This window comes from Electrona antarctica, assembly GCF_951216825.1.
Source record: "Electrona antarctica genome assembly, chromosome: 15".
Lineage (NCBI taxonomy): Eukaryota > Metazoa > Chordata > Actinopteri > Myctophiformes > Myctophidae > Electrona > Electrona antarctica.
This window is the reverse complement of record NC_136796.1, coordinates 39,814,582-39,886,257: the sequence shown is the minus strand read 5'-3', so window position 1 is coordinate 39,886,257 and position 71,676 is coordinate 39,814,582. Positions and strand designations below refer to the sequence as shown.

At 43.1% G+C, this 71,676-nt stretch overlaps 3 protein-coding genes and 1 pseudogene across 7 annotated transcripts; 1 reads left to right on the top strand and 3 right to left on the bottom strand.

The window, feature by feature from the left end:
* Nucleotides 1–12,598: 12,598 nt before the first annotated feature.
* LOC306937819 (transcription factor E2F3-like) lies at nt 12,599–26,047 on the bottom strand. Of its 2 annotated transcripts, none has more exons than XM_079521791.1 (7): nt 25,528–26,047; nt 23,345–23,468; nt 22,290–22,530; nt 21,670–21,840; nt 21,045–21,159; nt 20,059–20,218; nt 12,599–16,531 (listed from the first exon to the last, which is right to left on the bottom strand). In XM_079521791.1, the coding sequence occupies exons 1-7, from the start codon at nt 25,783–25,785 to the stop codon at nt 16,278–16,280; spliced, it is 1,323 nt and encodes a 440-aa protein (XP_079377917.1). In that variant the 5' UTR covers nt 25,786–26,047; the 3' UTR covers nt 12,599–16,277. The 2 variants fall into 2 exon arrangements, with proteins under 2 accessions (XP_079377917.1, XP_079377918.1); XM_079521792.1 differs by lacking the exon at nt 25,528–26,047 and adding an exon at nt 24,976–25,104.
* Nucleotides 26,048–26,738: 691 nt separating this feature from the next.
* LOC306938789 (uncharacterized protein) lies at nt 26,739–32,961 on the bottom strand. 3 transcript variants are annotated; one of them, XM_079523105.1, is made up of 3 exons: nt 32,835–32,961; nt 29,598–30,206; nt 26,739–29,392 (listed from the first exon to the last, which is right to left on the bottom strand). In XM_079523105.1, the coding sequence occupies exons 2-3, from the start codon at nt 30,204–30,206 to the stop codon at nt 28,058–28,060; spliced, it is 1,944 nt and encodes a 647-aa protein (XP_079379231.1). In that variant the 5' UTR covers nt 32,835–32,961; the 3' UTR covers nt 26,739–28,057. The 3 variants fall into 3 exon arrangements, with proteins under 3 accessions (XP_079379231.1, XP_079379229.1, XP_079379230.1); XM_079523103.1 differs by lacking the exon at nt 32,835–32,961 and adding an exon at nt 31,582–31,706; XM_079523104.1 differs by lacking the exon at nt 32,835–32,961 and adding an exon at nt 31,506–31,593.
* LOC306938788 (macoilin-1-like) lies at nt 31,897–46,062 on the top strand. Its single transcript, XM_079523102.1, has 11 exons — nt 31,897–32,045; nt 33,642–33,783; nt 34,157–34,283; nt 34,504–34,627; nt 35,605–35,783; nt 37,041–37,635; nt 38,303–38,461; nt 39,075–39,257; nt 39,788–39,908; nt 43,235–43,409; nt 43,802–46,062. The coding sequence occupies exons 1-11, from the start codon at nt 31,966–31,968 to the stop codon at nt 44,005–44,007; spliced, it is 2,091 nt and encodes a 696-aa protein (XP_079379228.1). The 5' UTR covers nt 31,897–31,965; the 3' UTR covers nt 44,008–46,062.
* A 572-nt stretch (nt 46,063–46,634) lies between these two features.
* LOC306938086 (low density lipoprotein receptor adapter protein 1-B-like) lies at nt 46,635–64,626 on the bottom strand (annotated as a pseudogene). Its single transcript, XR_013792567.1, has 9 exons — nt 64,404–64,626; nt 55,195–55,337; nt 54,106–54,218; nt 53,405–53,519; nt 51,508–51,580; nt 51,194–51,294; nt 49,635–49,807; nt 49,352–49,386; nt 46,635–47,960 (listed from the first exon to the last, which is right to left on the bottom strand). The product of XR_013792567.1 is annotated as a low density lipoprotein receptor adapter protein 1-B-like (transcript).
* Nucleotides 64,627–71,676: the final 7,050 nt, after the last annotated feature.

Genomic DNA, 71,676 nt, shown 5'->3' with positions numbered 1-71,676 from the left:
GGTGAGTGTTTTGGTGAATAAATACACCGTCTGGTTGAACTCTATACCATGCCTCTGTACTAATTCCAACCGTTAAGATGGTCATTCTCACAATTGACACGCTAGTTAAGGATAACCGTTGATAAAATTCCCAATAAATATCCACTAATCTATTCATTGTTGATAGACAGTACATATATTCATCGAGACCCAATTATAGCACATATGCCAGCCCAGAATGGTTATTGATTTTGTTTTATTTTGATTTGTTTTCTTGTCTCGTCACGCCAACAATGATAAGTGATGTTTAATGATGATGATGATGGGAGCATCCAGACAATGAGGGAGCACCATGACTTGGTGGCAAGCCTCGTTGAGGTGGAGTGAGGTGAACAATAGCAATGAAGGGCCCCCGAGTAGACTGTTGTTTCTGAGAGGTGAACAATAGCAATGAAGGCCCCGAGTAGACTGTTGTTTCTGAGAGGTGAACTATAGCAATGAAGGGCCGTGAGTAGACTGTTGTTTCTGAGGAGGTGAACTATAGCAATGAAGGGCCGTGAGTAGACTGTTGTTTCTGAGAGGTGAACTATAGCATGGGGCCCCGAGTAGACTGTTGTTTCTGAGAGGTGAACTATAGCAATGAAGGGCCGTGAGTAGACTGTTGTTTCTGAGGAGAACTATAGCAATGAAGGGCCCGAGTAGACTCTTGTTTCTGAGAGGTGAACTATAGCAATGAAGGGCCGTGAGTAGACTCTTGTTTCTGAGAGGTGAACTATAGCAATGAAGGGCCGTGAGTAGACTGTTGTTTCTGAGAGGTGAACTATAGCAATGAAGGGCCAAGAGTAGACTGTTGTTTCTGAGAGGTGAACTATAGCAATGAAGGGCCCAGAGTAGACTGTTGTTTCTGAGAGGTGAACTATAGCAATGAAGGCCCCGAGTAGACTGTTGTTTCTGAGAGGTGAACTATAGCAATGAAGGGCCGTGAGTAGACTGTTGTTTCTGAGGTGAACTATAGCAATGAAGGGCCCGAGTAGACTGTTGTTTCTGAGAGGTGAACTATAGCAATGAAGGGCCCAGAGTAGACTGTTGTTTCTGAGAGGTGAACTATAGCAATGAAGGGCCGTGAGTAGACTGTTGTTTCTGAGGTGAACTATAGCAATGAAGGGCCGTGAGTAGACTGTTGTTTCTGAGAGGTGAACTATAGCAATGAAGGGCCGTGAGTAGACTGTTGTTTCTGAGAGGAGAACTATAGCAATGAAGGGCCGTGAGTAGACTGTTGTTTCTGAGAGGAAAACTATAGCAATGAAGGGCCGTGAGTAGACTGTTGTTTCTGAGGTGAACTATAGCAATGAAGGGCCGTGAGTAGACTGTTGTTTCTGAGAGGTGAACTATAGCAATGAAGGGCCGTGAGTAGACTGTTGTTTCTGAGAGGAGAACTATAGCAATGAAGGGCCGTGAGTAGACTGTTGTTTCTGAGGTGAACTATAGCAATGAAGGGCCGTGAGTAGACTGTTGTTTCTGAGAGGTGAACTATAGCAATGAAGGGCCGTGAGTAGACTGTTGTTTCTGAGAGGTGAACTATAGCAATGAAGGCCCCGAGTAGACTGTTGTTTCTGAGAGGTGAACTATAGCAATGAAGGGCCGTGAGTAGACTGTTGTTTCTGAGAGGTGAACTATAGCAATGAAGGGCCCTGAGTAGACTGTTGTTTCTGAGAGGTGAACTATAGCATGGGGCCCAAGTAGACTGTTGTTTCTGAGAGGTGAACTATAGCAAGGGCCCCGAGTAGACTGTTGTTTCTGAGGAGGCTCGGTCGTTTGGTGAAGTTCTTCTCAAACTTTTTCATGCCTAGAACCCCCCCCCCCCCCCCCCTCCCCCAAATAGATATATATTTATTCTATTTGGCCATGCACCCCCATCTGAAAATGTTTTCTGCCAGGTACCCCCAGATTGGTTTATTAAAGAATTTCAAAAATAGCAAATGTATACATGCTTGTAGCGCAGCACAAAGTGACGGGCTGTGAGCGTGTATATCTGATATTTTTCGTTTTAGGACTATAGAGAATAGAGATACTGTGTACCGCTTTGTGTTTAGCAAATATTGGCCTACTGCATGGTGGCGCTAAAACAAGTTTGTGCTCTGGCATCCAGTGTGTCTCTGCCACGCCTCCGGCCAGGCGGAGACAATAACAAAACAGTAGATATAGGGTAATTTATCTACGCTTATATAACGGTAGCTGAGAATACTGATTTATGACTGTCTCCATAGTGATTCAGTTGATAACACTGTTAATTAACAATCAAGGTTGGCTGCCCTCTAAAACTCGTCTACCTGAAATAAAGGTGGTAAATGGTGCATTTATATAGCGCCTTTATCCAAGGCGCTTTACATAGATTGTGCATTACATTCACCCATTCACACACACATTCATACACCGATTGCAGCGGAAGCCATGCAAGGTACCAACCAGCACATCGGGAGCAATTTGGGGTTCAGTGTCTTGCCCAAGGACACTTCGACATGTAGACAGGAGGAGCCGGGATTCGAACCGCCGACCCATGGATCATTGGACGACCTGCTCTACCTCCTGAGCCACAGCCGCCACAGGTGCTGCAGTTTGGTGAAGTCTTACTCTATTTACATGGAACTCTAATTCAGTGATACTCAAATCCTTCTCATTTCAAGGATTCCCAATTTGATATCCAGTATGTCATGGGCCCAAGTTTTCTTTTTAATCTTTGGTACCCCAATCTACACAATAAGATTCTCAGTTTGTTTTTAACTACGAGACCCAAAATGGACCAGTACAAAATTAACCAAATGGGCTAATAAGGGTCAAAGGTTTGGTTTGAGTGGCTTAACACTTAACAGAAACATAATCATCTCCATTTTCCACTTTCTCTCACGTACCTCCTCATACCTTAGGGGTACCCTCACTAGAGAAACAATTGGCTAGAAATTAGACATGTTGTGGAGATACTAAGTATGGGGACTTGAGCACCATCATGGATGGCAAAATGACTTTTGTTGCCAACACCGACTGTCTGCAAAAAAAAACTAGAGACTGTTGAGACTGTTGACTACTTGAGAAAGTTTGTTGGGTTTCAGTGTTGCCTTCTTCTTATTTTATTGAGTCACTTTGAAGTTTGAACTTTTGCATTCATGATTTGTTGTTTTGGCAACCTCAGCATGGTAAAATGGTTCTACTTAGCCAAAAGACCATTGGCACTACCTTGAACGATCATTTCAGAGCCACTCAGAGGGCGAAGGCCATCCTGGCGGACACTCAACACCCTCTTGCCATCAGGGAGGAGGTACACTTTTCCTACAAGAGCCAAACGATATTTTAGATCATTTGTGCCCTCGGCTGTTGGGTTTTTGAACAAGCTTCGAAATTGCACACCACATTTGTATGACGACATCTACCATGTATATGTTATATGTATTTTCTTTTATGATGTGCATTGGTTTTGCTCACTGCTGTTGAAATCCAAATTGCCCCACAGGGACAGTTAAGCCTTAAATATAAATATCCACTCCAGTCCAATCCCAGTTTGAACCTGGCTCCTCACAGCATCACAACAAAGTCTCCACGAGCAAAGATACTGAAGCCCTGACTGCTCCTCGGGCGCCGCTCCATAGCCACCCCCTGCTCCTAATAGTACCATGGGTTAAACGAGGACAGGGGATGTGTGCATATGGACATGGCCGATGAAACATTCCCCGACCCCAATATGCAAAGCTTAATTTAACAACTATCCCAAGAGGTCAAAATGTAAAGTCACAGCTGCTAACATTACCTAGCAATGACTCAAACATGTCCTAAGAGACCTATGATCCAACTTGTCCAAACAGAAATAGTTCTTATTTCCAGTCTCGTGCTTTTTCCACTTTGAAGACACAAATAACATTATGAAATGTCTGTAGACGATATATCTCCCGCAGTTGTTGTCTGGATTCAACATGGCATGTGGGAGGACAGCATTTAACAAAGACACAATTCATTCTCTGTATTGAAATGCTGTACATATTTATCTGAGAGAATCCATTGGCCCATAAAGACTCCCCTGCCCTCTAGGCACAGACTGGCCATCAGGACGTTTGGGAATGTTCCCGGTGGGTCAGCCCTGTCTCGTTTTTTTTATTTTAGATTTTTCGTCAGCCAACATTTCCTTAAACATGTGGTGCATCTCTCACACACACAGACACGCAATGTGGACTGTGAACCCCCTTCCTAATCGAACTTCCCTAGCACAATCACATGGTATACGACTGCATAACCTAATTAAAATTAGAAATGTAGTGTTGCTAGTTTTAGTTACGCTACAACTGGTGACCCAAGTTCTGACTCCAGTGATCACGGTTTTGCAATTTTAGTGAGCTCAAGTTAGTTTCCTTGCATTTGTGCATGTTATTTACAATTAATTTATTAATGTAAAAGTACTCATATTGCAGAACGTCCCATTTCACAGGTTCAAAATGTGTACAAAATCATTTGAAAATAGCAGATCTACAAGCTCACAATGCGTTGCATCGCGACACAGTGTGAGCTTGTAGATCGAGCTTGTAGATTGTAAGCTATCAAATGGCCGAAATATATAGGGTTGAGGTGGTTAATGTATGTTTTCTAATCTAAATTAAAATCTCCAAAGTAACTACCCGTATTGTCCCGAATACAAGACTTGATTGATTGATGCATTTTATTACAGTACATTTCAAGCACAACTCAATACAAAACTGTTAACTGTGGACGACACCATAAAGTATTACACAGAGACGACTCTGTCAATAGGGTAATACTAATAACTAAAGTTTTCAAATAATTGTAGTGGAGTAAAAGTAAAGGTTTTGGCTCTGAGATGTAGTGGACTAGAAGTAAAAGTATTGGACAATTTGACTTTACTCAAGTAAAGTACAAATACCTCAAAGTGTACTTAAGTACAGTACTTGAGTAAATGTACTTAAGTTACTTTACACCACTGTTATTGTGTCACTTTTTTGATTATAGAAGCTGTCATGTTCACAATCACCTGCTATCAGGTGCTATCACGCTAACACGCAGTAAAGGCTGTCGGGATCGGGAGTCGAACCCGTGGCACACTGCCAGACTGGATTACCAGCCAAGGTGCCCAGACGGCTACGCCAGCCGCCCGGGTCTAGAAAAGTGGGCTTGAACCTTGTGAGGTGTGCCCAAGGGAGCTCTGCCCCGTCGAGGTGCAAACCGATAACAGTGGGAATCGGTTTCGATCACCGCAATGGAAACAAGCGGTATCCTTTTGATCATGGTGGCCTTGGTAGGTTATGTTACATGTGACGAAGGAGGTGTCATTCACTGCCACCGTTTTCTCCTTTGTACATAGTGGTTTGTATTTGTTGATGACATCCGTGTCTTTGTGTTGTCCTTTTAGCCTTAATGTCTGACTGTGCTGTTTGCATTACTGACTAATAAAGCCTTATTTCATAATCAATGAAGATATCAATAAATCAATCATTCATTCCGTCATCGGCAACATGGTAAGAGACAGGCACCTGCCATCCTCTGCATCAGTAACGGACGCCAAAAGCACCAAACCAAGTGTCAAAATATGACGAGTTGGACATGAGAATGCGTTGCCAGTACACTACTGTAGTTTGCAAAACAGTCTGGTCCCATAGCCTAAGATCAGATGGTATATGCATGACTTATGACCCAAACGATGGGCAAGGTTTCTGCCCGACGAGGAGCCCCATTAACTGCCACAATAAAATTAATGTTAGATTTTTTCAAAAAAAGTATGAACCATGTGAAAAGTGTAGCACAAGAAACTGGTGCTGATCGGACCAGCGGAGACAAACGAAGACGCACACTGACGTCCGACCTCTCATAGATGGCTAGCCTCCTGCATAGCCACGCTGTTGTAAAACATGTACATGTATATTGAGGGCAGCTGTATTCTACATTTCCAGACTGAAGGGATACAAATGAAGATGGTGGTGGGACTGAGTTTTGTTCCGCAAAAAAAAAAAGACCTCGTTGATGAACCTAGATGAGTCCTAAACCCGAGTTCTGCAGCTGAAACCAGAGGGTGGGAGGCTGGGCAGACGACGGACATCCACATAAACACATTAATGGGACAAAGAAACGCTACTTAACATATAACGTAGGACCTGGGGATCAATGAAGAAGTATTGGGCTCATGTAACTGCTCAGTCAGCCACCAACTATCCTTCTGTCCCCTTCCAGCAACCCTACTGATCACCGCCATGTGTGCAGACTCTGGCCTGGGAGTCTGATGAGGACCACTTTTCCATAGATGAGATGATTAATGTACCCGCCCGAAGATCCTGAGTGAGATTGATGCTGCCCACTATCCCGTCCACGCCTAATCTTTCATCCTTACAGTAAATATGACACAATGTCCATATGCAACGCAAAGCGCCGTGATTAGGAACAGCTTGCCTATACTCATCCCTTATAATGATTACATCCAAACGCTACACTCTCAGTCAAACGGACGCCGGCCTTAACCCATTTTGGGCGGGTATCCCTTTTGGTGTTTTAATTATTATGTTATACTTTGGCTATTGAAAAATAGCAGATCTACAAGCTCATAGCGCGGCACCGAGTGCCGCGCTATGAACTTGCAGGTCTGCTATTTTTGAAAAATCGTGAAAATGTGCCTGAAATCTTTTTTATATATATTGTTACAGAGCGAGTTTTTAACTCAAACTTTGCTACTGGGGAGGTCCCTGGAACAACATATTTTCAGATGGGGGTCGGTGGCCAATTACATATACTTTGACATGAAATATTGAGCACCACTGATACAGCAACATAGGTATTTCAGAAAACCGTCAGAATTTAGAAGAATTTTTTTTAAATTTCGACGTCAGGTCTAAATGGGTTAATGAAATTAGCCCATCTCACTATCCAGACTCTCCAAGAGATCTGCGGGGGTCACTCAGCTAAGTAACCCTCGTTAGGCAAGTTCCATGCAAATGAGATGCAAATCCGGGTAGAACGGAACACTGGTTAATTTGGCCTCCTGACATTCCCAAACAGTCACATGAGGGATTCTATGCAAATCATATGCAAATGACGGCTGACTGGTCTTTGTCTCTACTGGTTAAAGGGCCCGGATCGACGGGACCGGGTTCACGCCTAGTTTTGACTATGCAAATATTTGATCATTCCAAGTGGAACCGATTCTGGAGAAAGCAAATATCCGTTGTGGAGGGTGATGGTTGGAGAGAAGAGTTCACAGCAGGTCGCGAGGCCGCCGCCGCCGCCGTCGTCGTCGTCACACGACAGCTGAAGCGTTGCACGCCCACACCGCGTAGCACGGGCCGGGGCGAGGAAAAACACAAACCTCAAAACCAAAGAACAAGCGGAAAGTAGCCATTACACTCCAACCATCCCCTCGTCGCCTGCCCTGAGCCAGGGCACAGCTGTGTGCGAGAGGCGGCCAATTCAATTCCTTGAATCTTCTGCTGAGGCAACCGCAATATAATAATGTATATAATTCACTTCTATAAACCCTAGAGCCTACAGAGGGCTGTACATGAATCCCAGAGTATATTAACCCATTTTGGGCGGGAAGTTACCCCTTTTGGTGTTTTAAAGGATTATGTTAGACTTTAGCTATTGAAAAATAACAGATCTACAAGCTAAAATAAATCTACTCGGTATGTTTCATAGCAGGGCTGTGGACATTTCACTTAAGATCAGAGAGATACTGCATCCACTGCAGAGGCTCAAGTCATTGTATACCATTAACCATAAAGATTGGTTCAAATAAGTTCCGGGTTGCAGCTTTAACCCATTTTGGGCGGGAACCCCTTTTGGTGTTTTAAACATCGTTATAATTTAGCTATTGAAAAATAGCAGATCTACAAGCTCATAGCGCGCCACTGAGTGGCGCGCTACGAGCTTGTAGGTCTGCTATTTTTTTAAATTTTGAGGTCAGGCCTAAATGGATTAACATACTGTATCCGAAGCCAGAGCCCCCTGTACTGCAAGGAGGTCAAGCCTTGGTGCAGACAGGCCTCTAAAGACAACATGACAGGGGAAAATCACTTTCTCTAATGCTCGATCCATACTGCGACCTGCCGTATGGATTCCTGCAGCCAGGGGCTGCGTATTGATCCTAAACAACCCCCCCCCCCATCCCCATCCCCATCTACAGAAAATAACTAGTTACGACGACTCTGATCATTTTACACAGCACCCTGGCAGAGTAATGCTCTTCATCTTTATTGGGGTTTTTTTTTTACAAGCATAGCTTTACTTGAGACATTCTTTTAAGGTAACTTTCTTGGATTTACATCAATGTGTCTTAATTGTAAGACACACGATCTCTGTGTGTGTGTGTGTGTGTGTGTGTGTGTGTGTGTGTGTGTGTGTGTGTGTGTGTGTGTCAGCATAAACAGTAGAAAGAGTCAAGTGAGGACATCACATCCTTGATACTACAGCTAGCTTAATACAAGATAAATAGGAAAAGCAATTCCCTACGGCCATATCTACAACAGACCCTGCCAAAACAGGTCAACTGTTCTTTTTTTTGGTGGTGTATACTTGGAGGAGTTATCTGCAGGAAATCTTAATAATCAGTTGTATGAAACCGGCTGCTTATGTTTTGTGCTCCACCTAACTACGGTATGTACTTTTATTAGTCATTTTCCAGGTAAGCAGTGGTGTGCACAGACATTTAGAGGGGCAGGTGCTCAAGTGGAAAAAAGGGCACCTTGTGCAGCACGTGGAAGCGGCCGGTTGCCTTAATAGTGTGAGATTTATAGGTTGTGGGGCCTAAATAATATATTAGAAGCTTTTTATGAAGAATTGATCAATGTCACCATGGTCCACATACTGTACAGTGTACAGTACACTGTACAAAAATAATCCCCAAAAGGGCACATTGCCAAAAGGGCAGGGGCTCTAGCACCCCCTAGTGTCTATCTGTGCACGCAACTGCAGGTAAGTGTTTGTGTATGGTCAGACCAACAGTCTTTCCAGTGACAGACGGTTTCAATCACAAGTCAGCATATCCAGGTTATCCCAGAGAAATATCAGACGAGTCTCTGACTGGCTGGGATGTACAGTAACAGTAAGAGCGTGGCTGGTCAATTCACTTATGTCAGACTTATGGTTTTGTCTTGGCAGCGGCCCTTAACCACTTTTAAATAGTTGTGCCCCAGCCAATAATTTGATGGCCGGGTGGCTGCTCGTGCTCAGTAAAGACTCAATTGAGTTTCAATTGAGACTAAATCGAGTCTCCTACCGGAGAGGCGGAGACTTCGCCAGTCATCTAATTAGTGGCTTAGGAAAAAGGATCTGTGAATTCAATACAAGGCTTCGTGGGATGCGTGATTGATAGAAAATAAGTCATTTTTTGGGGGGTGAACTACTCCTTTAACTACTTAAAACCCTGCCTAAAATTGACTGGAGTCCCCCCAAGGGGTCCATACTAAGCCCCCCACAACAAATCCGTTTGCTTAAAATAGCCACTCTACAAGCACACATTGTGAGCTCGTAGAATAGTACTTTGAGTAACACACTGACCTACATAACAAGTAGCAGTGCTTTATCACATTCTGGGCGGGGGGAACCCCTTTTGGTTTTAACTAAACATTATGTTATACTTTAGCTATTGAAAAATAGCAGATCTACAAGCTCATAGCGCGCCACCGAGTGGCGCGCTACGAGCTTGTAGGTCTGCTATTTTTGAAAAATCGTGAAAATGCGGCACAAATCTTTGAATATATATTCTTTCAGAAGACTTTTTTCGTATTTCGACGTCAGGCCTAAATGAGTTAAATGGGCTCTCAGTCTGCATTCAGGTATCAGTGTGATGTGACGATCAGCCCAGCCTGCTGGTGTTTCCTTAAGAGTAAGGACAGGCTATCATCATCATCACCTCCACAGCTGTCAGCAATGTGTGCACGCTCCATGGAGGACAGGTCCTTTTCGAAGGCCACTGAAACAATGAAGGACATTCCGCTCTGTGGTAGCCTACTACCATCACATGCAACGACTGATGAAATCAAGCAACTCCCGTCCCCACTCCCCTCGCTGCCGTTTCATTCATAAACCCAAAAATATACCACAGGCAGCCCATTGGCTGCGGGCGCGCCGCGCAAACAGACGCCGCGTCCTCGCCACAGCCAATGAGAGGCAAATAGTAAGTCTCTCCTCTGCGTTCCTACTACTCCTCTCTCTTTTTAACCCGCACTCGTTTCTCCTCTCCCTGCTACTGGTTGCCGTCTCCCTCCCCGCTGCTTCAGCGTAGAACAGATGCTAAAATAACATTCTGGTCGCCGGGAGCGCATGCAGAGGACGAAGTGGTTTGCAGAGAAAGAAGGTTCTACTGCTAGGCAAACTAATCAGCCTTTACACATTGTTTGAGTAGCAACAGCCTCATTTTGTACACGGGCAGCCAATGCACAGGGACCTACTCTCCATCAATTCTTTCCACTTGAGGCTTTTATGTGTTTCCTAGTCCTAATCCAATCCCGGTTCAAGACGGCTATGTCATTAGGTGGTGGGTGACAAGGAAAAGCACTCTAAAAATGAAACTCCATCGATTGATTGATTAGCTGATTGACAGGTAGATTGACTGATCTTTTAACCCAAGTCCTCTTGAGAAAGGCTTACGTCAGACCTCATTCGATATTGACCCGATTCAATATTCACTCGTTTTTTTTGTTCATGTGCAAATCAGTCTTCCTGGCACGGAGGTGAAAAGGGGGAGCGGAGAACAACAACTGAAACAACATACAGTACATGAATCAATAATAGCATCAATCCAGTGACTTTCCATGAACTTAAGTGTGAGCCACTGTTTATGGGGAACTGGGTTAAATGGTCTAGAGTGGGCCTTTTGAGGACCAACACTGCCATCTATGGATCGGTTTTGGACACAGCAGGCTTCTGGCAGATTACATCATCATGTGGAAGGTGGTGATGAGGTCGTTGAGACACTTGTGACAGAGACAAAGAAAGGCAGCAAAGCGAGGCGTCAAAAAGTGCAACATTCACACTGATGGAATTCACGGCTGATTTAAGTAAAAAGCCCGATTCCTAGACTTACAATTGAAATGTGTGAAGGACCGGAGACAAGATTCACCTCATCACGGTTACATTTGGTGCCATAAAAACAAATTGTAGCATGGACAAATCCATTAACCCATTTTGTGCGGGAACCCCTTTTGGTGTTAGCATCGTGTTATGCTTTAGCTATTGAAAAATAGCAGACCTACAAGCTCATAGCGCGCCACCGAGTGGCGCGCTACGAGCTTGTAGGTCTGCTATTTTTGAAAAATCGAAGAACGACCGACATAGAAACAGCTTTTTCAGAAAACTGTCAGGATGTAGAAGACATTTTTAGAATCTGAACTCAGGTCAAAATGGGTTAATGACTAGTTAGTAGTATGCATATAACGAGTAACTTTGATTAGTTACCAATCGCTGAATTTATTTTGCCCTTGGATCTGTGCCATACAGTTCTGTTTGTGTTGGAGATAACGCTTTGGTGGCTTCCAGTGGCTCGGCTCCACTACTACACTATTACAGTAACAAAGCACCTAAAAACAAAACAGACACTTTAATCACTGACAAAAGCACACAACGTTGCATGAAGGCAATTACACCCAGAAAGCTTCCCTAAGCTGCCAGCGGATTTTCTAAGTGAGATCACATACAGTAAACAGGGAGGATTTAAGTAATGTTGTCATCATGAGCCTGGATCAGTCAAGGGGCCGCTAACTAAGTCGTATTGCTGCCTATTCATAACATCTCGTTTAGAATAGATCAGTCATTGCACTGAGGCTATATGCATCTTCCAAGCACAACAGTTTCTTGTTTTCAGTACAAAATAACCCCTATCCTGATACTTTGCATGATCGATGTCCATGGACTAAAATTGAGTTTTGCACATTATAGCTTCCTGAAGACACCAGGTTACTATGAATGCTGTTCTGCCTATCACAACTGAATGATTAATAACAAAGCTTCGAAAAGAGACTCATTTATGAAACTGTAACGTCATACTGTACTTAGGGTTTCCATAAAACACTATCAATTTGAACATAAAAAAGAGACATGGAGCAGACAATTCATTTTACATCCTTTGTAAAACTCCCAATACTTCAGAGCGACCCAATGATTCAACCAGTTTGTGTACCAATATTCACCAGTGTGAGTATGTGGTGCACACTGATGAACCCGCAATGTATTATTAATAATATTGATTGTGTATTGCTGACTGTCTGTCTATTTGTTCTTGCCATGCCCTGCCTTTCCACTGTACTGCTCAAGTAAGCAGAATGCCTTTGAATTTGTGTAAACAACCCTGTCACCACCACTGATTGTCTGGTGTTCTGTAGGATAACAGTGCCATCTAGTGGTGCATTATAGAACGCCACTACAATACATTCTAGTCTTTTCATCATGTACAGATGCCACTCAATGTAATTGGAGCCAGCACACATACTGCATAAAACCTGTGGCCCTTGACCCGCAACGATTCTCGCAATTTACTTCTCAGCCAAGGAACGTTACATGACCTGGCTGACACCAATACAGCGGGGCTATAGAATAGTTAGAACTTTGTAACAAACTCTGTAAAGAAAGTCCAGACTGCTGATGTAAATACAAAGGACAACTTTATATATACACTTCAATTCTTCAGGCTGCTCAACGTTCTCACTCACAATTCAAACATAAGTCATAAAACTTCACACAACAGTGGCATCTGCGTGCATAGCCGTAGTGTTATTTCCAGGCATAGAGGGACAGAGTGATTCCAAATAACACCTTGCTCTCATTGTTGGCCAGTTTAGAAAACCATCTCAACAACAGGGAAGTCAGCATTTTATCGGCAGGGGGATAAAGGTTACATGTTCAAATTAGGTAATCGTACGCCTAAACAAGTAAACAGGCAGAGAAAGCGGTTAGAAAACGCTGTAATATGAACTAAAACTACACAGATTAAAACGCATTATTTATAGGTTTTTCATCAAACCTCTTATCTGTAGTCTAGCCCACTTAGACCTGTTGCAACCTATACGTTGTTATACCTTTCAATGGCTCCGTGTCTGATTAGTTGTTGCTATACATGTAGCAGCATAATTATTTTCAATTTTTGAATAAGAATTTGAAGGTTTACAGAAAACTTTGTTGGGTTTTAGAAGGCGTCAGTGGTTCTCAAACTTTTCCAACCCCTCAAAATAATCCTATTTTGAACTGGGGACCCCCTCCACCCTGACAAGGTCTTGAACTGGGGACCCCCCACCACCCTAACAGGCATTACATTTTGTTTGACTTTGTTTGACAACATGCAAATCAGCTATTTTCAAAATTATTAGAAGTGGCCCCTTACCTTACCCACAGTTTGAGAACCACTGGCCTAGATCATCACAGACCATTGCCAGATTAGTCAAATGGGCGAATTTTAAATGGATACAAAAAAAGAGAGGGTTACAAAGGTAAAACTAAATTAGCTTTCATTGGTTGAGCTTTGTTTGAGTGACGTTTACCGTGTCACCATGTGTCTCTTGCAAGTGAAAAGGCATGCTTTATAACTAAAATAAAACCATACAAATCAAAAAATGTGTCTTTTGCAAGTGAATTACAAATAATAAATATTGTCTCAAAGTCTCAAAATAAACGCGTTAAATCAACTGAGAGCTGGCCAATCCTGCACAACATGAGAAAAGGCACTTTAAAGGAGTACAGATTAGTCCACTCGCACAGCGTTGCAGTCTGAAGCTAAACAATCTCCCCTCCTGATGACTTGATCATGATAGACCGTCAGGTCACGACCTATGTATGCACTTCATTTAGGAGAGAATATCTCAATTCTCAACTGTTCTTGGCTATTATGACCCGCGCAAACAACTTAGGAACTGTGAGTAATTCTCCATCCGGGATGAAATACCCGGAAATGACCACGCCTATTTAAAATAACTGCTATTTAAAACAAGGCTCCATCTTCTAAACCGTTGGAGCTACAATGTTCTGAGGTGCGACAAAATGTTCAGAATACTCGTTTGATACTCGATAGACCATGTGCGATCATCTTGCCATTAAGTTAATGGCAGGGTGGAAACTAGCCGCAATACATTCAAACAGACAAAGTCCTATCTAATTGTATTAAATGACGTCAAACTCACCAACATTGGAGCTGTACAAAAAGCTTGAATTATCCTCTATCTGCAAAGTGTTTGTTTCATAGAAATCCACCGTAGACATGTTATGAGCTACTTTATGTCAAGAAATTCCTTGCAGGTGATTATTAAATCCATTGAGACCTGGAACGCATCCATGTCACGTTAGCGTTTAACCACATTAACCATTAACCCATTTTGGGGCGGGAACCCGTTTGTGTTTTAAACATTGTTATAATTTAGCTATTGAAAAATAGCAGATCTACAAGCTCGTAGCGCGCCACCGAGTGGTGCGCTACGAGCTTGTAGGTCTGCTATTTTTGAAAAATCGTTAAAATGTGCCTCAAATCTTTCCGAAAATTGTCATGATTTAGAAAACTTTTTTTTTTTTAATTTCGACGTCAGGCCTGAATGGGTTAAGTGTTGGAGTTTGGAAGCTTTCAGTAAAGCAACGTCCTGCTGCTTCCTGCATTATGTGCAAATTGAAAACAGGTGGTACGCAGGGCTGTTGGGTGATTATCCAACCAACGCTTCCAAACTCCAACACTTAGGAAACAAAATCACCTGCAGGGAATTTCTTGACATAAAGTAGCTCATAACATGTCTATGTTGGATTTTTATGAAACACTTTCATAATTCAAGCTTTTCGTACAGCTGCAATGTTGGCGAGTTTGACGTAATTTAATATAATTAGATAGGACATTTTTTGATCGTCATGGAAAATTACAAGAGCCCAAATGTCTTGCAAAACAAGTACGGTATGATCCTGGAAAATAAAAAACAAATGATTATGACAGATTAGGTTTTTGGAAGATAATTATTTTCAGGAACTGTTCAGGGTTTTCAGTTGCACAATATGAAAGCTACATTGTGAAATGATATCATTTTATATTTAGTCAGGGCTGCGCAAATGGTTTGTGCACCTGTTGGAACGACATCCAAACGACTTTGTCTGTTTGGATGTATGGGCTGTCAATGGAAAATTGCGGCTAATTTCCACCCTGCCAACAGTTTGACTGCTAATCACGACATTCCCGGCATTTTTGATAAAGACCTACAGGTACTTCCCTGCCGATCACGACATTACCGACTTTTGTTTTCATCGTTTCATTTGCCAATTTTGATCACTTTTAAAACTGACGCTGGTTTCCTAGATGGGAAATTGAGGTTCCATGCATTCCTATTGCAACGGTGTTGCGCTACGGGTCGCTCCGTGTCCCCTTCTTTGTTGTTGATCAGCATTTCTCGACACAACGACAAACGATTGGAATATATTCAGGCGGATTTTCGTGAAACGGACCTACATTAGCACCCGGGTGATTCTTCAAAGCTTAGTGAAATACTCAGCAGTGAAGGTTATTTGACGATTGAAATTCTCTGTGTTAACTTATGGCAAGATGACCACCGTGCGTTTGGTCTATTGAGTATTCAAACAGGAGTATTTGGAACATTTTGAGCAGAAGATAGAGCCATGTTTTAAGTAACGGTTCTTTTTAAAAGGGCGTGGTCATTTTCAGGTATGTTGTCCCGGATAAAGAATTTCTCACAGTTCCTAAATTGTTCGCGGGGGTCATATTAGCCAGGAGATATTCTCTCCAAAAATTAAGTGCATACAAAACTTAGCCAGGTCCTCTACTATGATGCCAAAAAGTCTCTTTCCAACCACTAGAGGGCACCAGCTGCCAGCTGGGATCAATACCATCAGGTCATGCATGAGCATGGTGTCAAAGCAGCTGACTCAGGAAGAGAACAGTTACTTACCCCTTTCAGAAGCCCTTTCAGACATGCTACAGCTTGCGGCAGGCAGTCTAGTAGGGAAAGGGTTTGGGGGTTTGACGGACAAGGCCTGTCAGTGCAAGTCCAAGAGACACGAGAAGAACACAGTCTCTCAATGTTTGTTTTTTTTAGAAAAGAAAAACAATGATGTTCGTTGGGTACCAATCCCAGCTCGCCACAGAGATCCTGCTTTGCAAAAGCAGGAACCGTTTGGTTCCATTTGTACACTCAAAGAGTCATGGGGGTCCGTGGTCTAATACGTACCACACCGGGGGGGTTCCTTGAAATTCAAACGTTTGAGAACCAGCGAACCACCGCGCTACAGAGGGATCTGTAGCGGGGTCTGACCGTCTGACTGAACTGTAGCTCCTGGGCAGACAGTCAAAGCAAAACAGAGGAGAAAAGGTCAGTGATGCCCTCGTCCTTGCCCATGCTAAGGAGGTAATCGGAGCCTGCGTGAGGCGGCGTGAGGGTGACAAATGTCTGTTGGTCACTGGAGTGCGGCCGGATGTGCGTGAGGCAGGTAGGGGCCAGGGGGGAGGAAGAGGCGACGCTAAACGACAGAGGCGAAGATTCCGTCCGTCCAGACAACGGGCTGGAGAAACCGTTATTGCGAGCAGAGTGGTTAGCGCCGTCTGGAAAGACAAAGGGAGGAGGAGAGGTTGATAAAGGACACCAGAAAAAGTGGAAAGATGGGATTGAGAATTGTGTACGAGACAAATATTTCTAACCATTTAATCAAAATGAGCATGTGGGATTGTAAAATGTAATTGATTACGACTACCTAAAGCTGAAATTATACTAGTCCAGTGAGTGTGTACACTCAAAGTATTTGTAGACTTTGAGTTATGTAAGGTGCTTGTTCCTTCCTATGACTTGATCTCTGCCTAGCTCCGACAGTTCCCCCCCCCCCCCACCACCACCACAGACACAGACAGTGTGTAGCCAGCGGCTAGAGATAGATGATTCATCATCCCATAGCTTGCAGGGCTGTAACCATGGCAACAAGAGAGATCTCATAGGCCAATCTCTGGTTATTAGACAAAAACGCTAATAAACACTGAATGGAAAAAAACCCTCAGCTCAATGTTTACTTGTTGATGGGCCCTCTAACAGCACAAGGGTGTTCAAGGGCCTAGGTGCAAAAGTGAAACTATGCAAGTTATGCGAGCGAGTTATAGAAAGGCTAGTTGATCATCTATACATGAAAAGCAGCATTTTGAATTCATATTTTTTATTTCGTTTTTTTGCACTTATAGGTTGACAACTTGACATATGTAGAAAATGTTCCATTTCGCCAAAGGACACAGATTGTTACCAAGGAAGGTTTGTCAAAGCAGGAACGATTTGACCAGTATAGAGGGATGCAGATTTATTTACGAATTACACAGCTACACCATAGCGTAATAGATAGCTAAATACTGGACAGGGAGTTCATGCCAGAAATAATTTATTGCGTGCCAATTAAACTGAAATTATAGGTGTGCGGAAAAACTGGTATGCAGTGATGTAAATAGGTTTTCAATGTAATGGGTCCCGGGATGCACAGGTGGTCATTCAAATGAGTCCCAAAAAAATCTTATGAGTCCCAAAAAAAATCACACCTGTGTGAAGTGAGTGGTGCAACTCCGTGAGGGGGTTCGCGGGGGGGGGGGGGGGGGAGTTCCAGACCCCCAGGAATGCGCCCAGGGGGCCGGGCCGGTTCCGGCGTGCCGTGCCGTGTCCGAAACGGTTGAGAAATGACAGTCCCTCTACTGTACTGTCACTGTAATGTATTGGCACCCCCCAAAAGCATCATATATACAGTTAATACGTGCGTGTGTGTTTGTGTGTGCGTTAGGTTGCGCACAGATGGTGAAAAACAACCATGCTATTTTTGTGCTCATACCCAGACACACACATAGCTCCGTAAGGGAGTGGTTGTACCACTCAAAAATAATAATAGTAGTATTAGCAAGCACAACTCAGTAAGAAATACTAATAGTGGGCAACAGTGGATTTAACATAGCTTAATATACCAACCAAAAGTTGCAGTTGCAATTATTGTACTTAGCCAAAATGCAAATAGCTTTGCCATTGTGGATGTAAAATAATTTATTTGGAAAAGTGGAACTTAGAAGTCACTTGAGTCCCTGTCTACAGGGAAGAATGGCAGCTGCAAAAAAGACAGATTCACAAGCTCTCAACGCACCGCTGACGCGACGCGTTGAGAACCTGCAGATGCGCCCATAGATATATATAATATATATCGCCTGTCTCTGCAGCGCCGTTTACAACGTGTTGAGAGCTTGTAGATCAACGTGAACGAACCCTGACACCAGCGCTGCAAAAACAAACGCGTTGAGAACCCGCAGATGCGCCCATCTCTGCAGCGCCGTTTGCAGCGCGTTGAGAGCTTGTAGATCTATCTGTTTTTGCAGCGCTGGTGTCATGATTCGTTGACGTTACAGGCGGACATGAAGTGAAGTTCAATCAGTGCGTTGAATCAGCAGCAGCAACAAGCTAATAGCCAACACCACCACCACCAGTCTGTTAGCATAGCTTGTTGCTAACGATTTGTCACTCCGTCTTTTTCTTTTCTCTCTTTTATTATTTTTCTCCCCGACTTCACGGGTCGCGCATTGGGTTGTGATGAGACCCGATGTTGCAGCCTGTGTGTGACCGAAAGAGTGCTAGACTTCCACGTAGAACAGTGTGTGACCGAAAGAGTGCTAGACTTCAACGTAGAACAGTGTGTGACCGAGAGAGTGCCATAGTCTTCAGTGCATCCAGGATAAAGTTGCGTCCACAGGATGCAGAGGCTGTTGTTTTATTGCGTCCCATAACTATAAAGTGCGTTTTGGGACGCAAAACGCACCCTATTTACATCACTGCGTATGTTCAATTTGACACTGAGCATTAAGGGCATGTTCTAACTTAACATTTTATAGTGGATCGCAGAATATCTTCCAGGAATCCAGGACAAATACTGTGGGAACCCCTTTTGGTGTTTTAACTAAGCAGTATGTTATACTATAGCTATTGAAAAATAGCAGATCTACAAGCTCATAGCACGCCACCGAGTGGCGTCGGAATAACAAACGTTTTTTTTATTCCGACGTCAGGCCTAAATGGGTTAAACTGGCAAATTACAATGCATTCCACTCTAAGCTATAGATCTATTGATTATAAATTATCCCACAGCCCACTGCCCAAAATATCTCCCGTTCCCATAGTTCTGCAGTGTTCATCACCTGAATGTAAATGTGCAAATCGACAGCTATGCGTGGATGGCCATTGACACTACTTTGTAATACAAGTACCTAGGTGGAGTTTGTTGCTTCTCTTGCCTTGTAATGTAGACAAACGGCCAATTGTCCTGTACACCAAATCGGTTAATAAAACATTTTATCAATAATAAATGAAAAAAGGAATCCCAACTAAACCAATGCAAATTAAGTGCAAATCACAGCAAATTCCGTGCAAAATATATATGCAAACTATCGCAAATGTGTTCTCGTCAGGGAGAGCAAGACCTCCATGCTCACAATGGTCGCATCCATGACTGGTTGTGAGCTTGTATCACAACAGTGTTGCAGACCGTCACTGTTTATGTCTCGCTAGGGAGCACCTCAGTCAACATGGAAGAGGAATTTGAATGAACAGGAACCAGTGCTCCCCCAAAACACCAGGTTTTGGGGAGCGGTTTCGGCGACCCTGAGACCACTTTGGACCGGGTCCTTGGAATTACGCAGAGCCATCTAATAGAAGAGTTACGATATAGAGGGGGCAGAAACCGAGCGCTCGAGCACTGTTCATGCAGCCCTGAACTGAGCCAAGCTGGAGTTGGAAATACATTGTTTTCAACGAGGGCGGCGCAAACAAGAGCTAAGCATGTGTGCAACATGACAACTGTTTTATTAGTATTGTACAGTAACAACTAAAGTCTCTTTAATGTTTGTTGTAAGATTACTACAAAAACATCTAAAATAAAAGGGATTTAAGATCATTAAAGCTGGGCTGTTGCCCGAGTCCAATGCATTTCTGCCTACTTCCGGTCCAGGACTTGTGCCAGTTGGTTGTCCCCATGCTCAATAGAAGTCTATGTAGGAGAGCCGCCATTGGACTGGCCCCATGAAGTGAAAGCTAAGGCTCTGGGAAAACCCAGACACTGCATGCTCACCTGGAGACGACACCTTGAAGGATGAGGCTGTGTCTTTTGTATTTGGAGACGAAGGAGAGAGGCCGTCGTGGAAGCCGCCAGTGTCTAAGGATGTGCAGTCGTCCGAGCAGAGGTACACCTGGATGGGGCCCTGGGTACTCCTCAGGTGGATCTGGAGGCTCTGGAGAGAACAGAGCAGAAGGACACACAGCTGATACCTTGTACACCTGAACAGGGTGTCTACTCTGCACGTACCAGAAAGTTAAAGTTTTAGTCTATTTTAACCCATTCAGGCCTGACGTCGAAATTAAAAAAAAATGTTTTCTAAATCATGACAATTTTCTGAAAGATTTGAGGCACATTTTAACGATTTTTCAAAAATAGCAGACCTACAAGTCGAGTGCCGTGCTATGAGCTTGTAGATCTGCTATTTTTCAATAGCTAAATTATAACATAACGTATGTAACCACCAAAAGGGGTTCCGCTCAAAATGAGTTAAAAGGACAACTTCGCCCAGGTTCAACCTATCTGCATCATTGGTCCTCACTAATGCGCACGATAAAAAGTAAAAAGAAATCTACTCGGTATGTTTCATAGCAGGGCTGTGGACATTTCACTTAAGATCAGAGAGATACTGCATCCACTGCAGAGGCTCAAGTCATTGTATACCATTAACCATAAAGATTGGTTCAAATAAGGTCCGGGTTGCAGCTTTAACCCATTTTGGGCGGGAACCCCTTTTGGTGTTTTAAACATTGTTATAATTTAGCTATTGAAAAATAGCAGATCTGCAAGCTCATAGCGCGCCACTCGGTGGCGCGCTATGAGCTTGCAGATCTGCTATTTTTGAAAAATCGTGAAAATATTTATTTCAGAAAACTGGAGGATTTAAAAGATTCTTTTTTAAATTTTGAGGTCAGGCCTAAATGGGTTAAGCTTTTGAGCACTGTAAAAGAAAGCAAATGACACTGATAACAAAACATCATCATCATAAAATAGCAATGTACCTCGTCTGGAACAAACACCTCCAGTTTGGTCTCAGCAGGGGCTTTGATGACAATCATTGTCTGCTCTTTAAAACAGGGGATCTTTTTGAAGTCTTCATGTGTCATATAGGCAAACGTGAGGGGCACGGTCAAGGAATACCACCACATGAGGGCTTTTAACCACTTAACCCATTAAGCCCTGCTGAGGCCGATTCTACAAATTACTTCTAAATCAGTCTTCTGATTTCAAACACATTCAAGATTTAGATTTTTTCCCCCAAAAAATAGCAGATGTACAAGCTTGCGACACAAATCGACATGCTGTGAAGCTTGTGGGTGCAGTACTTAGTTTAGACAGTTTTTGGTTTAGACTAGTCATTACAACTACAACATGTCAAACCCTCACCCTAAACCTAACCTCCCATGGGGCAGCACACCTAAACCTAACCCATGTCTAACCAATGACTAGTCTAAACTAAGTATGCACCCCAAGCTTGTATGTCTGCTATGGTCTGTCCCTATATATGTATACGCGAGTACAGACAGCTGCAATACTGCCGGGTGACCTAAAGTGGCACTGTTGAGCAGTGTGTCTCCATGCAAAAATATCTACAAGCTTAAAAAGACAAGGAAAAGGAAAGGATATCTCTGAGTGAGTCTGTCCTCGCGCTGCTCCTTGACCTCTCGTGTGCAGCTTTGAATCAGTTCATCAAGTCTCCTCTCCTCGTCGTGGAGCCGCTCGATCTCGCCGCGGAGCAGAGGATCAACGGTCAAGTACGACACTTCCTGGTCACTGTCCACATGCAATTGACAACCCCTGCAGAGTAACACACACACACACACACACACACACACACACACATTGTAGTATACAACCAACAAGCCAAGACCTTTTGGTAGTTTGTCGACACTACTGTGTACTATGTGATGTTCTTGGTAGGAATGTACATAGGAGCACCTGGATGGAACAGACTGAAAAGAGGAGTAGCCAAACTTTGTTCCTGTTGAACATGGAAAAAGGAGGCTGTGGCCTCAGACACAGGGCAATCAGTTTAAACACATTTTCACTCAAAAGGACCAAAATGGAAATACGCTCTTCTAGTCAGAGCTCATGTGTAACTTCATCTTTTTGACATACTGTATGTACAAATATATGTCAATTTATATATGCATTTTTGTCAAAAACATCAATATAATATCGATATATTCCCCAGCCATGGGGCAGCATCATCCATTCAAATGGACACGCAATACAAAACAACTCACATCCATTGCATGTTATTCTTGGCCTGTTTCTTGAGCAGTTCGACCCCTTCCAGGACATTGGTGATGTCGTAGAGGCGTCGCTTGCTGACACTGAGCTCCTGTGAAGCCACGTTGAGGTCCACGGTGCCATTGTGGGACCGGGCCAGCAGCTGCAGGAACCTGTGGGTCATCAGGCCCAAGGAGGTGTCATGTCGCGGTGTCGTAGGCCGACTGACGACTTGAAACGGCCTGGTGTCGTTGCCTGTGTACCGGACAAAAAATGGTTTAGTGAAAAACATGGCATTCTGGTCTGTGTTGTGGGTTTTTTATTTGTATACATGTATGACCCCAACACACTGCACAATATTTGCTTCGATTATGATGTCGGGGAGCTTTTTTTTTTGGCGGTTGCAGACAAAACGCTCAATCTGACGCAAGATCGGGCTTTGATCACCACGGTTTTGCTCACTGTGCGTGAAAGGCTCTGCGAGGAGATCCGGCGGCGATAAAAGCGATTCTGCATTTCTGAATATCTAGCAGGTTTGATATTTGGCTTGGGACAGACAGACAAACAGGGATAACAGAAGTAAAGCTAGCTTACAAATGTGAAATTGTGTTATTGGGGCTAACTTAACCCATTTAGACCCGAGGACGATTCTACAAATACCTTCTAAATCCTGTTTTTAGAAAAACCCATGCATGTTTCTGTCAGTCGTTCTCAAACATTTTCATGTCAAGGACCCCCAAAGATATGTATGTAATTGGCCACTGATCCCCATTTGAAAATATGTAGTTCCAGGGATCCCCAGAAGCAAATATTCGAGTTAAAAAGGTTCGCTCTGAAATAATCTATATTCAAAAATTTGCGCCACATTTTTCAAAAATAGCAGATCTACAAGCTCGTAGCGCGGCACCAAGTGCCGAAGTATAACATAATGCTTAAAACACCAAAAGGGGTTTCCGCCCAGAATGGGTTAAGTGATTAAAGTGCGCTTAAAACCAGGAAAGACAACATATCACAATATAGATATAATTAATATATCAATATATTGCCCATCTCATTACAAAAGACTTACTCTTGGCTTGTTTTCGGCGATGGGCTGTTGTTGTGGGGGATGTTGCAGGCATCTTGGAAATCCCGCCAACATCCGATGGCAAGTCAGCGGGATCATCGGCTTCCAACTCCAGCCTCCTCTTTGCCTGAGAAAGCAACAAAACGAAGGTGAAATGGATTTTCCAGCAGGGAATATAATCATTTAAATGATTAAAACACGTAGCCCCCACTCAATACTGTCATTACTCTTTCACGGGAGTATTCCCTGGTCCCCGCCGGGAGGGTACATTGATTTTATAGCTTCACCCAGCTGGTGGCTGTTCAGATGGCTTTGATGAGTGCATGGCTGTTGGGCCCAAACCACACCAATGATTCGCCATGATGCAACTCCTTGCAACCAAACAGCTGCGAGTAGTTGCATGTAGTTGCTTGCGATCTCCAATGGCAGTTGCAAGGAGTTGTATTGGTGATGGTGTGACATGTCCTTGAAACTGTTTTGTTGCAAGGAGTTGTGACTATTTGCAAATTTTGCATTGGTGTGGTTTGGGCCTTAGGGGTTAAGTGTCTTGCTCATGGACACTTCGATATGTAGAATTTCGAGACAGCCTCTCTAGTCTCTCCCCCATGAGCTACGGTATCAGGTACGGTCGCTCGCCCCTAAACCATCTCGCCCCTCGATTTTTTTCCACCGACCTCACGCCGACCGCCGCGGTTTTGTTTTACTGAGAATAAGGTTAGAAATAAGTTTAGGGTTAGGCATAGTTTTACTGAGGTTAGGAATAAGGTTATGTTTAACCGTTTAAGCATAATTCACTTAGGTTACTTTAGGAATACCAGGCCGTGCAGTTCCACCGACTGTACGCCCAGGGCGAGTTGGTAAAGGGGCGACTCGTCTGGTATTCTCAGCTACAGCCGCTGGTATGTATCCAAACACTTGCCATGAAAACTAGTTTGAGAACATTAAGTGTCAAGTGTGTAGGCTTTGTTAAACTTTAGGCCATTTCCATTATTTTAATGTTCAGGTCTGGAAGCTGGATGAGAAAAGACTTAACACGTTATAATGTCACATATTAACTCAATATCAAACATGTGAAGGCTGTTGCGTTTTATTGATTGAATGCATGCGTTCAAATGCATGTTTTGTTACACATGTACTGCAACTGCACCTACTTTTCCCAGTCAAGTTAGGATCAGTTTCCTTGCATGGGCATCTTATTACTATGCAATCATTCAGTTAAAATGTCATTTAGTTTTGCATGATCTACCTATGTGTTATGATTGATAGGTAGCCATTTTGCTACACTGTACACATCCTCACTGTCTGTTAGTGTTGATGTATCCATTTGTACTAGTGGGTACAAATGCAACCTTCCACTAGACTAGACACTAGGGTGGTGTGTCATTTCACATTGTACACAATTAACTGTACACAGTGCACTGGTGAGGATTAACGGACGCTGTAAACCTGGGATAGCAAAATAAGCTTGCCTTGCAGAGCTCCCAGTGTGCTTAATGGGAACAGCAAACCCCGTCCCCTCCCCCTCTTTGAGACGGTTAGCTTGACGTTAGCTTCTCTGGCAGCAAAATAAATGTGCATTATTATTGCGATCTATGCATATTACCGTTTGTCCCGTGTATTAAAGCCCGTCTTACCACAGAGTTCTTGAGATGGCTCATCACCAACAGCTGCTTAGGTTATAATAACTAAAGTGAACGAAAGTTTAAGCTCCGAGTCCCGACCCCGAGTTGTACAAGATGATCTGAACTCAAGTGGGACTGCCGAACAGAACAGCCCGATCTGAAGACTAGCTTTAGCTACTTGCCCAGGCCAGGTAGCCCCGACAAATAATCACAAGCTCGATTATGACACTTTCATGCCCTGGCTGTCAGAATGACAACACGAAGCTAAAATCGATCAGAGACGCCGGGGCGGGTTGCTCTAGAAACTGAACAATACAGCAATTTAACCAGCTTTTGTCCATCTACCATCATTAGTTAGGTATAATAGATTGTAGATTAACAAGGTGACATTTTAAATATATAAACTAACTACCGGAGTTTAGCTAGATCCATTATTAATAGTGCCAATTATTATTATTTCCTTTAGTCTTTTAATCATGCATTGCCATCGGTCACCGAGCATTCATATTTCGCTTAATCTGATTCATAATAAATGAATTACAGTGCTGAAGTTGAATCTGTTACCTGGGTTTGTCCGAGCTCAGCTGTCTGCCCTGTTCTGTTTGTTGGCGCTCCGATGGGGGTCGCGCTCCGGTTGTCCATTGGCTCGGGTAACAAGACGAACAGGGTCGGATCTGGGCCTGGGGTCGATACATTGGTCACATATCCACCAGCGCCGGGGTGGTACTCGGAAAAAGCCGAGACAAATAATTTATTGGTAGTAAAGCCCTGAGCCCCCGCAGGGAGGACTCTCTCTGGGACCGTGGCAGCTCCCCTTCTCATCTTATCCGAATGTCCCGTTTAGCCCTCTGCAATTTAGCTTTTCCAGTAAATTCACCTTGGTTTGGAGCAAAAATAATTACTTTTATCAGGAGTTTAACATCTTACGAGTCGCTTCAGATGCTATTATCAACTGTAGATTATCCAAATAAGGAAGATGCAATGGATTTTGTTGGGCCGCGAGCTCCTTAGATCAGCCGAAAAATGGTTCCAGGAAGCTTACTGCTGGACGCGCGGGGCGCCCTCCCGCGAAACTCAGATTTCGCGGAATATTTTTTAAATCAGATTTGCATATCAGTTGGTATTGGTCAGCGACGCAGCCGGATAAAGGTTGACGTCAGACGTAACTGCTACCAGCCAATGACAGGACTCGCTCAGTAACACTCCTCTTTCCCACAATGCATGATGCTAGATTGTTTTTTATTACAATATTGTTGTTGTAGATAACTTACCTCGCATCACCAGGCTTTCCACACTCTGTCACTGTACTGTCATGAAAGGTGCTATTCTACACAAAATGTTATTAGTATCAGTACTACTAGACAAAAAAACATCAGTTCTTGTAAATTTAATTTATTATGGACACAGGACGCCGCAAACATCTATCATCCATTAATTAACAAAAGGCAATAACTACAGGTAACCCATTTGTTGTCCCATTCAATATATAATAAAAAGTTGGAAAAACAAACAAATGTGATCTGATGATCATCCATATGGACTATTTTGGAGCGACAAATTAACATAAGCCATAAAAAAAGTATTCGTACACGTTATCAAATGATACATATTTAGTATAAATAACATATTGATATCCATTTGTGTAGAGCTGGACCGAGTCCTTGAAAACTAGTGAATGTGCTTCATTTTTCTAGCATCAACTATCATGTGATCAATTCTCATATACACATGTGTATGAGTAGGCATATTAATTTATTTAGGACTCCAAGGAATAATGACATTGAGGTAGTGAAACTATACAAAATACTGTATAATTCTACCGTTTAGTAATCACAGTGGGTCTTTGTGATGTTATTGATCATTTTGTTCATGAGCAATTTGTTCTTTTTCCCCCATTTTCTCAATCAAGCCACACAGATTGTGTCGCTATCGCCTGTCGGGCTGTGGGCAGAAATCTTGTATCAGCATTTTAAATCTTTTAAAGTTTTTTAATAAAGTACTAATGCCCCATCGTCGATTCGTCATACATCAGTGTTACACAAAGTTAGCAACAAATAACTGATCTACATGCTGTCAAGTTTGCAATGCACGGTGAGCTTGTAGATCTTGTATTTTTGATAAAATATAGGCCTAGATATATATATATGTTTTTTTCCACCTATAGGGTTATGCCAAAATAGGGATGCCACATTAAAAGAGGTTGAATGTGATATAATATTTGTGGTGTTAAAAGGTTAAAGCACTATGTTAGGATAGTAATCATTGCTATAGTGTGTTTGTTCAGTAACATGAGTCTCCCCATCTCTTCAATAAACATAAAATACATTTTCAGGTGGGTTGCAAAATCAGGATCAAGTACCTAAATATCAATATTGTGTCATTACTTCCAATTTCACTTGTTTAATCTGTATCCTGCCTTTGGTCTTGATACATGCCGTTTCTGATTAAAGAGCTGGAGAGACATGGAGACTCCTATTACTGAACATACACTCTAGCATAGCCAAGCTTGAATTATCCTCTTTCAATCTGCCAAGCTTTTGTGTCATAAAAATCCACCGTAGACATGTTATGAGCTACTTTCTGTGCTGGAGTTTGGAAGGACTCGTTGTAAGTCAATGAACAGCCCTACGTACCACCTGTTTCGCATTTGCACATAATGCAGAAGGCAGCAGCGCGACCTGTTAATAAAAATGAGTGCTTCCAAACTCCAACACTTAGAAGAATCACCTGCGCAGAATTTGACAGAAAGTAGCTCATAACATGTCTACGGTGGATTTTTATGAAACAAAAGCTCGACAGATTGAAATAGGATAATTCACGCTTGGCCTAGAGCTACAATGTTGGTGAGTTTATTGTTGTTTAATACAAGCAGATCGCAGATGAAAATTGGATGAGTAGGGAGTCAATGGAGGGTATTACAACTCTAGATTCATCCCATTATAAAAACAATCTAGAGTTGCAAATTGCGGCTAACTCTAGCAATGACTACCATCATACATACAATGTTTCCACCTGACACCGACAATATGGCCAGTTGGCCACTGGTCAAAATGTTCAATGTTGACTCAAAAGGTCAATAGAGAACCAATTCACATTAATCGTCAAACTTAATCTTTTTCCCCTTAAAGGCCATGATCCCCTGCTGTTCCTTCCTCTTCTTACTGGCTTCCCAGGACGGGTGCAGTGCCTGCTGTGGTGCCTGATGGGAAGATGCACCGGGTCCTCTGCGATCCTGTGGCCTGGAAACACCTCCTCTTCCCCGCCCCGTCCCTCGCCCAGCGAAGGTCCTGTCCTTGTCCTCTGACTGGAATTGTTTGGCTACAGAGCCACGTTCGCTCTTCTTGAACTCTGGCTTCCCTCCGGCCCCTCCATCCTGCTTTTGGAACGTGGGGCCCCTGGAAAACCTGTCAGGACCCCCACCCATGTGTCCCCCTCTTCCTCTGCCCCTGGATCTATCCCCACCTCGGCCTCTGCCTCTATCCCGGCTCAGTCCGCCCCTGCCGGGCTTGGAACTCGACAGGCTACAGAAGACAGAGCCCAACTTAGGTGCTTTATAATTCAGCTCAGATTGAGCTTTATCAGTCTGGCCCTCGTCTGAGGTTTGACTTTTCTGATCCGGGGTGGCGTGGGCTTTCTTCTTCTTCTTTTTGAATTTGCTCACTTTTCCCACAAAGAAGTCATCTTCACTCTCGCCGCTCCCCTCCGACTGCTCACGGAAGCGCTCCTCTGTACTGTCATCAAAGTACTCTTTCTCTTTCTCTTCCTCAACACTTGACTCCAGATCACTCTCGTCCTCCTCTTCATCACCCCCTTTGTCCTCTTTGTCATCTTTACTCCGTTTCTCCTCTACATCCTCCTCATCCTCCTCCTTGTCCTTTTTGCTCTGCTGCATTTTAGGAGCAGGCTTGAGATTTTGTTTCTGCTCAGGGGCTTTCGTCGCTGTGGGTTTACCTTGCAGTGTTTCTTTCAAAATGTCCTTTATGTCTGTGTTTTTCGTAGAGGCCGTTTTAACACTCTTTGTAAACACAACAGTTTTAGACCTAGGCAGAGATTCAGATCTTATCTGATCTGATGTTTCTGTCGTTACATTTACAGGAGCTGCTGTCTCCGTGCCCGTTTCAGACAGCTCCCCAATGGTTTCATTCTCATCGCCATCGTCCGCTTCCTCTTCCTCATCATCTGTCTCTTGCTCCTTTTGTTTCAATGCATTTTGCTCCTCTTCCTCCTGGAAAGGGGTCATCTTTTTTTTTTGCTGTTCCTTCTTCCTCTCCATTTCGAAGGCTTTGACGGCAGCTTTGATGACATCAATCTTCTTGCTGAACTGAGGGTGAGTGGCGATACGTGCCAAGGCCCGTTGAGCCATGGTGGAAGTTATGTCTTTACACACCTTTTCAAAGTTGAACTCACTCTGCAAGGCTTTTTTAGTCACCTGATGATGAGAAAAATCCTCAATTATTACACCTATCGAAATACAAATGAAATACAAATCAATTAAATTGAATTAGTGCAGCACACACGTCATTTTCCAGTTTGCTCATAAAGAACCCTAAACTTTGTCCCTAGTAGTGGATGTCGATGCAGTAAATATGCAATCCTGTACATTTTTTAAATGGTTATGATGCAGTCAAACCTACCTGATCTGGTCTGAGGCGTTTTATCTGACGGATCTCCTCCAGTAGCCGGTCAACTCTCCTCTTGTTCTTCTCCAGGTCGGTCTCGCTGCCCTTCTTCTTCTTCAGGTCGGCCAAATGACGCAGCAGCTTCCTGATGACCAGTGCTTTCACCCTCTTCACCTCCGTCCTCATCTTCACCACCTCATTGTTGATGTTCGTGGCTGCCTCAATCTTCTTCGCCTTCTCAATCTGCTTCTTCGACAGCACCGGTTTTGTCTCCGTGTTATCGCTGCCTCCAGATATCATTTTGGGAGATTCTGCCTTCTCCTCCGACAGCCTCTTTTCTCCCTTCTCATTCACCTCCTGCTCCACCTCCTCTACATGTTCTCCTCCCTCCTCTTGCTTCTCCAACAACTCCTCGTCATTTGTCTCTATAGCGTTGTCCTCTTTCGCCACCTGATTCACTCCATCTTCGTCATCTTCTCCTCCTCCCTGCACTTCCTTCTCCAACAACCCCTCCTCTTCCTTCCCATCTTTTTCCATTGAGTTGTCCTCTTTCTTCACCAGCTCCTCTTCATCCTGGGTGGATGGTCCCGTTTTCTCTGTCATCTCTTCCTCGGCTGACGTCATCTGTAGAAAAACACAAACCAGTTTAATGGAAATTAACAGAATATTTCAACAACTTCTAAACAACTATGTTACTGGAGCTAGCCAGTACGGTTTGTCTGAACAATCATCTTGTAGGCCTGGGGTTGTCAACCTTTTCAGTCAGTGGGTGACACCTCAAAATAATCATATTTGAACTGGGGTTCATGCTTTGTCAGGATGACTGCCCCCTGTCTCTGGAATGCTCTCCCACAAACAGTAAGAGATGCCAACTCACTAGACATTTTTAAATCTAGACTTAGTTAAACCCCATCTTTTTTCCCTGCATTATGGTTCCCCCTAGTTTCACTGAAATCACTATATTCACTGTGCTCTGCCCTGTCGTTTCAAAACCCTATATGCTATTTTAATAGATTTTCTGAACGCATTTTTACCTATGTTTAACTGTGTCCTATCGTATGTTACTTATGTCATCCATGTGTATTGACACATCGTATTATGCTTGTTATTGTGCTATTGTATTTTCTGCTTTTTTGCTGTGTATTGTTGTGAAGTGCACAGAGACCCCTTGGGGTGATGTTGCACTATAAATAAAAATAAACTGAAACTGACTATCTGATCTATCCATATATGGGTTCTACCACATCGATCTGATATCAGCACTAGGTCTAGCCGCAATTTGCAACTCTAGATTTTTTTACAATGGGAATCCCATTGTAAAAAAATCTAGAGTTGCAAATTGCGGCTACACTAGGTCAACCCAGACCAAATATAGGGGTTGTCATACTAGACATGTCATATCCCAACGTGCTAGTCGGATATGTCATATAGCCCTACGTACTAGTCGAATATCCCCATGTATGGAGACTATATCCAATGAACAACTCTCCCAGATCCTGATATGAATAGAAGTGAGTCTTCGTTACACTAGGTATTTAAAAAGCTCTTAAAAATCGTCACTTCACTGTCATCTGGGGAAATCCTGACCCACAGGTTGAGAACCTGCAGTGTTGTAACCTACATGCTTCCAACAAAGCACCAGCCATCAGGATTGACCATTTAATTAGGTTTGGCCCGCCATCCCATCACTAAAATTATTCACAGAAGCCAATGTCAACTTTGATATAAAAGTGGAGCACTATAAGACAAACATACATTTTGTGCAGGAGCTAGTATGGACTAGAGCTAGGTACAATCATGACTCCACGAATAAAACCTTGAATATTGATGTGCCATCCATCATGCAAAACAAGCGTGGCTGAGTAGCAAGCATGCAGCAGCCAATATAAACACAATGTTATAATTTATCGGTACATAACATACTTTATGATCTGGAGCTTGATTAAATAGCGTTGACAGCAACGACAGATCCCCACACACAACAAAGCGGCTTCATTACCTTTAATATATCCATATTAGAAACTCCAGAAGAGAGAAATAAAAGACATTAAGCTACAGCTACGGGCGCCGCCATGTTGTTTCCCCCCCTGTGACGAGTGACGACGACGCGCTCACGGCAGTGCGCGACGCGGTGGCGTCACACGACGACGCCCCTAAAAGCCACGCACCGACGCACGGACGGTGTCGTGAAAAGGGGCGGGGCTCTCTCCTCTTGGACTGTGTTTTTATTTATTTCTTTGTTTCATGTATTCATAAAACAACAACAATGGAGGACCACTGAAGGGGGGGGAGGGAGGGCTGTGCTCATCAAAAGGGTCGACTATATGACATTTTCCGAGACATTTACCGGCGTGGAATTCATTGTTGGATCAACAGGGGGAGGATGAAGCGGCGCAATGCGGACTGCAGCAAACTCCGACGGCCGTTAAAACGGAGCCGAATCACCGAGGGTATATATAGCAGGTAGGAAGGAACACAACGGTCCTAACGGACGGTTATGTGCTACAACAATGGCGTCGCTGTGTGTTTATGGATTATGTATGATGTGGTATATATGATGAGTGTGTGTGTGCACGCATTCATCCACTTGATGGAAAAACATCTAGCGTCCCCATATGTTCTGGGCATATCATAAATAATGGGCGTTTAATAAACAATAGACGTTCTGGCAGAAATTCATGGCGAACATTCGGCAAAAAAATAGCCGATCTAAGTGAGCTTGTATTTGTTTGTATATCGGCTATTTTCGTTATTTGACATGCAACAAAGTAGCCAATGACGCGATGTGAACGAGACCTCTGAATGAACAGGGTTTTTTAGGCCTCGTATAAGACATTATGTCCAGATGTGTCCTTTCTTCATCAGGCAAGCAATTCATTGCTACTAAAACATGAAAATTCGATTTTCCCGTTAAATTATACACGATGCCACACTGGAATATTAGCTAATATTTTTTTTTTGTATTAATAGGAGTGTGAGCCTCTAACCTGCGATTAACAATAACAATGACAACGGCGACATGGATGAGGCACGCACGTTTTAAAGCCGATGGCGGGGTTGTTGAGCACAGCGTGGCTCGTCCTGGGTTCAGAATCATTATCAAAAAGCCACCAGACTCTTTATACTATAGGGTAAACCGAACCGGGCTGTGTGAAGTATAAAAGGAGAGGGGCAGTACTAGTATAGGAATAGGATACCGAGATTACAGACAGTTCTACATATCAATCAATCCATTAATTAAATAAATCACACCTAATGTGAAGTGAGCGGTCCCTTGGAGTCAAGCACAGTTGTTGACTTAAGCGTGTGTGTGTGTGTGTGTGTGTGTGTGTGTGTGTGTGTGTGTGTGTGACCCGAGTGCGACCCCAATCAGCGGTTTGGCACTGCTCAAAAAAACCTCAGAATCGAACGTGCATTTGCCTGCTGTTTTAATCAATGGAAAATCAAGATGTGCAAACAGCTGTGTCAAATTGAACATGTCCAGACATGAAGGTGCTTACATTTCTGCCTGTGTGTTCATTCATATTATGCAAATAACATCTTCACTGTGGCTTCAAGGGTAGAAGTTTCTAAGGTGAAAGGTTCTCTCACCTATAATAATACTCTCACCTATAATGATACAAATGTACAAATGCAAATACATACAAATACAAGGCTGGATTTATATGTGCCTCTTAGTCTTCATTAGTTTGCAGTCTAGTTATTTCATTCTGCCCCTTAAAAATCACCAGGTAGGTGGGAAATACAGTATGATTAGTTTTCCATTATTTAATTAATCAGAAAAATATATATTTAAAAAATGTGCCATTCAAATCACTACATGAAGCATACACAAGCTGTCCTCTTCATGAAAGGCGTAGCAGCTTAAGCCGTATTAAAAAAAATAGCCTATGTACAAGCTCACAAGACATCACATTGCAACTTGTGAGCTTGTAGATCTGTTTTTATTATTATCATTAAAATGACAACGTGCTCAAAATACCAGTTGAAAGTGGTTATTTGTGTAATAAACTGAATTATACGGTCATCATAGAATAATGATTGTTCTTGTGTTCACAGTACATTCCTGTACCTGAAGTTTTTGGTGGTGTGGGTGTTGGTGCTGTTGGCTGACTTTGTGCTGGAGTTCAGGTTCGAGTACCTGTGGCCCTTCTGGCTTTTCATCAGAAGTGTCTACGACTCCTTCAGATACCAGGGACTGGTATGTGTGTCTGAGACTGTTTTATATTTATATATATATATGTCCCACCACTGTCAATACAAACACACGTGTCTCTTTCTCTTGAAATGGTTGCATGAAATTCATCTTTGTGAGAAGATAAAAGAAGATTCAGCATTATCAACTCAAGTCATCATAGTTGCCACTTTCCAGTATAAAACACATCATGCTGAAAATATAATAATAGTTGTTGGGGTATTTGTCACTGTACTTGCACATAGGCCTACGTGAAATTTGTCCTCTGTATTTCCATACCAATCCTAACTATTAGGAGTGTGTGCTAGTTATACATATCTACTGAATGCAGTTTTGCTGCATATTGACTTCTCTGCCTGATTTCCTCTCTTCCACCCAGGCGTTCTCTGTGTTCTTTGTGTGTGTGGCGTTTACATCAGACATCATCTGCCTCCTCTTCATCCCCGTCCAATGGCTGTTCTTCGCTGCCAGTACTTACGTATGGGTCCAGTACGTCTGGCACACAGGTCAGTCCAACGTTTCTCTTATTGGATCCTCTATATAGCTGCCAGTGAAATGGCCAATTTCATCTCAAAGACTAATTAGAAATGCCAGAGCCAGTTTCCTTATATGAACCGCACACTTGGCAGTCAAATGTTTCTGATTCAGAATCTAAAATGCATTCTTGCCAGGTTTCGTCTGTGCCAAACCCAGACTGCTGACTTCTTGTTTTGTACTTCTCCACAGAAAGAGGAGTTTGTCTACCCACTGTATCGCTATGGATATTATTTGTATACATCGAAGCCGCCATCCGCTTCAAAGACCTGAAAAACTTTCATGTGGACCTGTGTCGGCCATTCGCAGCTCACTGGTATTGTAACCGTATTTTCCCTTATAGTATTATGCATTATTTTTTATTTTATTTTATTTTATCAGTGAATGATACAGTACGTAGCTGGCAGAGTTAGTTCAGTCAGATATACTCGAGCAGCTTCATGCTATGCTCAAGGGCACATACATGTACTTTGTTAACTTTGTAATACGCTGCATTACTATGTGATCTACAAGCTCACTTTTATTTCCGCTAGTTAAAACAAAAATCTATGTATAGATTAAATATGGCCTTCATTTAGCCATGGTACATTATTTATATTGATTAGATTTATTTTGTTGCCAAAGCCTAAATTTAGAAAAACAGAAACGTAGTTTTTGATTGTGAACATGTTCCAATGTTCAATGCCAAAACCAAAGTAAAATCATGATCGTGATTCGTGATCTACTTAAAGTAGTACCTTGTTTGTTTCATGTAGTGTCTGTCTGCATTGTTTTGTACTTGCCATAATAGTTACTAGGAGATGAGATGGTTAATGCTATCTTGTAGTTAGAGTTGACATGATGTGGTCTGCGTTCCTTCAGTGTAAACATAGGATGCAATAGGTTATCCTCGGCATCAGCATGGACGCCAAAGGCACCTTAATAAGGATGAGAATGTGTTGCATAAACACCGGCACAGCTAGAAACAGCTAATGTGTCACAGAGGTGTTCCCGACTTGAAAGGTATAACAACGTGTTCATGTTCCAGGACTATGAAGTTCAGTCTGGTCAATATAGCTATCTAGCTGAACTAACAGCTGACAAACGAGGCTTATTTTTTCTTATTTGGTATCTAAGAAACATAACGGAAGTTCACACGGGTTGGAACGTTGACTGTTGTTATTATATCGCTGTACAGTTTGAAGCCAGCTCTTAATACAGATGGCACACGATTCTAACCATGAATCATGCCTGTCATGACATGGTGCCAGGTTGAAACATTAGCATCTCTCTCTCTCTCCCTGTACCTCGCAGCATCGGCTACCCGGTGGTGACTCTGGGCTTCGGCTTCAAGAGCTACGTCAGCTACAAGATGCGTCTTAGGAAGCAGAAGGAGGTGCAGAAGGAGAACGAGTTCTACATGCAGCTCCTGCAGCAGGCTCTGCCTCCAGAGCAACAGATGCTTCAGAGACTGGAGAGAGAAGCAGAGGAGGGTGAGACACGCACACAGACGTCATGTGCATATACTTGCATAGACACGTGCACACACTAGGGGTGGAAATAACTAGCTACCTGATGATTTCGATTCCGATTCAGAGGGCTACAATTCGATTACCGATGCATCGCGATTCAATTCAATTCAATTCAATATGTAATAATAGTTCACTTGACACGATCATTCTTCTCAAGGATACAAGTCTTGAGTATGGTATTGAGAAATTATCCATGTCATCTCTGCTTTGGGCTCCATTAGATATGTATCATGATGCAGACTACTGCCATCTCCTGGTGGAGAGTTATTTCCTCTCACGCAGATGTAGAAGTCACCAAGTTTGTTTTCAGTTCACCTGTAGTTTTTGCACTGTTCCAGCTCAACCTTTGTTTTTTTTACCAGAGATCTGAGGTTGCACAAAGCAAGCGTCCCTATTGTGGGCATATCATTATAAGTAAACATTCACAAAAACGATCAGATCTACAAGATTACAGCACATCGCACGTGATGTGTTGTTGACATTAGTAATTTAAGACTTAAAAAGAATCATGCTAAAACGACAGCAGGATAAAAACATGACAGACAAGCAACACAGCTCCAGTTAATACAATTATTATAATATTTGTGTAGGATAGATTTGGGTGTGCCAATGTGCAAAGCATTGGCAAAATTGTTCTTGCACATTGGCACACCCATGGCTCTGGAGTCTGGACACACCTAAATCTATGTTCACACTTGTTAATACTCCACACCTATGTAAATCTAACCACATTCGTTATTACTTTTATTAGCTGCAGCTGTGTTGCTTACTAGCCTGGCCATGTTTTACCCTTCTATAGGTTTTAACCTGTACGGGAAACCAATCTACAAAATAAGCCTATGGTGTCTAGGCCTGTCACAGTTACTACATGATCGCATGATCACAATTATTTGCGATAATTGCAGAATCGTGGTCAGAATCGTTTGTCTCAGATTATTTTCCCAGATTGTGTTTTTGGTCAAAACAAGCTTTATTCAACGGCCCGTAACTAAAGAACCGATTACCGTGGTTACAACATTTATTTTCCGGGGCAAAGACAAGACGAGTGTCCACCACTCCACACAGCTTTTGTTTACATCCGGTTCTCGGGTCCCGTGGGTTTTCAAAATAAGATAAAAACACTGGCAGTGGCGGGAGAATTAACGAATACATGGTAGTTAAAGTGGTAACCCTTCCTCCTTCTAACCATGCCTCGGCTCTGCCCTCTCCCCCCCGTAGCGGCATTAGCTAAAGGGGTCTCGGAGGTGGACGCCACGGCGCCGGCATCGTCCCAAAACGGAGGGCCTCCCGGGAAGAAAAACACAACAACCCCTGTCCCGCTGCCGGAGCTGGAGTACCGGGAGAAAGGCAAGGACAGCAACGGCAGGGAGGGCAAAAAGCAGCACACAGTGGGGATCAATAACAACAGCATTATACACACGCTGGACTCCAAACTGACGGAGGTGGAGTACATGGAGAACCATGTGGCGGGGGGGAGGCTGAACAACGACCTGGCGGGAGACCTGGCGCACACGCACGCCGACGCCAACACGCACGCTCCCAGAGAGGAGAGCGGGGCGGGAGCGGGGGGGAAGAACTACAAAAATGCTGCCGCCGGCGGAGGAGGAGGAGGAGGGGGAGGTGGCAGCAGCGGCGGCGGCGTCTCTAACTCCTCCCCCCGGAACCACAGCTCCACCAATGGGAGCGTGCCATCCGGCTCCTCGTCCAATAAGAACGAAGGCAAGAAGCAGAAAAACGCCGGGAAGGCTCAGAAAGACCCGGTGGAGAACTGCATCCCCAACAATCAGCTCTGCAAGCCGGATGCACTAGTGCGGTAAGGCGCGGGCGAGCATACACGCACGCACACACGCACGCACGCACGCATGCATACACACTGACGAACTATACATTTATAAGAATTGAACCATACAATGTATTTCAAAATGTCCTTGGTTAAACATAATATCTTAATAAATCATGGGACATACTGTATAAACTAGAACATGCGTGGTTAAAAAAGAGGCTATTGTGACACCAATGAAATTGAGAATGAGTTTCTCTTTGTTTTTATTGTCCTTTACATCATGAGTTTGGTTTAAAATGGGTGTCTAAACTCAGACTTGATGTGGCTAAGTGATAAAGAGTAAATAGAGAGCTAAAAGGATTTTGCACTTATTCGGTTAAGCGCAAAAAACATTTGCTGTATTAGTGTGTACATTCAGCTTTCAGTCGTTGTGAATTTATTGTGATGTTTTGTAGTTGTGTGTTAAATCTGGCTTTAGGGATGTGTCTCATGGAAAAGACAAAGAAAGAGTACTGTAAAATGTTATTGTGATTTTAAATATATTTCCATCTTCCTGTCTTGCACACTCACTCCATGCTCTGTCCCTGCTGGCCTCCCCATATGTTTCAAATTCTGACCCCGTGCCTTCATCTAACACCCCACACCCACCCTCACCGCGTCCTTCTCTCCCTCCCTGCTATATGTTCGGGCGGTGAAGGCTGGAGCAGGATGTGAAGCGTCTAAAGGCAGACCTTCAGGCCAGCAGACAGCTGGAGTCGGAGCTGCGGAGCCACCTGTCCTCCCTGACCAGCCAGGACCGCAGCCTGCGCTCGGAGCTGGGCCAACTGAGCCAAGAGAACGAGCTGCTGCAGAACAAGTGAGAGGGGGGGGCAAACGGTTCTCGAGTTACGTGGATTACAGACGTACGTACACAGGACACACACACACACAGAGACGTGATGCAATTTTATTAGGATAAAATCAAATGGAACATTCCAATGGTTTCATTCGTACAGTCTAAATTAGTTTAACACATTCTGAACGGGAACCCCTTTTGGTGTTTTAACTAAGCATTATTTAGCTATTGAAGAATAGCAGATCTACAAGCTCATAGCGCGCCACCGAGTGGCACGCTACGAGCTTGTAGGTCTGCTATTTTTGAAAAATCGTGAAAATGTGGCACAAATCTTTGAATATATATTCTTATAAGAAGACTTTTTATTTATTTCGACGTCAGGCCTAAATGGGTTAATCTCACTCAGGAGTTTTCCACCGGTTTTTCCCGACACACCGTCTGCAAAGTCCGAAAAATGCCACAGCGGGCAAGCTCCTTTAGACTCTGTCTTCTTATACGTAGCCACTAAGGCAGTATATGGAACAGAAGTTCATACGAGTTGGAGACGATCACTGTTGTTATTGACCGCTGCCTGTAATCACGGGCTAACAGCTTTCACCTGTGTGACCATACAGTATCTTGCCCCACACCTCAGGCTCCATGGCGCGGTGCAGGCCAAGCAGAAGGACAAGCAGACCGTCTCCCAGCTGGAGAAGAGGCTCAAGGCAGAGCAGGAGGCTCGCACCCTGGCCGAGAAACAGCTGGCTGACGAGAGGAAGAGGAAGAAGATGGAGGACGCCAACGCCGCCAGGGCTGTGGCTTTGGCTGCCGCTACCAGGTCGGTGTCGGTGTGTGTGTGTGTGTGTTTGTGTGTGCGGGGGGGGGGGGGGGGGCATTATTTGTTAACATAAAATGTATATCTCTGCTATCTGGAAGAAACCACCTAACTCCAAAAACTTTAAAAAAAAAACCATCCAGCTCAAGTGGAGTTTCTTTTTTTTTATTGGTTCAATATTTTCTTTAACCAACACACAGACAGAAATGGTGTTCAATAGCACTGATTTATATATATTAAAAAAAGATGGCTAAACGGGTGGAGTTAGCTGGTTTGGCAGATAGTTTGCGGATCCAATGGAGTTAGGAGGTTTTTGTCGAATCATTTTTCAATACTTTACATAGGTTCAATATTTTTTTAACCAACACACAGACGTAAAGGGTGTTCAATAGCATTGATTTATGCAAAAACCTCAAAATGGAGTTAGGTGGTTTCTTCCGGACAGCAACGAGTTTACATAAAATCTAAATGTCTGCACTTGCCTCTTGCTTTTTTTCTGTTTCTTCTGTCACCCTTGACACCTTGACTGTCAGGGGCGAGTGTACCGACTCTCTGCGTGAGCGAATCAGAGACCTGGAGACGGAGTGCAAGAAGCTCAGCATGGACGTGAAGCTGAAGGAGGAACAGATGAGAGATCTGGAGGGAAAGTGTCAGGTGAGATTAGAAAATTATGTTTGAGGGGTGTAGTGAAGAGTTGGCACAAGATTATTCCTCGGGCCGCATTGGTGAGCTGACACTGACATCATAGTTCACAAGTGATAGTTAAAGGGCACTTGGGTGGTTACTGCCACCGCTGCGAAGACCCGGGTTTTGAATCCTCCACGGCTTGGCCAAGCGGTCAGGGCTTAAAGTTCTCAGTCCTGGGGACTGATTTCAGTCCTGAGGATCTCATAGGGGTCATTTAATGAGATCAGTGCCGATTTGCAAAAAAAACATTTTCAGTCTTGGGATTGTTTTTGGCTTTAAGCCCTGCCAAGCGGTCCAATGAACACAATGGGCTCTATGCACACAGAATAAGGGCGCAAGCAAACCTTCGCGTCAAGAGGCTGCAAGAAGACGCCTAGTCCAGGCGTCTTTTCCTGGACACACGTGGCTGAAACATCGGCAAAAAAAGAACACTTTGTCGACGCTGCAAGATGCAGTCGCGGCGTGAGTGTTATTTCCATCCACCAGCTGTTTAAAAGCCCGAAAGAGACGCCTGGTCTAGGTGTTTTTTGACGCGACGCGACAATGTGCCCTAACGGCCGGGCTCCACCGGGCGCGTCAGCGTCGTGTCTCCGTCACCGTCAGGGAATGTTCCCTTTTTAATCAATGAAGGGTGGCTACACAGCCCGCGTTGACGGAGACGCGACGCGTGCATTAAAATTGAACCGGTGCGTTTTTTGACGCGACGCGACGGAGACGCAACGCGTCCGGTGGAGCCCTGGCGTAACTCTTCCTACTTCTGGGCCCCTTCCCTACTTCCTTCACAGGTGTTACCGATGATAAGAATTAAGGCTCTGTTCCATTTAGTGTACAGTGGTTCTCAAACCAAATGGACCCTTACGGGTCCATTTGGTTCCATTTGTACACTCTCAGAGTTACAGACCTGTACAGGGCCATTTGGAACCCAGTCAAGGACACTGGGACGCACTGGTATAGCAGAATGTTTCCAGTGGGCTAACACGCACAATAGCATCACCCTGACTCTGTTTGACCAGAATGGAACAGAGCCGCCCTTCTTTAGTATCATCAGTAAACCTTGTGAAGGAAGTCAAGGAATATATTTACATGGGAGGCAAATCTCGCACCGGAAGTTCCATGAATACATGGCAGTGAATGGAGTCGGCTGGACAAGCTCGTGAACAAACATTATTTCTGAACAATTGCGGTTCAGGAATGTAAAAGAAGACGTATCGCAGGTGGTTTTCTAATCGCTTGCTTTTCGATGTGCACAGCACATCATTTTATTTGAGGATCTAAACAGCGGCAAGTATAGTTTCAGAGGTATCGTGAGATTTGGCTGCAAGACAGGAAACAGTGGACAGTGTCACGATACTTGGTACACTCAGAAACGTACTTTTTGCTTTTTAGATACCTCTAAAAAACATTGAAAATCAACACAGCAGACCATAATGTGTTATATGTCTTCTGTTATTTTCCAGAAGCGATTACTTTACAGTGATTCAGAAATGTTGTTTGTTTATGAGTTGATCACCAGGCTCTCAATGACTCTAATGCATTCCACCAAACTTCCAGGTGTAGTTTGGCTCCCATGGTGCGATGAATCTGCCGTCTGGAATTGCATGATAGCAAAAATGACATCGGTGTACTTTATTTTTCATATACCTTGAATTGAAGGAAGTAGGGAAGTTGACCAAGTTCTTTCCAAAATGGCGTGTATGCATAGAGCCCATTGGCCGTGTTCAAAAGACAAGCTGGGAGGGCCTAGCTAGCCTGCTAATGCAGCAGCAGAGAACTCCTACAGGTGCGTCATGGCATCTGGTATGTTGCATTATGTCTCCCTGGTGAAACTCCTCACCGTCAGGTGAAAACATGGCACATGTTTTGAGAGGAGACACGTACTCGCCTCCCTGTACAAGGGTACGTGGGAATGAACAGAAGAGAATTAGATTAGAAATTTAAAAATAATTGAAAAGAAAAACTGATGATGAGAAAAGACAGTGGGTACGTTTACATGAGGTCTTTCAACCCCTCTTAATTCCGAATAGAAGTTAAATCCTATTAAACGTCATGTAAACACCTACAAAAACTTAAATCCGAGTGAAAATGCTCGATGCGATTTAAAAACCATTCCGATGTCACTGGCCGGATTATTCCGATGTTCAATGCGATTGAAAGAAAATTGGACTCATGTATACACTGCTTCGGATGTAAGTTCATTCTGGTCTTTCTGAGCATGCTCATTTCCAAGGCGCTCCAACTCCAAGGCGCTCATATCCAAGGCACGGCGAGGAGTTTGCACATAGAGCGCGATATTTCGTGCATTTTGCAAATGCACAAAATCCACACAAAAACACGTGGAGCAGGCTGCAGCAGCAGTGGTGATGATCCCTCTGATCTGTGAGTATTCAAAGATCCAACCGTCCCGAGTTGATGATCACTCTGATAATTTTCAAACATGTTTGATAGGCCTATAGGTTATATAGCCAGCCTATATGTATCTGGATGCTTCATGCTACTGTAGGCTAAGTGCAGATCGGGGGACTCACAGAACGACGGAGGAGAGAGGACGAAATGCCGCCAGTCCGCTGTTCAGTAATATCTCTCTCTCTCTCTCTCTCTCTCACACACACACACACACACACACACACACACACACACACACACACAGTCCCAAGAATACGCTATTATCGCTATAATGTCCATCCTATCCCTTTAAACTTTTATAGGCTATAACTTGCCTATTCCAAGTTGCAACCAAAACGTCATGAAACATAACGGCTTTGCAGTTTAATTGCATTGATGAGCAGCTGCAATCATTCTAGTATTAAACACCCAATGGTAGCCTACTTTATGCCATAATGATGCGGTGATGGTGTATTGTGCAGATAAGCTATGCATTATATGCTTTATGCGATGTACAAGACCACAGATGGGACACGGTGTGTGTGTGTGTGTGTGTGTGTGTGTGTGTGTGTGTGTGTGTGTTCAACAGTCTCTCTCTCTCTCCTCTCTCTCTCTCTCTCTCAAAAATAACGAGCGACCCTTGATACAATAATAATCAGTGTGTTGCGTGCCCTGGCCGTGCTGTAGATAATAAAGTACAAATACAAACGAGATGATCACCTTCCCAGCGGAGAAGGGGAGCCGCCTTTTTTTTTTTTTTTACTTCGGATGTATTTTAGTCGGAAGTATTTATTCGGAATGATCAGCCTGCATGTAACCGCGGCCACTGTCTAAGAAGAACATGTCTAACAGCTTTCATGGTAATCCTCCTTCCTTCTCTTCCTGCTCGACCTCCTGTCCTCCCTGTACAGGAGCTGCGGAAGTACAAAGAGAACGAGAAAGACACAGAGGTGTTGATGTCGGCGCTGTCGGCCATGCAGGATAAGACCCAGCACCTAGAGAACAGTCTGAGTGCTGAGACCAGAATCAAGCTGGACCTGTTCTCTGCCCTGGGAGATGCCAAGAGGCAGCTGGAAATAGCACAAGGTACACTAAACCATTGGTTCCCAACCTTTTTATACTGAAGTACCACCTAAGAAAATATCTGGCTCTCCATGTACCACCATAATAAATAAAATGTATTATTTTATTTATTTAGTTAAAATACAGGAGCGTAAAGGACCTGCCCTTTTTGTTCCATTCCTAAGCCAATAATGCTGCTGCTCTGACAAAACTCAGTCGAATCACTAATGAGCACAACTGATGCAGTTATTTCTAATGTGATTAATCCGTTCTCAAATCTTCTATTAACTCAAGTGCCAGTAGTTGGGAACCTCTGCACTAAATGGATGTTAGTGTGTTTATTTAACTCTGCGAGTGTACAAATGGAATCAAATGGGCGGATGAAGGCTAATGTACATAACGTCTCCCTCCCCCAGGCCAGATACACCAGCGGGAGCAGGAGATCGCCGACCTGAAGCAGAAGATAGCCGAGGTGATGGCCGTCATGCCCAGTCTGTCTTACTCCACAGACGGCGGCAGCCGGAGCCCCATTGTGACTCCGCACTACTCGTCCAAGTTCATGGACAACAGTCCGTCCTCCTTGGACCCTAATGCTTCAGTCTACCAGCCCCTGAAGAAGTGACTCTGACATACACACGTTTTCTCAGACAGAAGGTTATTTTTTTTTGTCTTTTTCGTGACGCTCTCCGGTCAAGTTCAGTTGTTTATTTCCCCCTGACAAATTTTTGCACTGTAACAGACAACAGTCATAGACAAAAACACACGCAAAGTCCTCATGGCGAAGGTTAATTTGGCCCTGTTTCGCTTCTGTTTTGAGAACCGGGTCGGTTTGGAGTTATTGTTGTGAACAATCCGTACACGAGTCTTTTGTTTCTTCTTTTTCTGCGTATTGAGATGTTTTTGTATCGTTTGTGTTTGAGGATGTAGCCATTTAGAGGATGTGATCTGTTTGGCGGTCGAATAAACAAAGCAGTGAAGATGAGGGACACGTTTGTCGGACGTGTGTCTGCAGAGGACCATCATACATCGCTTATGTCTCACTTATACTCCGTCATGACGGTGTCTTGTGAGCTGCTCTTGTCAGCAAGCCACACTATCATACCACAGAGTATAAACTGAGCTGTAGTGTCTGTCATACTTTCTTAGTACTCCCCAGCCCCCCCCCCCCCCCCCTCTCTCTACATTACTACAGACAATTTTGAGTTCCAGACAGATTGGTTTTTCTTCCCTCGCAGAAGGTAATGTCTTTCTTTAGTAAAGTTCTCTGTAGACGAATGTAATGTTTTTCCAGTTTATTTATTCTTCTCACCACTTACATCAATGATTGTTTTTGATGAAGTCATTTCATCTGAGTGATGGCTGTACTTTGGTATTATGGACAGATTGACATTTCATTTGTTCCTCAGTTTTGTTTTGAACATCGATACGGTACATCCACGGCTGCTGGAATCACAGACTCCAAACTGTCTTTTTTTTTTTATAACTAACATTTCAAGGATAAATGACAATTATATAGTCAAAGCTACATAGATTTGACCTGGTACTGCCAAAATGTTAAGTGATCATCTGTTTGCTGCACCAATTTCCTATCCTTCTGGACCAAATTAGAACCCGTTAGGCCATCTTATTAGCCACTGGATTTAAACGATGTCAAGGTAACTGTTTGTTACCCATTTGCAGTTTCACAGTGCCTTGCAATTTCTCTTTTATAAGATGGAAGAGACCATTTACCCTCCGACACTGGGATCTAAAATGTCAACGCTGTGTCTCCAACTTTGATTTGTTCTCATATGGGAAAGGGCGAGCATTGAATCATGATACTATCGTCTCTATTGGTATGGAATGATAAACCCAATTTCATAGTATGTGATCAGTTACCTTGTACATCAGATACTTTGTCATCGATTTGGTCCTGATATAGCTGATCTGTCACGCTCAAAGACTGTCATTTCAAAAAGGGAAAACAACAGCAAATAGATAATGGTATTCAGTCACTTATACAGGCTCAAAGAATGCCAAATGCCAACCAAACGGATTGATTGTCATCATGCCCAAGAGTTGGCATATTATTGTTTACAACTATGTACTTTTTACTTGCTGAGGAATGTTTTTTCTTGTCTGTCATTTCGTATTTTATTTCTTAAGTGCCAAGTGTTGATGTTTTGGTTCGTTCTCCATCCACTCGTACAGTACATGGACGTAGTTAGCATAACGTTTGCGAAAAGAGTATTGTTTTGTCATTAGAGCCTATTGAAATGGTATTTTTTATGTTTAACATGGTTCTGGGATTGGCATTCAGGTGGGTTGATTGTGCTATTTATTTGTTTTGCGCCTCCTTGATATTCCCCATGTTTGGTTGTTCTCCAGACTTTTCTTTTGTTTTTCGTACCAGGGAAGATTTTGTGAATGTGTCGTGTTGGGATGACATTTTCTCCGGAACCATTTGACCATGTTGTGCTCATGTTGCCTACCTGGACAAGTATTTACGTGGATCGCTATGGCATTGTGAATTTTTCTTCTGGAGTCGTTTTACAAGTTAGTGTGGAAGAGGATGGAGTAAAGGGTGCTTTCTTTTATCGTTTCATTGTTCCGCCATGTTTTTGTTTCTTTATTCAGAGCAGTGAGGTTGGATGTGTCCTCTCACTTTGAGCATCAAAATTAAAGAGTCTTGCTGGTGGCAGTGTGAGCTGTTTGAACAAGTTTGTTGCATTATGTCTGGTGATAAGTTCTTTAGAATTTTAACGGGGCCAATTGTATAATTATCTGTATCTATTAGCGTTGTCCGTTTCAGTTACGTCTGGTCCAATCTGTCAAATAACATTTTACATCACCCTCTACAATTAATGACCATTAATGGTCACTAGAGGGCGACAGTAAATCAAATGTCTAAAACAAGGGCAGAGGACATTTGCTATTTTTGAAGTTTCAATTTTTATTGATTTAGACACATTGTCCCTCCTTGCTAAAATATTACTGCACACATCTTTTGCTTAATTCTGAGTTTAAGAATCTGCAACGCATTGTGGGCTATTTTCTGAGTGACTCAGTTTAATTAATAGTTTATATACCGTAGTTATACAAACTATAAAATAACACTCAATCTAACCGACAATTCAAAATGAGGGAGACAGTTTTTTTTTTTAATCCTATAACAAACAAGTAACAAATAAGCTACAGTAGCCTAAGTCCTTCATTAAACACCGCATAAGACACGCAGCAGTTGTTGCTTTCACAGATCAAATTAAGATATCAAAGAAGCACTTTAATGTTCATAATTATTTTAATTCAGCATAACCATTTGTACATAATACTGAATGTCAGGACTGGTCGAAAGTAGAATCCCCGACACTCATTGGGCTTTATTCAAGAGTAAAAAAAAAGTTACTGATTAGGAATGCACTTCACATGCATGTCACACGTCACCATTTCAAATACAGAATATTCATGAGTCAGTTAGCCTACAAATATCTTACTTAAAATAAATCACTTGCATTTCCACCCTAGCCCAAAACGACGTCAAAGGGGAGACTTGATTGTCCTGCTTTGTCCTATTATACAGGCCCAATCCATGCGTCGTCATAGAACACTGTTGAGCGTCACAAACAGCCCATCTACGAGATTGCTATGCAACGTAGATCCACCAATAGGTAGGTAGGTGACACCAGCGTATGATGAGGTATGAATTGAGCATAAGGCTTGGTGATAGATTGTGTGAAAGCATTAGTTATGCTAGATCCATCATGTCCACAGAAAGAACAAAAAAACTATAAATTATAACTAAACTTAACATACATATATAAAAAACACAAAAGAAAACACTGATTTAGACGCAGCAGTTACGTCACATTTAAATGAATACAGTACACAGAAAGAGTAAACGAGACAAAATATTTTGACGTGACAACTCAACAGATGGTAATGATGCATTAAGATAAGAGCTTTACGGTCTGTTGTGCTTTGGTATGTGATCGGCAACACATTTTAGGGGAACTTAACCGGTATTTAGAACTGTATCGTTCTATTGTCAGAACGACATGTGAAAAGTGTGCCAACGCATGCTCTCGAAACAGAAAACAATTGGAAGTTCCGTTTTTCACATGTCCTCCGCAAAACAAAGCGTTACGAATTCACATTAAATACCAGACAACTTCCCTTTCAAGAGAAAGTCCCACAACAAGGTAGAGAGGCCAAATTCCAAACCAAAACTCAGTCCTACACCTATTCCCTTATGGAGCTCCCCTGCCAGAAGTCTAAATATTGGGACAGCGAGGGTATTCATGTGGCACCAGGCCTTGTACATTGACATTGAGAGACTGTTATTAGTCCTGAAGAGTTTGGAACAGTGCCAAAGTCAACTGAGGCGCTGAAATTGGCTGATTACACTTAACCTAACGCCCCACCATTCTCTTTTTCCTTTCTCTGGTGTGTCGTTACGTTCAGAAACTGAAGATGGCGTTCCCAGCAGGGCTAACGCTGATGAGAGTATTTCCATTGGCCCAGTCCGTTTCCGACAACCAGTCGTGGGAGGTCACCCCAATGTCCAGGACCTGGGGGTTAGTACGTGACACGGCGAGTCTGAGGAAGAGGGAGAAATGTGATGTTTTTTTTCTATTAGCTGAGAACCAGAAGATGACAAATAACTAGGCGCAAGTATGATTTCAAAACAAAGGGTTAGTATTTACAGAAACAACAGTTCATTAGGTTATGCTATTTTCATTCATGGATGTTAGTGATGTCCTCTGCAGCTATGCAATGATTGCAAAAGATTCTTCAAAGGTCAACAGAGTAGTTAATAGCAATGACAACTAAAAATCTATAAATGCACCAAGTCTGTGTGTACGTGTGTACGTACATCTGAAATCCACGCAACTCGAGAACCGTTCGCCCCACCGACTTCAAATTCGACACACACATTCCACACCCCCAACAGGGAGTGCAGTGCCTGGTGTAGAGTCGGTCGGACCCACGGTTGTCAAGAACCGCCCCGAAAAGCCTCTGCCCGGGCTCTAGACAGGGCCCCAGCCCAGTGTCCATATATGGAGCTGTTCTGACGTCTGCATAGACTCGCCGCTTTCATATATGGAGTAGGGGGGGCCTGTACTGGACAAATGTGCATGACATTACTTAAATAGAAATACGAGGAAATGACGAGAGAAACCGTATCCAACATCAACTTTAACGACCGCCAGGCAGGAGTTTTCATGGTAAGACTACGGTCATTAGTATTATTGCCATCACCTGGGTGGGTCAGTCGTGTAACTTTCCAGATGGTAAGTTGAGTATGTGTTCAACAACACAGCCATGCAAAATAAATAACATTGACAACTATGAGGTGACGAAAGCTTGTCTTGCATAGCAACGGTTGCTAAACTATATGGATTGGCATTGGACAATCGCTTTTTGGTGTGGGGTTTAGTGAAGGGCTATATTGGTAGATTCGGTACTAGGCGGAGAGATATCCAATCGTCTGTCAAAGCAAGACTATGTTACTGGGAATCTAAAGTGATGGATTACTGTTGGTGGATTGAGGTTATGTTAGTATGACGGGCTTCTACAGTTAAGCCTTTTCTTTAATGGATAGCCGTGTACAATTTTACCTGGAGATGACCCATAGCTATTCAAAGCAAAGCTGGAGATACAAACACAATAGATGGATTATAATTTAGAGCCTGGCTTTAGTTTCAACCATAGAGTTTCTTCTTGTTGATATCAAAATGCATTTTTTAATTAGTCATTCTCATACCATCATCAAGCCATTAATTGTGATCCATTTCATACAATTTTCTGTCTAAGCCCACCAGATGGTGGTGTCCTGCAGTACCCAGGAAGCACCAGCAGGGGGCCTGCTAAGATCATTTTAGGCAGTGTAATTTGATGAGAATGTTTTGGTGATTGGGAAAATGTGGTTGAAAACAGCAGAATCCTTTTGGATTCCGTTTAAAAACACAGTGATAATCTTCTCTCACCTGGAGAAAGCTTCCTCCAAACCATCTTCTGTTTCCTAGAAGATAAAAAGAAATGTTATTCTTCGATTGTGTCGAGCTGAACAGCGTTACATTTTAGATTGCCGTTATCTCTTGGTGCCTTCCATCTGTTTAGTGGATAATGGAAGATTCAATAAAAAAAACGTAAAAGAAATAATACGAAGGCACAAAGCAGGAATTGAAACAAAAAACCATCATCTGTGGAAATACTCATTTCCAACACTCCAAACAATCAAGTGGTTCATATTGTGTGTGCACGTCTTACCCCGGCTGGCGGGTTGTTGTTGTTGTTATTGTTCTCAGAGGGCCTGTGGTTGTCTACTTGAACGTCTACAACATTGCCGTTGGTCTCCAGCATCACATCGCCGTAGGTCTCCAGCGTCACATCAACTTGGTGAACATGCACGTCAAAGTCCAGCAGGTTCTCCGTGATGACATCTGGAACCAGCAATGTTCCATCAACTCAAATACCAGCAATGTTCTCTTACATCTCCTTATTTACATCACTGGTTGCTAGAGTTGGCCGGGGTTAACTTTTTCTGCCTCTTGTCTCTGCCTCTTGTCAGAACACAAACTATAAAATCGATAGGTCATCAATGTACTGTGACCACTGGCTTTCCAGCAGTGTGCTTAGTTGACTGAGACAAGCTTGTTCATTTATAATTTCATTTATCAGATAAACCTTGATGATTCAAATTTGCTTTGTAAACATGCCGTGTGAGCATTAAAGGACCACTTCACTTTTCAACATCTCTTCATATAATTGGTCCTCACTAATGTTCATGATAAAACACCACCATTTTTTTCCTACTCAGTCTGTGTCTCATAGGAGGGCTTTGGGCAGTTCGGACACCCGTCCACCAGTGACATCATCATTAGGCAGATTTTTTTTTATATATTTAGATTTGTATTATCGTGAGAACGATGGCTTCAACTTTTGCATTGCAACTTTTCAGGAAAAGAAAGCCTGCCGTTTCTATTAGCTTGGATTCACCATTGATGATGTCACTGGTGGACGGGTTTCTGAACTGCCCACAGCCTTCCTATGAGACACAGACCGAGTAGGAAAAAATGGTGGTATTTTATCATGAACATTAGTTAGGACCAATTATAGGAAGAGAAGTTGAAAAGTGGTGAAGTAGTCCTTTAACGTTTGGTTCTGAGTGAGTCCCTTCTCAGAGAATTATTTTTGCATTGATTTGTCCAACCACAGGAGCCACAACCTGCTATAGTGCATCTGTGTTGTATTATAAAACACACTACCACACCTAAAGAACCCTCCACAGTGCAGGGATATATGACATCGACAGCCCAACTAAGCCCGGTGCACGGGCTTTATAAACAAACATAATATTTCATATTGATTATTACTACAGAAATAATGGACTAAGCACTGTCTGTAAGTAAACGAGACATCATCGGCTCCTGTTGTAGCCAATTGTTTTACTTGCCAGCAAGTCTCATATTGACCTATACAGATTCAGCTGATCCACATCAAATCCAACGTGTTTAAGCTCGTTTAACCTTGAAATAGATCCAACTCTACTGGTCGGCTCCAGTGTGTGTGTGTGTGTGTGTGTGTGTGTGTGTGTGTGTGTAAAGAGCAAAGCCAAACATCTTGCCAAATACTGTTCGGTTTTGGCTGCTATTGGCAGTTTATGTGGAGGAGGAGGTGCCATGTGTATCCTTAAGTGAACATGAACTGTCAACCCCGTTATTTGTTTCCTTGTCAAATTAATTGTAATTTGTGGATTAAAATAAAGAACTAAAGTGTGTGTGTGTGTGTGTGTGTGTGTGTGTGTGTGTGTGTGTGTGTGTCTTCACCTGTCCCTTTCAAGCTGCCCACGCTGTTGGATCTCTCCGACTCGGAACTGCTAGCACGGAACTGCTAGCAGCTGAGCCAGACTTCACTCGCTTCTCTTTTTCTAAGAAAAAAAAGAGACATTTATCTCCTTCATCAGAAGAAGATACCACAAGCAGCTGATGTTGTGTCCTGGAGATGTCCTTGGTGTTTGAAACTTGAGTTGGATCGGATGAACCCAGACACAAGCTGATAGGCGTGTTGTGTCACAGTGTGTGCGTGCGTGCGTGCGTGCGTGCGTGCGGTAAGTAATGAATGGTGACGTGCATGTGCCTACCCTCTTTGGCCCCCTGCCAAAACTCGAAAGCCACCCTGAAGGCTTGGGCCACTGTTAAAGTCACTGCCTGAGCCTGGAGAACAGGAGAAACATTATCAGCAAGTGTAAAACTATGTTTGTTACGGGTTCGTGACATTTAACCCGATTTCGCAATTTTAAGTTGCATCTGGTCTAAATGCCTAAATTGTAAATGTATATAGTTCTACCATATACTCATTAGCACCACCATTTTATCTTTCTTTTATTGTGATCTTAACTTATCTTGCTTTCTCTGCACCTGGAACTGCTGCTGACCAATGTCCCCCCCAGTGACTAATAAATGGTATTCTTATCGTATCTGTAATGTAATCGCTGTTGACAATGTTTGTAGACAATTTGTTTAGGTATTGTAAAGTGACACTTGAAATAAAGTATCACAGATCAGTGGTTCTCAACTGGCTTTGCACAAGGGACCCACGTTTTGCCTTCGATACATAAATCGCGCCCCAGCATAGCATCTACTGTGACAAGGTACTATACAGTGTACACAAAGCTATACTATCTACAGTAGAGAATGACGGGATGTTGTGGTGCTGCGTAACACAACCTACGCATACTGGGTAAAGTCTAACTTAACCCATTCAGGCCTGACGTCAATTGTTTTTAAAAAAAAAATCTAAAATAAATCATGACAATTTTCTGAAAGATTTGAGGCACATTTTAACGATTTTTCAAAAATAGCAGACCTACAAGTTTATAGCGCGCCACTCGGTGGCGCGCTATGAGCTTGTAGATCTGCTATTTTTCAATAGTTAAATTATAACAATGTTTAAAACACCAAAAGGGGTTCCTGCGCAAAATGGGTTAAAGAAAAAAACAAACAGATACACGAGATAGGAGAGGGGGGGGATTTCAAAGGCTATATGACAGGGTCATAAAATAGTGGCAGTCACACACGTGACATTAACATCCACTAAGCAGGTCATGGTCAACGCCATCTCTAATCTCCATGTAGGAAGCCATGGGTGGTGGAGGAAGGAAGCCCAATTCATACTTCTACTTACACGATAGGATGTGGGAAAATAGCCACTTTACAAGTCGTGAACTTGGGCTATTTCATCGTCTATGTTCGGCACACACCACCATACGATGGAGCACAGATTAGGCATGGGGGAGATGGGGAGGAGGGGGTCTTGGAATGTTATCCTAGAAAACGGACAGGAGGAGGACGAAGGGAAGATGAGAGGAAAAGTTCCCTTCTTCTTGACGTCCAGAAACACAGGGAGTTGATGGATGGGGCTTAGAGGAGTAGCCGCCGTCTAGGGTTTCCAGGGGGGGGGGGGGGGGGGGGGGGGGGATTTAAAAATCACACCCGTGTAAACTGAGTGGTGCAACTATACTTTTTGTGTTATAGTTACTGTACTGTAATGTACTGTGCGCTGTACTGTACATACAAACGCCCAGGAACGAGCCCAGGGGGGTCCCGGCGACCCGCCCCACATGTGAAACGGTTGAGAAATGACCCGAGTGGCTGCACCACTCAAAAATAACTGCACTACACAGAACAAATTGCAAAGACTTTTGGGGTACTCCACGTTAGACAATATGATTTATTGTCGGAGCAATGTGCATAGGTTTGTCTGCGACCATTTTTCTTCACTAGTCTACCGCTAAATTTAATTTAGATGTCACTGGGCATATCGGGTAGGTGGATATTTCCCATCGTCTGTAGGATCAGTAGAATAATTCATGATTCCACTCAACTTATCATACAACACCAACACCTAATTCCAACAAGCATAATTTGGTGTTCAACAGAGTGAACAGACACTCTTATATAATATACAGAGCCATGTGCAAGAGCAAGCAGAATTGATGGAAGAATCAAGGTTTGTCATTTTCCGTTCGGTCAACTCACCACTTTCCTTTTCGAGCACAGGTAGGCGTGACACTCCAGTGTTCCATTCGAGGTGTTTTGGGCGATGTAGGCAAACACCTTGTCATGCAGCTTGTCGGCCGTACAGTAGGATATTCTGCAGACAATCAAACTGAGTTTTAACCATGTATGCCTGATCTACGAGTAGAGTGCATTCGCAAATACAATCTGCTCAGATTTAATGTTTACTTTTTTTTTGTTAAAATGTCCTTGAAATTGTAGTGTTACAGAGAATCACTGATCTAGAACCTGTGGTTCTCAACCTTTTCAGGCCGTGACAGCCCCCGCCCCCAAAATAATCATATTTGAACAGGAGACCCCCCCCTGACGAAAATATACTCTCCCAATCTGCCTGGTGGAGACAGTTATTAAGCATAGGCTATTTTTGAGAATGTTTTGCCTGTAAAGACATAGGGAAGACAGATACTGACGCATACCGACACAATCACTTTGCCAAAATGTGGTGTGTGTGTCTCTCTCTCTCTCTCTCTCTCTCTCTCTCTCTCTCTCTCTCTCTCTCTCTCTCTCTCTCTCTCTCTCTCTCTCTCTCTCCTCTCTCTCTCTCTCATCTCTCTCTCTCTCTCTCTCTCTCCTCTCTCTCTCTCTCTCTCCTCTCTCTCTCCTCTCTCTCTCTCTCTCTCCTCTCTCTCTCCTCTCTCTCTCTCTCTCTCACACACACACACCTGTATATGGAGATGTTTTCTAGCAGCTTGTTGGTGAGTCTGTCGTGTAGCATTATTCCCTGAGGAGACACCTGGAGGGAAACCTTCTGGGGTTTCTTGCCACTTGCTTTGGCCTACATTGGAATCAGACAGAAGACAAGTCAGCACAACAAACCAGCCATATTCACATGGCTGGTAATTCTATCGATTACTTAAGATTTTTTTATTGAATATTCAATATTCATCTAGAAGTCTACTTTTTAATACTAAAATAAGAAATAGTGAAAACTGCCGAACAAAAAGCTCACAACACATCACATGTGACGTGCTTTGAGCTGGTAGATCGGCTAATTTCACCATTAAAAAACAAGAAAAGAAACCTATGACATTTTAATGAATACATTACTAATACATACATTACTTTATTAAACAGATTTGTATTTATATTATACTGTGTGTGTGTGTGTGTCTCAAACTATAATTCACTCAATGTCTGTCTGTCAGAAACACTGTCGTAGCTCCTCACTGGCTGCACCAATAGAGGGTATGCACTATGCACATGTATAAAGTGAATGGCAGATCGAGTGGCAAAGTGAGTGACAAAGTGAATTTAACATTGTTTAAAGTAATTTAATGCAATCAAATATGACTTTTCTGTTTGGATGTATGGGCTGTCAAGGCCAGAAAGTAGTTTTTTGCATTCCCGCATAACTTCCGGGTATGATGATGTCACACGCATACCCTCTATCACGCCGACTTTTCACACAGACATTGACCATAATATTATGGTCAATGTCGCCTCGATTAACTGTCTCACGACGGGTCGCGCGCCTCAATTAAAATCCCTATAGGGCTGCGTAAACACCTGCCAGTGTTTGTCTGTACTGTGCACACACCGTCCAGGGCGCTGCTGCCATGTCAAAACCAATGTGCGTGTGCCACAGAGCAACAGAGACGTATTTATGCCGAGTCCCAGGAATACACAGACACCCCCCATGGAATTCTCTGCACACCACTTGCCTAATAATATTAACTTTGTGCCCTTCCCAAACTCATCCGTTAACAATTCCCTCTAGTATATAAAATGTATTACCAGCACCCCAACCTCACCGTGGCCACGATCCTCTTGACTGCGGCTGCCGATAGCTCCTCTCCCTTTGGCTGGTCCACTAGGGTCATGCCGAGGTGACGCAGGTTGAAGGTCATGCCCCCCAGGATGGACTCCCTGGTGTCCGTCCAGTTCTCCGGAAGCTCTGGAGAGGAAAAACACGCCGGCTTGTTTGTTTGGTTTTCCAGGAACAGCGTGTTTATTTCCATCCCGCCGAGAGATACACAGGAAGGCAACTACAGTGTAAACAACTGTACATTAAGCCTTTTAGTCGGGCCAATTTCTGCTGCTGTTCATGCTGACGCGGCTTGGCAAAAACAGCGCATCTAGGCCAGAGGTGGACGTAAAGTCAATATTTTCGCTCCGAGTAAAACTTGGAGCTTGCCAATGAAACAAGAAAAATAAAGGGGGAGAGCTGGGAGCTAGGGTGTGTGGACTCTGGCATAATAGTGTGTTGTGAAGGAGTGTTCAGGACAAAAGTATGAACTTCTCAAGTCTCTGCAATTCAGAACAGATTTTACACATTTTCCCTTCTTCAACCATATACATATATACACACACACACACACACACACATTATATATATATATATATATATATATATATATATATTTATTTATTAGTGATGGGAGATTAATCGGCAAACACATCGGTATCGGCCGATTCTAGTTGTTTTTAGATTAATCAGACCGCTTAGTTAATCAGTCCGATTAATCGGTCTGTCTTTACAGATAAACAAGCCCAAAGTAACAGCTTGAACAGATCTACAAGCTCACAATATTGAATATAAAAAGGTATTTAAGGTCAATCTGACTTGCCTAAGCCTGCAGTGCAGACACCCGGTTACATGATTTACTTTTTTTAATCATAGAAGTGTATATTTGTATGTCTTTAAATGTTTGTATTGACCTGTACTACCATTTGAACTGGACCATTCTATAATCTGTGAATGAATGAAATGTTCAATCAATCAAAGACCCTGGTGTTGGGTAGGACCAATACTGGTGAACAAGTAGTACTGCCTGAAGCTCATGAACACCATATCTACCCTTGCCAAGTGGGAATGATCTTGACGAGCAGGAGGTAGAGGTCTCCCAGGTTCCCAGTCTCTTTATTCAGACCGCAGCCATCTTGCCAGCAAGGTGATACCTAGGTGACACTTCCCATAGAGAGCCCATTCATCCAAACAGAAAAGTCCTCTCTAATTATATTAAACACCGTCAAAATCACCAACATTGCAGCTGTAGGGAAAGCTTGAATTATCTATTTCTGACTTCAACATGGCTCTCGTTCAAAACATGAATCGAGCGATCATCAGCAACTTATATCGTAATCTTAGCGAGGTAAGCAAGCAAAAATATGTCACACGGTCTTTGTCCGGAACAGAAGGGGGGGCTTTACAGAGTAAAAGCGGCCATATCTTCAAAATCGGGAATGAACCCATAAATGTGCCAAAGGTCAGGTCCTAGACATAAGAACAAGTACTTGAGGTAACAGTTGCTGCCTGAGCCTGCCTCTGCCTGGTGTATTATCAAAGAGAGAGAGAGAGAGAGAGAGAGAGAGAGAGTGTGAGTGAGTGAGTGAGTGAGTGAGTGAGTGAGTGTGTGTGTGTGTGTGTGTGTGTGTGTGTCTTATCAAAGTGTGCATGGAGAGAGGGCCTGGCCCTGACCCCCAGTGTATTTACACAGAAGATTCCCACAGTAATGTGGAGGAGGGCCGCCAACTCACATCGAGGTTTTTTGGGCTTGTTTTTTAAGTTTATAGTGGTTATTTTGGGCTTGCTTCCAAAATGTTTAAACCAGTGGTTCTCAAACATTCATGTCAAGGACAAAAAATGTCCCAGAGCTAAAAGTATTTTTGTGACCACTGAACCAGGATTTGTATTAATTGTGCTGATTGTGTAGGTTTAAAGTTCTCATGTAGCCTGGTTGATCTTTTGGGCTAGTTTTCATATGCCTAGATGCTCATTTCCTTCTCTTGCTAAATCTGGCAACACTGCTCAGAAAACCTCAGTTTCCTAGAAAAGCTCCTAGTTTAACTCTTCTGGGAGGGAGCCACTGCATACCACGTATAATGTTAGCCATCTCATCTCACGTGCACACATGCCCAGTAAACCTCTTAAGCACTTGAACCCTATAGCATCCCCAATAGTATTCTGGTCGGGAATATTCAGCCCAAAATGGCCAATGCGAGCGTGTAGCTATATTTTTGGCCAATATATTTGGTGTAGAGGGACAAAGGAGGCGGCCTAGTCCTAGACTGTAGTAATAGACAACAGAGTGCTGTCGCCTCACAGCTAGAAGGTCCTGAGTTCGATTCCCGCTCGGGGCGCTGTGGGTGCTGGCGGCGTGTTTCCTCCTCCGCGTCATCAGTGCCCATACCCGAGGCGGGGTTGGCGAAAGGGCCTTTCTGTGCAGAGTTTGCATGTTCTCCCCATGTCCCCTAGGGTAGGTACCCTCACAAAAACATGCAGTAATCCTGGTCTCTAAACAAACTGCCTCCCCCTGGCCAGCCGGGGCGACTGATGGAGGGGAAAGGAACTGGTTGCAATAACGTGTTCCTTCCACGCGCTACGTCCAACCAGGGAAACTCCCCCTGTCACGTGTAAAGGAGCAACTTGGACACTCAGGCAGGAAGGAAGCATGAGTTCAAGTCCGTTGCTCTCCCCATGTCCCCCATATATGGGGACTAGGTTGGCGGAGGGTGTGTAGAGAGCCCAGGATCACATTAGATAATTGTCACAGGGGTGAAAAAATGGGTTACAAAATCGAGGGATAAAAATGTAGAAGTAATAGACAACTGGGGGACTCTGGTCAAACCTGATTTACACTTTGTTGTACGACGGTGGTGCGTGGCGAAAATAGCCGACCTACAAGCTCACGACACATCTCGTGAGATTGTAGAAAATAGGGACGGGCAGAATAATTATCCATTATACAATATTGTTAATATGGCTGCTTATCCAACCATTATATTTTACCATCACTTAGTTACAGGCCAATAAATTATGATCATTGAAATTTGGCAGCTTGAAAGAGCCTAGATGTCTAGGAGATATTGTTTTGGTACACAGCCCATCTTGTTATGGTTCAGCTTGTCCTTGACCTTGTAGCAGCTAGTAGAACTATGAGAGCTGTGCTCTTTGGCTGAACTACCGTACCAGTACACTGACCCGAGTGCTATTGTATTTCTCCCCCATTGATGTCATGTAGTTGTACATTAAAGTGTAAGCATTACCCCCTAGAATAAAGTCTCGACTCGTCACTCGTATATGACCTCATCAATTACAGAGTTTCACGACAGACGCCAGCTTTGAAAGCGTTTACTGCACGCAGGGTCCAGGGACGGCCGTACCGGAACATGTGGCCTTGTTTTGACGTGGTTGTGAAACACAGGCATGCAGATGCAGGTATACGTGCCATGCAGCCAGGTACCATGCACTGCTGACCCAGTTAAATACAAAGGGCCGGAGGTTCAAAGGTCGGCTCTCCTGACACGTGAGGGAGACAGCTGTGTGTGTGCACGCAAGTGACCTGAGAGACCAAGTGCAATCCAGATGAACTGGTTGGAACAGGTCCATCAGCTCCTGGACTTCCAAGAGATTAATTAATAATTATAGTATTAAAACAAAACAAAAATTAGATAAGTTCAAAGAGCAAGAGAATACATAGACAGAGTTAACCCCAATGTATGCCTTATTGGTGCTTTATTGTATAATGGTGCCAATATTTAAAAAAATATATATTGTATCATGAGCAGATACTCTAAATCAAATGATCTGAATCGAATCAGGAGCAAAAACAACAAAAAAAAACATGATCGGGACACCCCTATTAATAATCATAAATTAACCAAGATATAATTTAGACCACAAGTACTAGATCACAAATCAATCTAAAAGAAAGCACAGGACGGAGCAAATTCAAGTTCCAAAAGTATTTTCAGTCAAAGACAAATCCAAACATTGATAGACGAGTATCCACTCCACACACACACACACATACACACACACACACACACAGGAGTGTGAAATCCCTTCCTCCAACACGCTGGGACAACACTGGGTAAACATGCTGATCAAAAGGACCCACTGACAGGCAGTTCACGTCCCAGGCATTTGTGTGTCCACAGCAAACACTAAATCACTGTGGAAACCCAACTGTTGGCTTGTGACAGGTCCACACTGGGACTGGATGCCAAATCCTGCTTCTTAAACTAATCTTTGCCTCTACTCAACTGTAAGGATACACAGAACTATTCCAATTGACATCAGGAAAAAAGCACCCTTCGGGCATTTGGCCTCGTCCTACCTGAAAGGGAGATCCCATGTTTGGTATAACAATAATAAAAGTGGGTAAAATCAATATGGTCCAAATATTCACACACAATTTCATATAATTCTGTATGTCTATCGTGTATATAACATGATTAAAATAAATTATAAAGAAGCTTTCCTGGTTTTAATGGGTTAACATACTCTACCATACGGATTAGTCATTTGATTGACTTGATTCAATAAATAAAGTTACATTATTATTATTTAATGTAGAACTATTTTTGGATATAAAAATAGCTGGGTATGCAACATGGTACCAACTAAATAAAAAATTGTTTGACTTGAATGATTTGAAATATTTCCTGACAACCAACCATTCATTCTTTTTCATTTTCTTTTGTATTATGTTTTGATGCGCTGTTCAGTTTTAAATTTTTGTGAAAAGTCAAAAAGAAGTGAACCCCAAGAGAGAAATCTCGAGTTCATGCAAGGATTCTAGATCAAATATAGTGCAGAGCTTGTACACAGTGAGAGTATATGTACACAGGTGATAAAACGGGTCTGCAGGGTTAAGTCTCTGCAGATGCGGCGCTAAAAACAAACATTTGAGAGGCACTTGGCAGTGATTGTAGGGCTGAATGGGCACCTAAACTGAGAAATAATTCAAGGCACACGGCATCAATGAGCCAGAAAAGGAGACTAAACTACTCTTGATAGACATTTAGGGTCATAACGAATTCATAGTTCATAACCAATTCATAACCAATTCCCCCTATAGGACTCATCACTGTACTCTGTACGCCCTAGTGGGTTGGTATTCCTTAACGTCTCGCAGGTTGCTACATTGGTATATTCTCATTTATAAAGCCATTCTTGGTAATCTCCCACGTTACATTGGTTCTAAATTTGAACTTGTCCAAAACTCTCTCAACCTCAGATCAAATGCTTGGTTACTATGTCGTGCCCCCAACTAAATCTGAGGCTGGGAAAAAAAAGCATTGCTTATTTCGGACCCTGGTCTTGGAATGACCTACAGACCAGACTCAAACTGGCTGCTGTGATTCCCCTAGTGAGCTTTAAAAGGATTGCCATGTGCACACTTCCCATACACTGCTCCTGCTTTGACTTATAGCAAATGTCTGCTTGCTTTTTAGTCTACTAAGCAATGCTTAGTTTTTATTTATTAGTCCTTATTGGTCGCGTTACTAAACGTTCCTGTTCTCCCTTTGAGCTTCTTAGTAGTGGGTACTGTATTTATGAGCATTCCTGTTTTTTTGTTGTGTATTGTTTTGTTACTGGCAGAGCTGTGTCACTTATTTTGCCTCTTGTCTTGGCCAGTTCACACTTGTAAAAGAGACTTCAGTCTCAATGTGTTTTTTACTGGTTAAATAAAGGTTAAATAAAAATAAAGACAATACTAACATTTGCATTTAAATAGATCAGTTGACAATAACTGCAGTAGATATAACAAGGCATAACACAAAATACAGTGGTATTATTGTGTTCTTATGCATAACTAAAATGCACATGCAGTCCTCATAATAAATCATACAGTATGTGAACAAGGCTGTCTGTCTGAGGTTTGACAGATAAGGAGATGGCTCAGATCCCCTAAGCCTAAAGTATCCCAACCACTCCTCTAATTTGGTTTGATCAAACTCCATGTTTAATTTAACGTATACTCCATTATACAACAAAGTATAAATCAGGCTTTAGCCTAAAACGGGAAATGGAGTTTCTAGGTATTGAAGAAAACAGGGATATAAATCTCAAAACTATAACGAAGTGCCCCGTCTTCATTACAGACAGACAAGACTCGTATAAATTCTACTGCATGGCGCCCTGAGTGCTTCACAATGAACAAGCAACACTTGTTCAGTTTATCCTTCTTTTAGAAATAAATACAAGACATATTGTAGAGGGTCCACATTCCTAGTCCAGTAGGTCAAATGTAGGACACAAATCCTTGGTCCAGCCTTGGTCCCCGGGGATTAAAGCAAAAACAAGGCCCAATATGTGATTTGAGAGACTGTGTGAAAGATTGAGGATTTAGGCTTTGCTTTTATGAAATGTCCGAGACCATTAGGGTTCTGAAGTGAACACGCATCCTGTATTGCTGGTTATAAAAACACTCTAGGGAAAGCCATGTTGAACTCTATGGAATCCAAAGGACTGAAAACAGTCGTGACTCATGGCGACTGAGACCTTTAATCCATGGGTCTTGTGGGCCAGCAGCAGGTGACTGGGTGTGGAGGTCACCGTCTGAGGGATGTGGGTCAGTTGGTAAGGAGTGTTAGTGTTTGCCCGATAACTGGGAATAGAGGGTATGCGCGTGACATCATCATCATACCAGGAAGTTATGCGGGAAAGCCTACTGAGTGGCAAAAACTACTTTCTGGCCTTGACAGCCTTGATTGCACGAAATTACTTTAAACATTAAATTCCCTTTGTCACTCACTTTGCCACTCGATTTGCCACTCGATCTGCCATTCACTTTATGCATGCGCATACCCTCTATAATGCAAGTAAGGTCTTCTGGTAAATGGTGCCATTTATATAGAGCTTTATCCAAAGCGCTTTACATAGATTGAGCATTACCGAGCATTACATTCCATTCAACCATTCACACACATTCATACACCGATGGCAGAGGAAATCATGTAAGGCAGAAGGCACCAACCTGCTCATCGGGAGCAATTCAGAGTCTTGCTCAAGGAGGCAAGGACACTTCGACACTAACTCTGATGGAGCCCGGCATCGAACTGGGAACCTTGCGATTCCCATGCGGCCGCTCTACCCCTGATCCACTGCCGCCCCTGGAGCACAAATACATTACAGTCCAGATTGGAGATCAGTAACTGGGTCATAGCTAGCCCATTAAGACCGATTCTACGAATGCCTTCAAAAAATGCAGTTCGACACATTTTTTTAAAATGTTCAGATGATGTACAAGCTCGCAGCACGGCACAAAGTGATGTGCTGTGAGCTTGCATCTCTGATATTTTTGAACAGCCATCGCAAAAATCTAAACTCACACAGCTGCTTTCCCGGTTTAAATGGGCTGTCAGCGTGCCTTGTACCCTCAGTGAGAACCGAGCGATTGACGCTGGTAAAACGGTTGGTTTATCATAAAATGTGTCTAAAAATCTCTTAATAAACTGGCTTTTGCTAGGGCATAATGGGGCAATTACAAGAAAAACACTGCTGAAGATAGCGGTCATTACCCATTACAGCAGTCTATGCAGCGGCCACCGTGCTACAGTCAAATACACCAAGCCGAGCGTTGCCTAGCAACATGGAACACTACTTTATGGTAGGGGAAAAAAAGGCTATTCTGGATAAACCCCAAATTCATGTGATTCACGTCAACGGCAGGAATCGACATTGGGAAAATTCAGGTGATTCACATTAATGGCAGTAGAGGACTAGTGGTCTAACATGTGCTGCTTTCGTGCTTGCGGTTAGAGATAGGTTCAGGTTGTCGTCTAATGACGACAATAATAGTGTCTTTTTTCTTCCACCAGGTCAGGAGAGAAACTCATACAGGATAAACAAGTTAAATTGGTGATTAAATAAACAAAAACAAATTAGCAGACAAACTGGACCCCATTGTGGGATTCCCCCTCTTGATCGGATGAAATTTGTATCCCGACATGAAAATGTATTTTCTGTTTACTCAAGAGCCAGTTACTGAGAGACCCATTACTGAACAAACTCTGTCTTATAACAGTGATTACTTTCAGACCTTTAACCACACACACACACACACACACACACACACACACACACACACACACACACACACACACACACACACACACACACACACACACACACACACACACACACACCCCAAATAAATAGCCTTTCCACAAGCACACAGCTTGTAGATCTGCAATTTTATTTGTGTATCATCACCTATGACATGGCCAAAATAGTAATGACAGGGTTAAAGTGGTTGAATTAACTGCAGCCAACAACTTGAGGCCAACTTGAACGCACAGTAGCATGCAGTGCACTGGCTGACCTGCAGCATTCCTGCTGGTTGTTATGGTTCTACAGACAAGTAAAGACTCATGCCGCTCATAGAGACAGAGACCTCCCCAAACAGAGATCAAGTGAGATTTAAAGTGTTACGGGGCTGAAAACAAAGTCACAGTGGACTCTCGGTGTGAGCAACAATGCTCAAAACATTTACAAGACAAATGGAGGGAAAAGCACTAATCATTTGAAAGTAAATGTAATATTATTACTCAAAATGTGAAAGTAACTAGTTAAGTTACATATTACTGGAAAAAAGTAATAATATTACTGAAAGTAATATATTACTTAAGTTACTTGACAACACTGCCAACCACCTTGTCAATAAATAGAGTAATGTACAGGGCGGTGAGGTGTTGACGGTGATCCTCCACCCCAAAACACAAATCACATGTGAAGTGAACTGGGGAACCCCCAGCCTGATATTAAGCACTTGAGAGTGTAGTTGAACTTGAGGCATTACATTTTGTTTGACAGAAATATCGTCACTTCACCTTCATCTCGGGACCCCTCAAAAATCATGTGAGTGACTGAACTTCAATGCTTTCGTGAATCCTTGTTGAAATAACAAATAAACTTGCCTTGCCTAATGAATCATACGGATAGGTATGTACACGTTTAAACTTTAAGTGGACACGTTTAAACGTTGGCAAGTCAAGTGGGAAGTGGATGCACTTGCCACATCAACAGTTACAAGAAAATATTAAATATAGAAATGCATGTTTGCTACGTTTTGCGAAACTGTCTACAAATCGGTCTTTACTTCTTAAAAGTAGGTTATCAGTTGGTTAAGCAACTTTAACAATTAAGCCAAACTGTTAGCTTAGTGTTAGTCAGCTTCACTGGAAAACGATTTTAATCACAAGTTAACCTTTTCTTTAAAAATAGCCTTACTTCTGTGCCGACCGTAACTCCATGTCTGTTTGGCGATACTTGGACTTCGGATAATAGCTCTTCCAACCGACTTCAAGGAGTCCATCGCAGTGTTGTGTTTTCTTTTCTAAAAGTTTGGTGCCCAACAAGCCGTGTGCTCGCAGCTGAAGCTGGAATGTTGTTGTCTGGAGAGTGGACTGAATGCTGCCTGCCTGGCTGCCTGCTGATGGCGATCAACCCTCTGATTTGAACCTCTGGCAGTGGGCGGGGACAACCACATGCCACTCAAACGTATTCTTCGCCGTACGCCGGTGTCGCTTGTGGTGGATGAATGAATTAGAAGTAGTTGGAGTTTTGTTATTGTTTTGCTTAACTAAATACTCTGTTGCAACGTACTAAAAGCCTGTATTCAAAGTTTGAGTTGAGTAAAAGTGTAAAAAAAAGTTCAGTAAAAGTGTATAATCCTATAGCTATAGGGCCCCAGCTAAGTAGATAGTTACTTAAGTACTGTACTTAAGTACAATTGTGAGGTATTTGTACTTTACTTGAGTATTTCCAATTTACAATACTTTTACTTCTACTCCACTACATTTCAGGTCCACAATTTTTACTTTCTCTCCACTTTTAGCTCACAATGTGTCGCGATGCGACGCATTGTGATCTTGTAGACCTGCTATTTTCAAGATCGATATTTGTACATTTGAAAACTTGAAATGAGACATTCTGCATAATGACTTGAGTACTTTCTACTTTTGGTACTTACTACTTAAGTACATTTTGATGCCAATACTTTTGTACTTTCTACTCAAGTAGGCCTACATTTGAATTCCGGACTTTTACTTGTAACGGAATAGTTCTGCATTGCAGTGAGTACTTTTTCCACCACTGATCACAATGCATTGCATCGCTTTGTGTTGTGAGCTTGCCTTGTATATCTGCTATTGGTCTGTTTGTCAAGAGAGAGAGAGAGAGAGAGAGAGAGAGAGAGAGAGAGATCGCATCCCTTTAATCTAGTGGTTAAGATGTTGAAGGCCTAATTTAAGACTGCTTAAATCAGACATCACCCACACCCCATAAATGTCTGCATATGTTTGTGCAAATTGTATGAAATTGTATGTTTTATTGTTTTTCCATACCCAAGTACACTTGCGAGGGAGGGGAGAGTGGGAGGGGCCCGGGGGAGTGTGTTTTGGTACACTTGGATTTCACTCCAGACAATGGTATCCACACTATCAGCTGCATGGCAAGTGGACACAGGTCTGGATCCCAGTCCCTGGTGCAGACAGGTGACAGGCCTATATAGGGTCAGTCCTTCCTTCGTAAACATGTTCAAAGTTTATGTAAGCCTGCCCTGCGTCACGGTCATGTAAGTGAAAACACGACCACAGTTCCAGCTTTAGGAGTTTGCATACATTTTGAATATGAAATAGAGAACTGACCGTAATGGGTTACATATTATACAGTATGTACCTGGACTATTACAAGGAAAGGCTCTGATGAGGTCATCTGGTCAGTCATATATATCTTGGCATACAACGGTGCTGCGCAGCTAAAATAAACCGACCTACAAGCTCACAACGTGTTGCATTGACATTGCACATCAGCTATTTTCAAATAGCCAAAGTGTGCTTAGGTGGTTCATCTGTACCTACCTGTATAGTCATTCTAGACATAGTCTAGAATAGATTAATAACTTATGGTATTATTTGTATTTTCCAGTATCTGAATGAACTTCTGGCTGTTCAACAAAGTATATATTTCAACAGCAGAGGGCAGCACGCTACTGCCTATAGAGTCAATGCCATGATAAAGAAGATATTGCTTTAAAGAACAGCTGTTTCTTGACAGCAACAATGTCCTGGGTTTGAACTAGGAGGGTTTGAATCCCTAACCGTGTGAGTGCACCCTAGGCCTCACTCAGACCTTTACTGCATTGCTGTATGCTTGTTGGATGAATGTTGTGTAGTGTCATGGCCGCCCCAATGCATTTCCAATGGGAGTCACATGGTCTGACACAACACTTGTGTTGTATGAGGGGGAGGGGCGCAGTCGAAACACAGCCGAAAGCCATACAACAGCTTGTAGTCAAAAATGTAGTCCTCAAACCATGTGACTTCCATTGGAAATGCATTGGGGCGGCCATGACACTCACAGCATTCATACAACAAGCATGCAGCAATGCTGCAAAGGTCTGAGTGAGGCCTAAGGCTGAGCTCACACCTTTCATGCAATTCTCTGCTCGTTGGATGCTCGTTGGATGCTTGTTGTGTTGTGTCATGGCCGCCCAATGTATTTCCAATGGAGGTCACATGGTTTGACCCAACATTGTGTTGTGTGAGGGGGAGGGGCGGACGACTGCGCCCCTCCCCCTAACACAACACAATGTTGGGTCAAACCATGTGACCTCCATTGGAAATGCATTGGGCCGCTGGGCGGCCATGACACAACACCCAACGAGCACAGAGAATTGCATGAAAGGTGTGAGCTCAGCCTAAGGCTGAGCTCACACCTTTAATGCAATTCTCGTGCTCGTTGGATGCTCGTTGGGTAGTGTCATGGCCGCCCAATGTATTTCCAATGGAGGTCACATGGTTTGACCCAACATTGTGTTGTGTGAGGGGGAGGGGCGCACGACTGCGCCCCTCCCCCTCACACAACACAATGTTGGGTCAAACCATGTGACCTCCATTGGAAATGCATTGGGCCGCTGGGCGGCCATGACACAACACCCAACGAGCACAGAGAATTGCATGAAAGGTGTGAGCTCAGCCTTAGGCCTTTCTTTATGCAGTCCCGAGAGACATCCTATGCATGTCAAAAGGCATGGCAACCCACTGCGCTTAATGGTTAGGACGGGTTAAATGCAGAGGACATTACCCCAGGTGAAGGAGTTTAAAGGGGCATTCCACTCATTTTCAACATTTTACTATGTCATTAATATACCTTAGAACTGTTGTGTGGAAATAATAAAAAAAAGTCCCCCCCATTCTGTGTTTCCTAGAACTGCAATTATGATGTCATCAAGATGTGTTTCACCATGTTAATGATTTTTTTCAGACCTACAGTTCTAGGAAACACAGAATGGGGGGACTTCTAAGGTATATTAATGACATAGTAAAATGTTGAAAATGAGTGGAATGCCCCTTAAGTATCTCAGGCTCTTATTCACGAGTGAGGGGAGGACGGAGCAGGAGATCAGCTGGAGAATCGGAGCAGCAGGGACGGTATTTCAGTCGCTGTACCTCACTGTTGTGATGAAAAGAGAGCTCAGAGCCAGAAGGCAAAGCTCTCTGTCTACCGAGCAATCTTTGTTCCTACTCTCACCTATGGTCATGAAGTGTGGGTCATGATCCTCGAGCCATGTCCCACTGGGAGGAGACCCCGGGGCAGACCAAAGCGCAGTTGGAGGGATTACATCGACTCACTGGAACACCTCGAGATCCCCAGGAGGAAGTTACTAATGTTGCTCTGGAGAGGAAAGTCTGCAGCTCTCTGGTGGAGCTGTTGCCCCCGCGACCCGACTGCGGATAAGCGTTTGAAGATGGCTGGATGGATGGCTGGATGGATGGATGGATGGATGGATGGATGGATGGATGGATTAATTATGGGTATGTCTAAAAGGTCCTGGCCGGATACAGAACATAACAAGCTCTCTGAATGGAGTTCCATTACAATACTATATTATAGTGAATATCTCTCTCAATGTCGACAAGACCAAGGAGCTGATCGTGGACTACAGGAAGAGAGGAGCTGCATGGAGGCTGGATCCCATTGCCTTCAATGAGTCTGCTGTCAGACAGCAGCTTCAAATTCTCATTGATTGATTGACATGCAGTACAACGAGTGTAAAAACACGGCAAGTGGATGACATAAAAAAAAAAGCCAATGGCTTGTTTCCATTGTGGTCCATTAAACATTCAACGATAAACTAAACACATTTCCAGTGTTCCTGTGGAAATATATTGTCCATCCATTAGCGTTCCAGAGCGAACACGTTCGCGGTTCTAAGGCTCTTTATGTTATGTTAATGCCTCGGGCATTCTAGCATGGTAGCCTAATGATGATAAACATCAATATAACTATGGAAGGGGGTGTGTGTACACATACACTAATATATATATATCCCTCAGGCAGCATCAGAGGCACTGCTGAGAGCATCCTGATTGATACACACTGCCCGGTATGGAACTATATACTACCCTCAACCGCAAAGCACTGAACAGCGTTGTACAGACAGCCCAGAGCAGGGGTGGACAACTTTGACGATGGAGAGGGCCACTATATTTCCACACTCACTCCAGAGGGCCACATTGCATATTTCTGTCGTAGAAAAATAGCCGATCTACAAGCTATGTTTTTTAATTGGAATCCTGAAAAGTATTTTTGAGTGGTGCAACCACTCCTAGAACCAGCAATGTCCGTCCGTCCCTATGTCCGTCCCTATGTATGTTTAGGGTATCAACATGGGGCGCTGTTGCACCACTCACTTCAGACAGGTCTGATTTTTTAAATTTAATATCAAATGCATTTAGTTATTTAACTTTATGAACTAAATACAAATACATTGGACATAAAAAAGACTAACATTTTGATACTAGTCAAAGCGGTTCATGTTTGCATGTTTGGAATTGTAACAGCTGAAATAAATAATATATCGATATTCGGATGTTAACCCGAGGGCACATTAAGTGAGGGTGGGGGCCGCATGTGGCCCCCGGGCCGCCGCCAGTTGCCCGTGCATGGCCCCGAGCATCAGTGGATAGTGTGAGCTTCCCTCCATGAAGTATAAATCAAAACAAGTAGCCTGTAGGTGTAGGAGGCTGTTGAACCTGGACCCTTCCAATTCCAAGATGGCCACTATGGATGGATGGATAACAACACATAGGCATAAAGATATATATCTAAGCTTCAAGAACTACAACTTGTAAATTAAGAGGGAGTAAACAGGTATACAGCATACAGGGAAATAAGCCACTGCCCTCAGGTGCAACAGGGCACATACACGTGCGTTGCCAGCCATGCACGTTCTATCAACCGCTGTGGTGTGTGAGAAGAAAACGGGACTCAGGAGAGTCACGTGTCTCTTTTGACCCCTCTGCCTCTCCAAATACAAGCATGCATGTCCAAATCTTTTTTTTTTTAAAGATATTTTTTTTGCGGCTTACGCCTTTTATTGGTTTTTGAAGGGACAGACAGTAGGCTGACAGGAAACGGGAGAGAGATGGGGGAAGACATGCAGTAAAGGCCGTGTCGGCCTCGGGAGTCGAACCCGCGGCACACTGCGACTGGATTACCAGTCGGGTGCCCGGACGGTTACGCCACCGCCTGGGCATGCATGTCCAAATTAACTCAGCTGGCATAGCTGAGTTAATTTGGACATGCATGCTTGTTTAACAAGCTGTGTGTCTGTAATTATGAAAGCAAGCATGCATGCACACACACACACACACACACACACACACACACACACACACACCTGCACAGAAGTGCGCTACAAAGCTATAGCAGTGTGAGCTAAATACTTCAAGCGAGTTTCAACTAAACCAAGGTCAAATGAGCCTTGAATGGATCAAAGGGAAATATGCAGTACATGATGTTACATCAGTGCCCAGAGTTGAGAGTTGCCAGTTTCTGTAGAATGTGTCAGATCTAAAGCTTAATAATGAGGCTTACTGACACTGGAAGTGGCCGGGCATTCCTTTGAATGCACTACACTACAATCAAGTGTAAATTAAACACTTGCGTCTTGCGTGTCAATTCAACACTTACAGCTTTGTATATCTCATGGCAAAAATAGCCAATATACAACCTCACAACGTGCAACACGCTTATAGATCTGCTATTTTCAAGGGAGAAAAATTATATAGTACTTTTGTTTGCTTTACCCAGCCTAAATAATATGACATGGCCAAGATCGAAATGCCAGGTTGAAAGTGGTTCTGTGGATCTGTTACAATGCTGCTCTCTATTCTTCACTCTGTCCACGAATCCTGGACCAAAACTGGGAGATAGTTTGACAGGAGAGAAGCCTTTTTGTTGAAGGCTCCCATTGTACTTTTATATACTTCCAAGTAGACCTGCATTCCGGGAGCGCAGAGCTCTAGTAGGGCAGAATAGAACACGACTATGACTTTATTTTTTTATTTTTTTAAGATAGGATGCTGCCTGACCAAGGCTTTGTTGTGGAGGAGGAGGATTTTAAATTATATTCTGGACTTTTACAGAGAGCCAGACTTGCAGAGAAGGTAATAATATGATCTCTTTTGGTAGTTCTCGTCAGTATGTGCACATCAGCGGCATTCTGGATACAGCTGAAGAGTCTTTCGAGATAAGAAGGACTTGCAATAATCCAGCCCAGAGTACCAAAATATGAGGACTATTTTTTCTGTGTCTTTTTTTAGTTACATTATGTGGGTGTACAAAAATATTGCAGAATATATAAAACATGGCCAGAAACCCACGAGAGAAAGCCTTCCGCATTGGAACATTGCAGCAGATGTGTCACGTGACATGATGGATAAAAGAGCTTCTGTTTGATTTTGACCACTCTGCAGCAATGTCACATGGGTAAATATTAAACCGTTGATGGCAGTATACTGTAGGTTATACACTAGTATACACAGTATTTACATTGCATGCACACTTGCACACTGTTGGCTTTGCTATATTTGTGAGGACATTTTATTTAGGACCTACATTATTCAAATGCCATTTCCAACCTTTTAAAAAGCCTGGTTTATAGCAATTGTTGCGCACTGAAAATAGTGAATACAAGCTCACAGCGCACAGCTTGTGAGCTAGCCCATATGCATGGTGGTTTCAAGCAATAGGCTACAATATAAGTGGCTCCCCATGCGAATGCACATATAAACAAACAAATCCATATCACTTAATTTTTGAACAAAATAGTTCCTCAGTGGTTCCGGACAATTCATTCATATCTAATAAGGTTATGCTTATCCCATTTTGACCTGGGAACGATTCTACAAATGTCTTCTAAATCCTGACAGTTTTCTGAAAAACCCCATGTTTCTGTCAGACGTTCTCAAACATTTTCATGTCAAGGACCCCCAAGAATTTATGTAATTGCCCGCCGACCCCCATCTGAAAATATGTTGTTCCAAGGCCCTCACAGAAGCAAAGATTTGAGTTAAAAACATAAAAGATTTGCGCCACTGTCGCCACATTTTCACAATTTATTAAGAATAGCAGACCTACAAGCTCGTAGCGCGGCACTCGGTGCCGCGCTATGAGCTTGTAGATCTGCTATTTTTCAATAGCTAAAGTATAACAT

What these genes read in the sequence shown, in the direction of transcription:
- LOC306937819 (XM_079521791.1), bottom strand. Translation starts at nt 25,785, where the DNA reads ATGAGAAGGGGAGCTGCCACGGTCCCAGAGAGAGTCCTCCCTGCGGGG. An exon ending in CTGAGCTCGGACAAACCCAG is followed by an intron (nt 23,469 to 25,527) that starts GTAACAGATTCA and finishes TTGCTTTCTCAG; the next exon opens with GCAAAGAGGAGGCTGGAGTT. An exon ending in CTTCAAGGTGTCGTCTCCAG is followed by an intron (nt 16,532 to 20,058) that starts GTGAGCATGCAG and finishes TTGTCTTTCCAG; the next exon opens with ACGGCGCTAACCACTCTGCT.
- LOC306938789 (XM_079523103.1), bottom strand. An exon ending in AACGCCTCAGACCAGATCAG is followed by an intron (nt 29,393 to 29,597) that starts GTAGGTTTGACT and finishes TCTCATCATCAG; the next exon opens with GTGACTAAAAAAGCCTTGCA.
- LOC306938788 (XM_079523102.1), top strand. Translation starts at nt 31,966, where the DNA reads ATGAAGCGGCGCAATGCGGACTGCAGCAAACTCCGACGGCCGTTAAAA. An exon ending in CGGCCATTCGCAGCTCACTG is followed by an intron (nt 34,628 to 35,604) that starts GTATTGTAACCG and finishes TGTACCTCGCAG; the next exon opens with CATCGGCTACCCGGTGGTGA. An exon ending in GCTTTGGCTGCCGCTACCAG is followed by an intron (nt 39,258 to 39,787) that starts GTCGGTGTCGGT and finishes CTTGACTGTCAG; the next exon opens with GGGCGAGTGTACCGACTCTC.